At 43.9% G+C, this 72,089-nt stretch overlaps 1 protein-coding gene across 13 annotated transcripts; it reads right to left on the bottom strand.

Annotated features, from left to right (window-relative positions):
- Window positions 1-31,903: 31,903 nt before the first annotated feature.
- LOC146893992 (uncharacterized) lies at window positions 31,904-51,346 on the bottom strand. 13 transcript variants are annotated; one of them, XM_087899653.1, is made up of 6 exons: window positions 51,185-51,340; window positions 46,279-49,877; window positions 44,848-44,905; window positions 44,241-44,369; window positions 33,558-37,882; window positions 31,904-32,393 (listed from the first exon to the last, which is right to left on the bottom strand). In XM_087899653.1, exons 5-6 carry the CDS (start codon window positions 34,045-34,047, stop codon window positions 32,050-32,052), a joined length of 834 nt encoding a protein of 277 aa, XP_087755779.1. In that variant the 5' UTR covers window positions 34,048-37,882; window positions 44,241-44,369; window positions 44,848-44,905; window positions 46,279-49,877; window positions 51,185-51,340; the 3' UTR covers window positions 31,904-32,049. The 13 variants fall into 13 exon arrangements, with proteins under 13 accessions (XP_087755779.1, XP_087755777.1, XP_087755773.1 ...); XM_087899651.1 differs by having other exon boundaries at window positions 31,904-34,804; window positions 35,440-37,882; XM_087899647.1 differs by having other exon boundaries at window positions 31,904-35,590; window positions 36,302-37,882.
- Window positions 51,347-72,089: the final 20,743 nt, after the last annotated feature.

The following is a 72,089-nucleotide window of genomic DNA, read 5'->3' as shown; positions in this document are numbered from 1 at the left end:
GTTTATTCATTTCCCAGTTGCTAGGCAGTAGGGCTATTTCTACCGGCTGTGTTCATCTTTACAGGTGGTAGAAGTTAAGCTACTTAGACCACATAATATCTGAGCTGAGATCTGTCATCTATATCTAGATCTCTCTTTTTTGAGTATCATTCCATAGCCCGTGTGGACCTAGAATTCACTGTTTAGTCTATGCTGGCCTTGAACTCTCTCAGTAGTCCTCCTTAACGTCTCAGTTCTGGGATTGAAGGCCTGTCACGGGGGTTAACTAATGTGTGTGTGTTCTGGATGTGTGTGCATGCATGAGTGGAGGCTAGAGGACAACTTTGGGTGTGATGTCATTCCCCAGATGTACTCTACCTTATATCTCAGATAGAGGCCTGAACTCAAGAGTCTGGGATGACATGACAAGTGTGCTATTATGCCTGGCTTTTTTTATGTGCGTTCTGAGGACAGAACTCAGGTCTGCAGGCTAATGAATACTTCAACTGAGTCATCTTCCAGACATCTTTTAGAAACATTTATATGTATTCGTGTTTTGTGTACATGTATGTCTGTGTACCATATGTATGCTTGGTTCTCATGGAGGCCAGAAGATGGCATCAGATCTCCTGGGGCTGGAGTTATAAATGATTGTGTACTGCCACATGGGTGCTAGGAATAGAATCAAACGTGGGTCTCTTCTGGAAGATCAGCTAGTGTTCTATTCCAATTTTTTTTTTGATTGAGTCTTTTGCTATAACGTGCACTGGCCTGAAACTTGTGATTCTCCTGCCTCAGCTTCCCAAGTGAAAGGATTTCAGGCATTTCCTACCACACTGGGGTTTGAATTTGAGTAGTCCACTCATGGCAATCTGGACAACTGTACCCCTGTAAGGCTGGACAGAATGCTCAAAACCCATAATACCCATGGTGGGCCTACAGCCCTTGTGTCTTAGGTAGTGGTCAGGTTGAGGCAGAATGTCCCTTTGATCTTGTTGCTGCAAAGTCTTATAGCAGAGTATAACCTTGAGCTCCTGATTCTCCTGTCTACTTCTCCAGTGCTTAGATTGCAGAGTGCGGCTCCACACTTGGTTATATGGTGCTGGGGATAGAACTCAGAACTTTGTGTATTACTGGCCAAATGCTTTACTAACAGCTTACTTTGATTAGTTTTAAAATTTTAATATATTTTGGTTTAACAATTTAAATTAGCATAATTTAAAGTAGCATAGTTTCATTTTACCATTTCCAACAAAATGTGTTTGTTCCTGCTCAGCTCTCTCCTGTCGTCGCCCCGAGCCCCGGATGCGCCCTCTCCCCGTCATGGCCATCTTTCTGCTGTCGCGCCACAGGCGCCTCTGCCCTCCCTGATCTCCCATGCTTCCTTCTCCTGTTGGGATTTCTTTTCTAGTGTCATAGCCTCTGTGCACACTGAGCCCCACTAATGCACACATGGAGAGGCTTGGTTCTATGCATGGCACAGATGAATTTTGTTTTTCTGAGTTTGAGTTACTTTGCTTAATTTTTTCTGGAGTGATAGTGATTTTTCTGCACATTTCCCGATGTCCTTTTTCTTTACAGCTGAGTAAAATCTGTTGTGTGTTTCATGCTGCTGATTTATTCTTTATTATCTATTTATTTGCTTTTTGATGCAAGGTTTCACTTTATATCCCTTGTTCTGGAACTTTCTAGGTAGACCAAAGTGGCCTTGAACTCAGAGAGATCTGCCTCTTTCAGCCTCCGTAGTGCTAGGATTAAAAGCTTTTGCCTCCATGTTGCACCTTATTTTTATTGTCCTCTCCGTGGTTGATGGAATCCACTTTTGCCTCCATGTTGCACCTTATTTTTATTGTCCTCTCCGTGGTTGATGGAATCCACGCCAGTTCCATTCCCTTGCAGCTGTGAATCATGTCACTTTGTTAAGTTTCAAGCTTAGATTATGTTACAGTGTGTGAATTTCAGTTGAAATTCAAATGTGAGGTTGGAAGTTGAATCTTCATATATGTGTGCTGATGGCAGCCGTCTAGAAGAGAGGCAAGAATAGTTTTTCCTTGCCTAAGCAAGATGGTGGGAGCTGGAGGAGGGAGTTTAGTCTTGTGTGGGTAGAAGGATAACCTTGAAACTGTGAATAATCTTGTTTTGTTTGAAATGTGAATTTAAGCTCAAAGTATAGATGTCCCACTAAAAGTCCAACTAGCATGACCCATAGTTGAGGAGAGAGTCACCTGTGGGCCATACCCATCACAAGTTGGACTGTTGGTGGTGGCAGCTGCAAAGATTCTTTTCTGATGTCTATTTGCTTGACTGTGCTGCCTATTCTGCCACAGGCAGGGGAGGGCAAATGAGGATGCTGCCAGTATTATCAGGAGAGAGTAGTGAGGGCTGTCCCCCAACTCTTTAGGAACACAGTGGAATGCAGCAGGAGGAAGCGAGATGGCACTCTTTACCCTTGACTGACTCCTCTAGGGGCCACTTTCCTTTGGGTTCAGTTTGTCCACTTGACCTATTTGACTACCCTCCTCTCCCTCAGCTTTAGGCATTTGTTGATTTAACCCTTTTACACCAGTTTCTGACAAGATTTTTCAGTTTTGTGCTTCTTTTATTTTAGAGTAGACATATATGTTTTATGTAGTCATGTATCGTATAGGGACATTGTGTTCTTTTTTCAATTAACCAAAAATGTTTTTTTTTTTTGAAAAAAATCATTATTTTTCATAATGGCAATCCCAGTTTCTTCTCCCTCTCCTCCTCCAGATCCCTCCACTTTCTCCCATCCCACCCCCATCCATTCCTCAAAGAGAATGATCCTCTGCATGGAGATTCAACAAATTCTTCCACATCACTTAAGTACAAAAGTCCTCCTCCCATGTGTGTAGGCTGAGCAAGGTATCCCTCCACACCGAATGGGCCCCAGAAAGCCAGTTCACCACCAGTGGCTGACAAGGTATCCCTCCACACCGAATGGGCCCCAGAAAGCCAGTTCACCACCAGTGGCTGACAAGGTATCCCTCCACACCGAATGAGCCCCAGAAAGCCAGTTCACCACCAGTGGCTCCACAAATTTCCCAAGCCACACAACTGTCACCCACATTCAGAGGTTTTAGGTCGATCCTATGTAGGTTCCCCAGCTGTCAGTCCAGAGTCAGTGAACACCCATTGATGTTGGTCAGCTGTTTTTATGGGTTTCCCTATCATAGTCTTGACCCCTTTGCTCATATTATCACAAATCTGAGAATTGAGGCCTTGGGAATATCTGGAGTGAATCTCATGGAGTAGGTTCTCTGCACATATTGGTTCAATCCACTGTACATCTGGATTCAATCTGATGAAGCAGCACCTCTGCACATATGGTGCTAACCTGCTTGAACAGTCCCTCTGCACATCTGGAACTCAGCTGCTGCTTCTTTTCCTCTGCACATGTGGAGTCAATCTGCTGAAACAGGCCCTCTGCTGATGTGTAATCAAACAGATTGAGTATGCCCTCAGCACATCTGGACTAAATCTGAGAAAGGAGGCCCTCTGCATATTTTGAATGAATCTAAGGGGGTAGGACCTATGCATAACTGGAATCAATCTGATGAAGCAGGCCCTCTGCAAACCTGGAGTCAATCTGAGGAAGGAAGCAGATCTGGAGTTAACCTGCTGCAACAGGCCCTCTGCACATCTGGAGCTCTGCTGCTGTATATGGAAGCACATTTGGAGTCAATCTTCTGGAGCAGGCCCTCTGCACATCTGGAATCAATCTGCTGGACCAAGCTCTCTGCACATCTTGATTCAATCAGAACAGGCCCTTTGCACATCGGGAGCTTAGCTGCTTGATCTTGTCCTCTGCATATCTTGAGTCAATCTGAGTAAGGAGTACCTCTGTACATCTGGATTTAATCTGATGGAGCAAGAACTCTGCACATCTGGAACTCAGATGCTGGATCTGGTCCTCTGAACATATGGAGTAAATCTGAGGAAGGAGGCCCTCTGCATATCTGGAGTTCATATGATGGAGTAGGGCCTCTGTACATCTGTATTTATTCTGCTAGAGCAGGCCCTCTGCATATCTGGATTCAATCTGCTAGAGTATACCCACTGCACTTCTGGAGTCAATCTGATGGAGAAGGAGACTGCATATCTGGAATGAGTCTACTGGTGCAGGCACTCTACACACCTGTATTCAATCTAATGGAGCATGCCCTATACACACCTGTATTCAATCTATTGGAGAAGGCCCTCTGCATATCTGGATTCAATCTGATGGAGCAGGCCCTCTGCACATCTGGAGCTAACCTGATGAAATAAGTCCTCTGCACTTCTGGAGTCAATCTGCTGGAGCAGGCCCACTGCACATCTGGAATCAATCTGAGAAAGGAGGCCTAATGCACATCTGGAGCTAATCTGATGAAATAGGACTTGTGCATACTTAGATTCAATCTGATGTTGCAGGCCCTCTGAACAACTGAATGAAATCTGATTGGCAGGCCTTCTGCAAATCTGGATTTAATGTGATGGAGCAGGCCCTCTGCACATCTGGAGTCAATCTGCTGGAGCAGGCCCTCAGCACATATGGAGCTTACCTGCTGGAGAAGGGTCTCTGCACATCTGGAATCAATTTGTAGTAGCAGGCCCTCTGCACATATGGATTAAATCTGCTGGCGCATGCCCTATAAACATCTGGAGTCAATCTGATAAAATGGGTCCTCTGAACATCTGGATTCAATCTGATGGAGCAGGCCCTCTGCACTTCTGGAGGTCAGAAGCTGGATCTGGTCCACTACACATCTGTAGTCAATCTGCTGGAGCAGGAACTTTGCACATCTGAAATCAATCTGCTCATCTGGATTCATTTTGCTGGAGCAGGCCCTCTGCACATCTGGAGCTCAGCAGCTGGATATGATATGCTGCACATCTGGAGTCAATCTGCTGGAGTCGGCCCTCTGCAGACCTGGACTGAATCTGATGGAGAAGACCCTATGCATATCTGTAGATTAGCTGATATTTTTTTCCTGTGCACATGTGGAGTCAAACTGTTGGATCTGGTCCTCTGCATATCTGAAGTCAATCTTCTGCAGCAGGCCCTCTGCACATCTGGAATCAATCTGAGAAAGGATGCACTCTGTACATCTGGAGTCAATCTGATGGAGCAAGCCCTCTGAACATCTGGATTCATTTTGATGGAACTGGCCCTCTGCACATATGGAGCCAACCTGCTTGAGCAGTCCCTTTGTACATTTGGAGCTCAGCAGCTGAATATGGTTGTCTGCTCATCTGAAGTCAGTCTGCTGGAAAAGGCCCTCTGCATATCTGGAATCAATCAGCTGGAGCAGACCTTCTGTACATCTGGAGTAAATCTGAGAATGGAGGCCTTATGCACATCTGCAGTGAATCTGATGGAGTAGGACCTCTGCTCAATTGAAATAATTTTGCTGGTGAGGGCCCTCTGGACACCTTGATTCAATCTTATTGAGCAGGCCCTCTGCACATCTGGAGCTCAGCTGCTGGATCTTGTCCTCTGCACATGTGGATTCAATCTGATGGAGCAGGTCCTCAGAACATCAGGAGCTCAGCGGATAGATATGATCCTCTGCACATCTGGAGTCAATCAGATGGGGCAGGCCATCTGCACATCTGGAGCTAACCTGCTACAAGAGGCCCTTTGCACATCTGGAGCTCAGCTGCTATATCTGGTCATCTGAACATCTGGAGTCCATCAGCTGGAGCAGGCATTCTGCACATCTGGAATCAATTTGCTGGAGCAGGCCCTGTGCACATCTGGAACTAACCTGATTGAGAAGGCTCTTTGCACATCTGGAATCAATCTGTAGTAGCAGGCCTTCTGCACATTCTGATTCAATCTGATGGAGCAGGCCTTCTGCACATTCTGATTCAATCTGATGGAGCAGGCCTTCTGCACATCTGGAGGTCAGATGCTGGATCTGGTCCTCTGCACATCTGGAGTCAATCTGTGAGAGGAGACCCTCTGCACATCTGGAGTCAATCTGAGCAAGGAGGCCCTCTGCACATCTGGAGTGAATCTGATGTAGTAGGTCCTCTGCACATCTGGATTCAATCTGATGGAACAGGCCCTCTGCAAACCTGGAGTCAATCTGAGGAAGGATGCCTTCTGCATATGTGGATGCAATCTTATGGAGTAGGCCCTCTGCACATCTTGAGCTATACGGCTGGAGCAGACTCACTGCACATCTGAAGTTAATCTGATGTAGTAGACCCATTGCACATCTGGATTCAATCTGAAGGAGCATGCCCTCAGGACATCTGGAATCAATCTGATGGAGCAGGCCCTCTGCACATCTTGAATCATAATGATGGAGCAGGCCCTTTGTACATCTAGAGCTAACCTGATGCAAGAGGCCCTCTGCACAACTGGAGCTCTGCTGCTGTGTCTGGTCCTCTGCATATTTGGAGTCAATCATCTGGAGCAGGCCCTTTGCACTTCTGGAGCTAATCTGCTGGAGCAAAGCCTCTGAACATCTGGAATCATTCTGCAGGAGAAGGCCCTGTGCACATCTGGATTCAATCTGATGTAGCAGGCCCTATGCACATCTGGAGCACAGATGCTGGATCTGGTCCTCTGAATATCTGGAGTCAATCTACTTGAGCAAGCAATCTGCACATCTGGAATCAATCAGCTAGAGAAGACCCTCTGCAAATCTGGAGTCAGTCTGAGGAAGGTGGCTCTCTGCACTTCTGGAGTAAATCTGATGTGGTAGGGCCTCTGCACATCTGGACTCAATCTGATGGAGCAGGCCCTATGCAAACCTGACGTCAATCTGCGGAAGAAAACCTTCTACAGCTCTGGAGTAAATCTGATGGAATGGGCCCTCTGTATATGTGGAATCAATCTGATGGAGCAGGCCCTTTGCACATCTGGAGCTCAGATGCTGGATCTGGTCCTCTGCACATATGGAGTCAATCTTAGGAAGGAGGCCTTCTGCACATCTGGAGTAAATTTGAGGGAGTAGGGCCTCTGCACATGTTGATTCAATCTTATGAAGTAGGCCCTCTGAATCATATCTGGATTCAATCTGATGGAGCAGGCCCTCTGCACATCTGGAGCAAACCTGCTGGAGCAGGCACTCAGCACATCTGGAATCAATCTGCTGGAGCAGGCCCTCTGCACATCTGGAGTAAATCTGAGGATGGAGACCCTCTTCACATCTGGAGTTAATCTGATGGAGTAGGGCCTCTGCACATCTGAATCAATCTAATGGAGCAGGCCCTCTGCAAACCTGGAGTCAATCTGAGGAAGGAAGCCCTCTTATACTGGAGTTAATCGAATGGAATAGGCCCTCTGCACAGCTGGATTCAATCTAATGAAGCATGACCTCTGCAAACCTGTAGTCAGTCTGAGGAAAGAATTCCTCTGCACATGTGGATTCAATTTGATGGAGCAGGCCCTCTGCACATCTTGAGCTATCCTGCTGGAGCAGGCCCTCTTCACATATGAAGTTAATCTGATATAGTAGGCCCATTGTACATCTGGATTCACTCTGAAGTAGGAGGCCCTCAGCACATCTGGAACTCAGCTGCTGGATCTGGAATTAATCAGCAATTAATCACCAATCAATCACTATTTAATTGCTAATTACTTATTAATCACCAATTAATTGCTAATTACTAATTAATTACTACTTACCAATTACAAATTAACAACTAATTAATGTTGATCACTAACCGATAGCCAATTGTCATCAGCGTTGCTAATTAATTACTAATTAATTACTAATCACTAAGTAATTACCAATTAATAGCCAATTACTGAGCTAATGTCTAATTAATGCTAATTACTAATTAGTATTAGTCTAGTTAATACTAATTACTAATTAGTTACTAATTAATGTTAATCACTAAGTAATCACTAACTGGTTACTAATTAATGGTGGTTAATGTTAATTAATGTGACTAATTAATCACTAATTAATTACTAATACTAATGAATTAGTAATTTCTGATTAATGTTGCCCGAGGCAATCAAGGGTTTGGATCTTCTGGAACAGCTGTTTTTTGGGTTGCACAGTTAAATGAACGGCCCCAACTTAAGGATAACTCTAGAGGGAAAAGGCTTTGATGGTATTCTGGGGCAAATGTATCAGTTTTGTCCTTAAAATATTGGCCAAAGGCATAGCCCTTGGAAGAAGGTACTGTACAGCTGTAGAGAATAGGTCAAATAACTCCTCAAAAAAGTTACAAAATATTGAAATGACATAATGAAGAAGGACATGAGGGTTTTTTTCCAGCCATATGTTCTTACCGGCCTGCCTGTCAATCTATGGGGACATGATCTCTTTAGCAGAGATGGGGGCAGTCATAACAACACAACCTACAAAGGCGTCCCCCCAGAAAGCCACCTCGGTGATGAAAGCTATGGAATGAAAGACCTTATTGACGGACAATGGAAGGAGCCCACACCCCTGTTGGCTAGGGTGAGAGGAACTGTTTATGTTTTTCCCCCAGTAACGGACAAGCCCATTTGGATACCAGAGCGATATGTTTGGGCTATGGAAAATGCTGGGAAAGTATCCTGTGATGAGTCTGAGAATGATACCTGTCATTCTCTTGATGACTCCTGGTGAGTCCCAGTCAAGCAGACAGCACTGTGTGAAGCCTGGTAAGGAACCCCCTTGTATTGACCAGTGAGCCAAGCTAGCTCTTTGTATTCATCTTTCTATTCCTCAAACTACAGCTGGACCTGCTTTGAGTAATATGGCTATAGAACAGGCTCATCAAACCTTTTCCTTTGAGAATGCTTTATGTTTTGTTACATTTTGGGGCTATGAATATTACTTTAAAGGAAACCTAATCAAATCAGTGTAGTTCCTATTTTTTTGGAATATTACTCTGAGAGCCCAGACATTATTAAATCCTGTGTTTCTTTTAGTTTCCTTTCTTTTTTCTTTTCCTTTTTGTAGTATGGAATAGCAATTTTGTGGGAGAAGATATTCTTGGTTGTTCTTTCAGAAACTGTGGCCTGAGCAACTGCTGGGATGACCATTACAGGGCTGCCTTGTTGATTTAGGTACCAGCCATCAATACCACTGCCAATTATCAAAATGGCTAAGCAGACAGAATGACCCTGTATGAGAGAAATGAGATTTTGGAGAGAGAGATGCAGTGTTTGATGTCATTGTAGTGTCTGCTGCTGTAGCCATGGTCCCAGGACTGGCAATAGAACAGACATCGTTGGTGTCAGATACTGTGGATAAACTGGCGAGACAAGTCGATGATGCTCTCCAGACTCAGAATGCCCTGAATGTCCACATTACATTTGGACTTTCTAATTTAAATCAACAGACTGTCCTATTGGAGGAGCAGGAGGACTTATGATTAGTACAACAGATGTCTTGTTAACACTTTTATCATTCCGTTTGTGTGACATCTGTTAATATTGCTGTGAAATTAAGCTATACTAATTAATGTTAATTATGGATTAATTACTAATTGATTGCTCTAGAAGGAACGGTGGGCTGCTTCCCACTGCCTGCCCAGCTAGCTTTACCCAAAATAATTACATGGAAACTGTATTCTTTTAAACATTGTCTGGCCCATTAGTTTTAAACTCTTATTGGCTAATTTTTACATCTTGCTTTAACCCATATTTAGTAATCTGTGCAGCATCATGAGATGGTGGCTTACCAGGAAAGATCCTAACCTGTGTCTATCTTGGAGAGGAGAGTCATGGAGACTGTCTCACTGTCTCTTCCTTCCAGTATTCTCTTTTGTTTACTCTGCCTACCTAATTTTTTATCCTATCAAAGGGCCAAGGCAGTTTCTTTATTAAACAATGAAAGCAACACATAGACATATGACCCTCCTCCATCAGATTGCTAATCACTAATTAATTACTGATCAATTACCAACCAATGCTAATCACTAATTAATCACTAATTGGCTACTAATTAATGTTGGTCAATGTTAATTAATGAGACTAATTAAATGCCGTCACCAATTAATTACTAATTAATCACTAATTACCGATCAATCACCAATTAACGCTAATCATTAAGCACTAATTAATCACCAATTAATTATTAATCACTCATCAATTGTTAATTACTAATTAATCACTAAGCAATTGCTAAGTGCATATTAATTGCTGATTTATTACTACTTGATGTAGGTGGGCCTTCCTTGTCTCTATGTGTTGCTTTCATTGGTTAATTAATAAAGAAACTGCTTGGCCTGATAGGTCAGAACATAGGTAGGTGGGGAAGACAGAACAGAATGCTGGGAGGATGAAGGCAATGAGGCAGTCACCATGACTCTCCTCTCTGAGACAGACGCAAGTTAAGATCTTTCCCGGTAAGTCACCACCTCGTGGTACTACACAGATTACTAAATATGGGTTAAAGTAAGATGTGAGAGTTAGCCAATAAGAGGCTACAGCTAATGAGCCAGACAGTGTTTAAAAGAATACAGTTTCCATATAATTATTTCAGGTAAAGCTAGATGGGAGCTGGGCTGCAGCTCACTGCTCCCACCACTACAGATTGGCACCCAATGTGGTAACTAAATCCACTTAAAAACCTGAGAAGGCTTAAAAATAAGGGAAAGAGAGTTTAACACAGCTTTTTACTGTTTGTGGGTGGCATGCTGCAAAGAAATTTCCCTGACTCAACAGCCGTAGCAGGAAAAAAGCTGCGCAATTTAAAAATGCAGCTTCCTGGGCTGTGCCACCATCGCAATCTCTGTCTGGCTCCTGCAAGAGACAGAGCTTATGAATGGAACATTTGGAGTAAAGTGCTACGACTTGCTTGATGACAATGTGGACTGCTGTGTACCTGGAACTGTGCACCTGGCTCAGGGGCACCAAACGGCTCTGAGGCAGGAGCTGCTCAGCCCTGCCATGCTGAACTGTGCTGGTCTCAGGCAGGAACTATCATAATTATCCTAATAACAGTGCAATTAAGGTTTAGACTGGCAGTAAACAGGTGATACCGTATTACCTCTACATGGCGCAACTTAAATTTTTAAGAAGTGCTTAACATTTTAAGAAATGCTCCTGAATAATAAAAAATTACAGATTCACAATAGGACAGATTCAGACATAAAAGACCTTTAGATGGGTAGTAGTGTTAGACATACGTAGGCTTGGGAGAGAGAAGAAAAAGAATATAGAGAATAAAGTTAATGCCTTAAAAAAGGGTAAAGTCTTTAAAGAGACAGAGTAAGATAGTTATAGATTAAAATAAATAAATAAAAATAAGCCATGTAAAAATGGAAAATTCACAGAGAGTCTGGATTATGTATATTGTGTTTTCTTTAAATTTTTTTACCTTTATAATCTTATTTAATACTTCAAATAACGTCACAAATATATATCATATAACAGATAAGAAATGAAGACTTATCATGAATAATTGATTTTTCCTAAGAAAATCTAAAGAATAAAGTCAGATCATAATTTAATGAGTTCTTGACGTTTCTCTGAAAGTCAGAAGTATTATTCAGGAGCTAAGTACAGAGAGACATTTCATTATATGGGCTGCCAAACTGAACCTGCATATATGTTCTAAAGGTATAATGACTTCAGAATTTGGGTCTAAGAATATGATGCTTTGAAAAGGAGTTTCTTCTTTTGTTTTCACAGAGAATGAGACCCTGTGGATTGCTTCTATCCCAATATGGTATGATAGACCATGCCCTCCCAAAAGGTTGCTGTGAACACCGTCAAAAAATTACTTCACTCAACTGCCAACTGAGATGAACCTGGCACACAGGTTACACCATGAAAGATCTTATTAAGAGTGCCCCCATTCAGCACAAAGCAGTTTGGAGAAAACAAAAACTGTGCCCATATTCCCAAATATTGTTTATAAATGTTCTTTTACATTTAAAGGGGGATATGATATAGATATGAATAATTTGCATTGGTATAAAGTTAAGGTCAATTTTGTTATATGTATATGTATTTCTGATATTGATTAAGGTATTGTGATTGTGTAGTTCATTTAAAAATGTGCTGTATAATTAAGAAATATAGGTTGTTAATGGATAATCATCAATAATAGTCAAGCTTGTAGTCATGTTAGTTGGATTTTCTGGATATATAGAGATATATTTTAGTTAGATAGGCATTATTCATGCCTTTCAAAGACTATAGAATATGGCATTTAATGTTTTAATAACTTAGGAATTTTCATGACAATGAGACACGTCTGCTCCCAGCAGCACCAAACTACTTCAAGAAGAAGATGGGCATCAAAGAGGCTCCTTATGGAGTTTGATAGCCATTTGGGCAAGAAACTGCTCTTGCCTGGACTGTTGTATAAACTGGACACAAAGAACCCACAGAGAGAGGACTGCTGAACTTGCCTAAAGGTGATTCATTAAAGAGTCTGCAAGACATTCTGCAGGATACAGCAGGAAGTGACTGAACTGCCTTTGAAATTTCCTGCTTCATGGAAATGTCTGCTTCTGGGCCTGAAGGCTGAAGATGGATGCCCCAATGGTACAGAGGAACTTTGGGTGACTGTCCAGGCAGTGAGATATCTTTGTCATTTCTAGAGTTTTGAAAGTTGCTTATTTCTTGTTTACTTAGGTAATATTATATCCTTCTGGAGTCTTTGATTGAGTTGAAGAATGGTTAGTTATAGTTATACTTTTCCTTAGTTATGATAAAAGATAAAGTAGATATAAATAATGTAACTGTAATTCTTGTTGATAACTGTTTTGTTATATGCAATTTTACTATGTTAAAGCCTTCCTTTTTGTTTAAACAGAAAAAGGGGAAATGATGTAGGAGGACCTTATTTCTATGTGTTGCTTTCATTGGTTAATTAATAAAGAAACTGCTTGGCCTGATAGGTCAGAACATAGGTAGGTGGGGAAGACAGAACAGAATGCTGGGAGGATGAAGGCAATGAGGCAGTCACCATGACTCTCCGCTCTGAGACAGATGCAGGTTAGGATCTTTCCCAGTAAGCCACCACCTCGTGGTACTACACAGATTACTAAATATGGGTTAAAGTAAGATGTGAGAGTTAGCCAATAAGAGGCTACAGCTAATGAGCCAGACAGTGTTTAAAAGAGTACAGTTTCCGTATAATTATTTCAAGGGGGCAAGCTAGCCGAGATCCGGGCGGGAATGCAGCCCACTGTTCCTTTTACTACAACACTTACTGATTAATTACTAAATAAAGTTAATTACTAATTAATCATTAATTAATGTCTATTAAGTTACTAATTAATAGCTAACCTTATTACTATTTAATTACTAAATAATTACTAATTGATTACTAATTCCTAATTAATTACAGATGACCAATTAACTACTAATTATTGTCAATTAACGACAATGAACATTACTAATTAGTTGTTAATTGATTGCAACCCCCTAATTAATTACTAATTAATTGCTAATTACTGATTAAGTAATGATCAGTATTAATCAATGTTAATAGATGCTACTAATTAATCACTAATTAATGTCAATTACTAGTCAATCACTAATTAATGTCAATTACTAATTAATTGGCAATCACTAATTAATTGGTAATCTCTAATTAATCACTAATTGATTGCTAATTAATGTTGATCACTAATTTCTAATGAATGTTAGTTAGTGTTAATTAATGTTTCTATTTTTTAATTGCTAATTAGTCTTAATACTAATTAATAGCTAATCAATAACTAATTGCTAGGTAATTACCAATTACCAATTAATTAATGGTATATGTTAATGTTAATTAATGTTGCTAATTAATTACTATTTTATGTTAGTTACTTATTACTTATTAATTACTAAATATTTACTAATTAATTTTAATTATTATTTAATTAATGACTACTTATTAACTGCTGATTAATGTTTATTAATGTTGCTCATTTGTTCTTAATTAGTTACTGATTAATGTTAATATTACCTTGTGAAACAACTCAATGGTTACTTGAATAGCCGTTGAAAAATTACATTAGCACTCCAGATTGTTGATACCTGTGTGCACCGTTTTAGCCAAAGGATTGGTAGAATACCATAACCCAAATGGAAGACTGTGTCCAGTGGTCATTGGAGACCCTATTGCTGGCAATCTCAATGCCTGTTACCATGGGCATTCATCTCTGAATTTTGTAAGATCAGACAACCCATGAGAATGCAGCATATGGTCACTTCGCAAGTCCTTCTAAGCCTTTTGGCCAGTAACTCAAAGGTATTCCAGATTTGATTGCAAATACTTCACCAACAATGAACTTCTATAGGCAACTTCTACAGAAGAGGGCCTGCCTAAGACAGGGAAGGGGCCTCCCAAAGATGGGTTATGGTTTATTCTTCTGAGATGACCTAAGATAGGAGGGTCTTCTGTTTTATAAAAAAAATTAGGGGGGAGATGTTGGGTATATGTTAATCCTGTATTTAGCTTCTTTAGAAGCTTTCCTGGAAAATGCACCTGCGTTTCTCTGAAAAGCTAATTTTATCTAGGACATAAAACCATCAGATTCAACCCAGCCTGAAAACTGCAAGTCAAGGACCACTAAGTACTGAAGCCACTACACCTCACAAAATCCACAATGACTGGATATAGGAAAAGGAGGAAACCTCGACATTCTTTTAGTTCCCCTTAGGTTAAGGGGAGAAGGCAAGCAGCTAAGTGAATCACGCGTTTCTTCCTTACCATGCTTGGCAACTGTGATCTGCTTAACAACCTTTTTTACTACAGAGGATCATGGAGTTAGAACTGTTCAATGATAGACATCTGGGGCCTCCCAGAACCTGCCAGATGGAACCCAAAGGCTCCCAGGAGCTGCCCTGTGATGTGGGAGTCCCCTCTGTGTGCTGTGATTACCATTAATGAATAAAGAAACAGTTTTGGATCTATAGCAAGACAGAACTTAGGTAGTCAGGGAAAGCTAGTCTGACTGTTAGGAGGAAGAAGGGCAGAGTCAGAGAAAAGCCATGGAACCGCAGGAGACAGACATGCTGAAACTTTTCTTGTAGGCCATGACTTCTTGGTGATGCACAGATTAATAGAAATGGGTTGAATTAAGATGTAAGAGTTAGTCAATAAGAAGTTAGAGATAATGGGCCAAACAGTGATTTAATTAATACAGTTTTTGTGTGATTATCTCTGGTCTGAGCTAGCCGGGTGTCCAAGATGAACAGTGGCCTCCTTACAACAGCCCTGGGAGACTGGGGAAGACCTGAAGGCTCCGACGGGCTGCCTTGGGAGGCTAGAGGGGAGCTGTTTGGTTTTTTTGCAAAGAACTTACCCCCTTTTGCAGATTTTTTATTTGTTATGCAAAACCTTCAAGCTGGATTTCTGCCGAAATCTCCTTAGAATTTTCTTTTAATAAATGAATAAAAAAAGAAGAAGCAATATTACATTGTTTAGTGTATCACATTAAAATATTCCATTCTTCAGAGAATTATGGGCTAATTGCTTTTTGGCTCACAGAAAGACATTGTAATTGCTTTCAATAGTTACATAAAAGCAAAAGGATCACTCATTAATCACCAGTTGTCAATTACAGCAATGTTATTACTTGCTATCACCTTCTGGGTTGCTCTCAGACAGACATAAATTCAAACTCTGGTCTAGTAAGCAGACTCCAAACAGATGGCCTCATAGACCAAATACAGCTTAGTTTCAGTGTCAAAGTTATAAATATTAACTATAATTGTCAATACACAAAAAGTACTTACTAAGAAAGTTAAAATGTATTTAATAAGGAAAAGACCATTAAGATTATTTGTAATTAAGTGCTTAATCCATCCCAACATCCTAACCCCTTGTTTAGTTATGCAAACCTTTCACAGCGCTATGAAATAGCTACATTACTATTTAGGAAGAGTGTATGTACCTTGCTTGCCCAATTTCACTCTGTTGGTAATAAATAGAAATAATTCAGTTCACATTCCTGCCCTCCAGAGAATACTGGATATGAACACAAGGCATTGCTAAGGGGATGGATGAATGGACAACATTAGAGCAAACCATTCAAGGTTAGTTACTGTCTGAAGAAACTATCATTTGATAAATTCAAAGTACAGTAATATACCTGGGACCTAACTGGCAGAGCACATCATTTATTAACTGTGTAGATGATGGTTGGAGTAGATATTAAAACATCTCTTCTTAACTTTATTTTTGTAGAATCTTCTTCATAAATGCAGAATCTTTTAAGAGCACATTTTGCTATTTGAAAAAAAAGTAATATAAAAATATTTCCTGGAGTCCATAAGCTTCTCATAAGCACCAGTGTGTGTGTATATGTGTGTGTGTGTGTGTGTGTGAGTGCATGAGTATGAGTGTGCATTTGAATGTGTGTGAGTGTGTGAATGTGAGTGCATGTGTGTGTGAGTATGTGTGTGAATGTAAGTTTGAGAGTGTATGTGAGTGTGAGTGTATGAGTGTGTCTGAATGTGCATGAATGTTGAGTGTATATGAGTGTGTGAATGTGTGTGAGAGTGTGAATGTGAGTATATGAGAGTGTGAATGTAAGTGCATGTGTGAGTGTAAGTGTGTGTGAATGTGAGTGTATGTGAGCTTGAGAGTGTGTGTGAGTGTGAGCGAGTGTGAGTGTATGAGTGTGTCTGAATGCATATGAATGTGGGTGTATGTGAGTATGGGTGTATGAATATGAGTGTATGTATGAGTATCAGTGTGTCTGAAAGTGAGTGCATGTGAATGAGTGTGTGTGTATGAATGTGTGTGAATGTGAGTGGGTGTGAGTGTAGTAAGTATGTGGAGGAGTGAGCATGCACAAGAACAGCCTCTTTCTGTAAAATACTATTTAGTAATGACCATCCATTGTCCTACTGCATGACATGGTGGATAGATTATTTTAAATTGTAATGTGAAGGTAAAAAGTATAATTTAGCCACATTTTCCAATTAAATTAACATTCCAGAGAAGGGTACTGTCCATGATTCAATTTCTTAACTTTACTTTCCTTTTGGTGAGATCTTTTGATAAAACACAGACAAAAGATTGACCCTTTGAGACTTTAACTGTCTTCTAAGGAGGAAGACTATTTTCGTATTCTTGAACTCCAATTAAAATAGCAACATGTTACAGAAAATACTCATGTTTGGCATAAAACAGCGCTAAAGAGGATATAGAGTAGATTTATTCCTAGCATTTGTATCTAGATAGCTTTTTCAAATACACAAAGGTCTGTCAAAGAGGAAGGAGGGCCGACTGCCGACTTCCAGAGGGTGGGAAAAAATCCGTAGGCAGAAAGTACAAGGAGGTAGCTGCAAAGCAGCTCCATCAGAGCACCTGAGAGACCCCAGTGAGGTCTGCGATGAGGACACTGTCACTTGCCACCCATGTGGGATCAAAAGGCCAGGAAGACATATGACCATCCCTATACTCATTCTCTTTTAGTGACAGGTGTTATTGTTCACCATCTTCACATCCTTAGTACCTACCTGGAAATATTTAGCTGTGTTTTCCAACCTTGACATGATCCCATATGGAGCAGAGGAAATGCAATTGAGGTTCAGAGACAGAACAAAATCGCCAATAGTATCCAGGTCATTCAGCAAGGCACCCACACACTCATCACCACAGGCTTGAAGAGAAAACTGGTCGAAAATAAAAGCTACTTCATCACTGAGCAACAGAGTTAGGGTGTTATAAAGAGAACACAGTGGGGCTCCGTGCACCACACACTTCATTCTCACTCCAGCTGCAGGAGAGCTGCCATTCTCCTATAGTAACTCAGCAAAGGTCACCAAGAAAGGAGGAGCAGAGTCTCAGAGTGGCCAAGGCATCATGCCGTCTCAGCACTTGAACCCTTACAGTGCCACCACTCATCTAGAATTGGGCCTGGTCCCACCCCATGGTCTCAGTGTGTGCCAGTACTTCCTCCTCCAGCAGAGGGAAGCAGAGAACACACCTGGGGGAGTGCTTGCTTATAACAGTCACAGAAACAAAAGACAAACCTTACCCAATTCCCTGATACACATCCTCTCTAATTGTCTCCCATCACCCAAAAAGAAGACACCCAAATGACTTTCCCCTGCATTTGACAGTGACATCCATCAGAACAGGAGAAAACTAAAGAGACCCAAATTTGGGCAATATTTATGAAACCTCTTTTCCACACTGAATGATCCTTGGTTTCAGTAAAAGGAAGTATTGATATAGCTAAATTATGAAATAAAAATTATTAGCTGGGTAGTACATGTTTCTGTAATCCAAGACAATAAACAGGAAGGTGAAGCAGAACTGTGAAGTTTGGAGTCAGCCTGGACCATCGCACAAGATCCTACACGATACAAGTTGTGTTGGCATATCTGTGCACAACTAAAGGTTCAATTCAGCAGATTCAACAGCAATGTACATCAAGGAGTTGCAATAAAGTGTAAAGTACAGTGAGATCTGTGGCATCCCACTGACCCCGTGGGTGACACAGCCAGGTAAGCAAGGAAGACCTAACATAAAATACACATAGGAGAGTCACCTATATACACAGTAGCTCTCAATCACAGAGGAGTCCTGTGGCTCCTGGCTTGCAAACACACAAGTCACAGTCACTGTGAACAGAGCCTTGGGGGTTACAGTCACACTTCAGGCAGCTGCCACCTGCTGCACGAGGGTTGCCATGATAGCCTATAGAGCACCTACTGAAATGGAAACAGTAGGTATAGACAAGGAAGTCTGCACCAACAAGGAACACATGCACCAGCTCTGCCCAGAGGCCATCATTCCTTTTGCAAATGAAATACAGAGCACACACTGAAGCATGGATGATAAAAACCCAGAGACAGATACTGGGGCTCAACCTGGAGATCAGAAAAGCAAAGCAGCCATCCAGGGGCTCTTATCTCTACCCCAGACTGAAATGGGTGACCTTGCCTCCAGGAATCCTCAGCCTGAGACTGATCTGAGACCTGTCTCCCTCTATCTTATATTCCTCTCTAGCGCTGGGATTAAAGGCAAGCACCACCCTCCCCCAGCCTCTATGGCTAACTAGTTTGACTGCTTTGCACTGACCTCCAGGCAAGCTTTATTTATCAAAACACAAATAATATGTCACTCTAACACCCTCATCTTAGGAGACCTTGCTGTGGAATTCCAATGTGGCATTCCATCTGCACAAACAAATGTGTAGGGACTCCCAGATCACTATCCTAACTACAGCCCACATGAGATACAATGAGCAGGCATCCTTTGTTCCTTGTGACAGTCCTCAGTGCACCTTTCACAGTACTGGCCTTCATAGCCAGGGATGCAGGCATTGCCCTGGAAATCACTGTCACCTTCCAAGACAAAGGTGGGGTTGGAACTGAAAGAAAAACTGTTTTACAGAAAATTTTAGACATTATCTTCAAATATTTATCTTAAAGTACTTATTCATCATCATATCCTAAACATTAAGTGATTATACCAGGTGGCTGGACAAGCAGCTAGAACTCAATTCTATAGAACAAAAGGAATCAATGCCTGCATGCAAAGCTATGGGACACATGTAGGTCTCCTGTATCCAGCATCCAAAGAGGCATTTGCTGCAAGGTGGCAGCAGGTGAGAGCTAAGTAGATCCGTCTCACAGAGCATAACCAGCTACCCAGGAAAACTTTCCAAATCAATTTGGAGAGAGGGGTTGCCATATTTTTTAGATAGAGATTGAGCTGACAAGGTGCAGAAAACAGGAAGACAATGTTACTTGTTAGTACAGTTCCATGGACTGCGACAATGTGCAGAGGACAAGTCACAGAAAAGATACTTGACGAAATAGGAAACAAGACTGGCAGCCACCAGGCAGACAAGCAGCAGTAAACTGATACAGCCCAGATGGAGCTTTTGATTAGTATCTTTTTTTATTTTATTTTTTTCTTTGTCTATGCACATATCTTTTTTAACTAATTAATTTGCTTGTTTATAAAAATTTCCACTTCCTCCCCTCCTCCTCATACCCTCCCATTTCCCCCACTCCCTCTCCTCCCCCCACTCCCTCTCCTCCTCCCTCTCCAGTCCAAAGAGCAGTTAGGGTTTCCTGCCATGTGGAAAGTTCAAGTTCCTCCCCGCTCCCTCCAGGTCAAGGAAGGTGAGCAGCCAAACAGACTAGGATCTCAAACAGCCAGTACATGCAGACAAAACAAGACCCAGTACCATTGTAAATGGCTTCTCAGTCAGCCCCCATGTCAGCCACATTCAGAGAATCCGGTTTGATCACATGCTCGTTCAGTTCCAGTCCAGCTGGCCTCGGTGAGCTCTCATTAGATCAGTCCCCTTGTATCAGTGGGTGAACGCACACCTCTCATTCCTGATTTCCTTTTTCATGTTCTCCCTCCTTCTGCTCCTCATTTGGACCTTGGGGGGCTCAGTCCAGTGCTCCAATGTGGATCTCCGTCTCTATCGCCATCCATGGTCGGATGAAGGTTCCCTCTGGTCCTGCCTATCTTGTTCACATTTTCCCTCTTTCTGCTTCTCATTTGGATCTAGGGAGTTAAGTGCAGTGTTCCAATATGTGTCTCTGTCTCTATCTCCATCCATCGTCAGATGAAGGTTCTATGGTGATAATCAAAATATTCATCAGTATGGTTATGGGCCAAGGCCAGTTCAGGCACCCTCTCCTCTGCTGCCCAGGGAAGAATCTGGGGACCTCTCCTTGGACCTGAGAACCCCTCCAAAAACAAGTCTCTTGCCATCCCTAAAATGGCTCCCTTAGTTGAGATATATACTTGCCTGCTCCCATATCAATCCTTCCTCCCCTCATCTCATTCCCCCACGCCATCCCCAATCCTCCCCCTCTCCCTTCTCTCTAACCAACTCTCCTTGCTTCCACCCCCCACACCCCCCGTGCACCCAAGATTGCCTTGCAATCTTGACTACTTCCAATATCCAGGAGAATAACTACATGATATTCTTCAGGTTCACCTTCTTATTTAGCTTCTCTAGGATCACAAATTATAGGCCCAAAGACCTTTAACTATGGCTAGAATCCACTTATGAGTGAGTACATACCGAATTCATCTTTTTGAGTCTGGGTTACCTCACTCAGTAAAGCGTTTTCTATTTCCATTCATTTGCATGCAAAATTCAAGATGTCATTGTTTTTTACTGCTGAGTAAAACTCTAATCTGTATATATTCCACACCTTCTTTAACCATTCTTCTATTGAGGGGCACCTAGGTTGTTTCCATGTTCTGGCTATTACAAATAGTGCAGCTATGAACATAGTTGAACAAATGCTTTTGTAGTATGATAGGGCATCTCTTGGGTATATTCCCAAGAGTGGAATTGCTGGGTCCTGAGGGAGGTTTGCTCCCAGCTTCCTGAGAAACCACCACACTGATTTCCACAGTGGCTGCACAAGTTTGCATTCCCACCAACAATGGATGAGTGTTCCCCTCATTCCACATCCTCTCCAGCATAGGCTATCATTGTTGTTTTTAAGTTTAGCTATTCTGACAGGTGTAAGATGGTATCTCAAAGTGGTTTTGATTTGCATTTCCCTGATTGCTAAGGAGGATGAGCATGACCTTAAGTGTCTTTTGGCCATTTGAAGTTCCTCTGCTGTAAATTCTCTGTTCAGTTCAGTACCCCATTATTTAATTGGGTTAATTAGAGTTTTAGTATCTAGTTTCTTGAGTTTTTTGTATATTTTGGAGATCAGACCTTTGTCTGTTGAGGGGTTGGTGAAGATCTTCTCCCAGTCAGAAGGTAGTCTTTTTGTCTTACTGACAGTGTCCTTTGCTTTACAGAAGCCAAACTGAATGGAGAGAAACTCAAAGCCATTCCACTAAAATCAGGAACACGACAAGGCTGTCCACTCTCTCCATACCTCTTCAATATAGTGCTTGAAGTTCTAGCAATAGCAATAAGACAACATAAGGGGATCAAGGGGACTCGAATTGGAAAGGATGAAGTTAAACTTTCGTTATTTGTAGACGATATGATAGTATACATAAGCGACCCCCAAAAACTCTACCAAAGAACTCCTACAGCTGATAAACACCTTTAGTAATGTGGCAGGATACAAGATCAACTCCAAAAAATCAGTGGCCCTCCTATACACAAAGGATAAAGAAGCAGAGAGGGATATCAGAGAAAGATCACCTTTCATGATAGCCACAAATAGCATAAAATATCTTGGGGTAACTCTAACCAAGGAAGAGAAAGACCTATTTGATAAGAACTTTAAGTCTTTGAAGAAAGAAATTGAGGAAGACACCAGAAAATGGAAAGACCTCCCCTGCTCTTGGATAGGGAGAATCAACATAGTAAAAATGACAATTCTACCAAAAGCAATCTATAGATTCAATGCAATCCCCATCAAAATCTCATCAAACTTCTTCACAGACCTTGAGAGAACAATAATCAAGTTTATATGTCAAAACAAAAAACCCAGGATAGCCAAAACAATCTTATACAATAAAGGAACTTCTGGAGGTATTACCATCCCTGACTTCAAACTCTATTACAGAGCGACAGTATTGAAAACAGCTTGGTATTGGCATAACAACAGAGAAGTCGACCTATGGAATCGAATAGAAGACCCGGATATTAACCCACAAACCTATGAACACCTAATTTTTGACAAGGGAACTAAAGGTATACAATGGAAGAAGGAAAGCATCTTTAACAAATGGTGCTGGCATAACTGGATGTCAATCTGTCCAAGAATGAAAGTAGATCCATATCTATCACCATGCACAAAACTCAAATCCAAATGGATTAAAGACATCAACATTAATCTGACCACTTTGAGCCTGATAGAAGAGAAAGTGGGAAGTAGTCTACAAGATATAGGCACAGGAGACCACTTCCTAAGTAGAACTCCAGTAGTAGAGACAATAAGAGAATCAATAAATGGGATTATTCATAAGAGAATGAATAAATGGGATCTCCTGAAACTGAGAAGTTTCTGTAAAGCAAAGGATTAGTATCTTTTTTTTAACTGTCCTGGTCCCACCTGGAGGCTGAAGTGGGTAACTACAAGCTTCTGGAATCTGATTCAAACCAAGCCGGAAATCAGGTCTGGTTCCTTGCTGGATGTCCACAGCCCTGCACCTCCTCCAACATCTCCGTCCTTAAATAATCAGGAAGACTTCAAGGAAATACAAATACGTGGAAGATGAACCAAGCGAGTGGTGGCTTCTCAGGTTTGTAAATTCTTGTGCATCCAGATATTACTAAGGGATACGGGGAGAGTTATCCTTTATTGTTGGAGGAAATAAAGTGTAGTATTCAACAGTATGGAAATACACACAGTGAATTGTGAAACAGCCATGGACGCACTTCTGTGGGTGCACACAGCCATTGGCCACAGATGTGGAATATACGTATAGAAATTATCTTTTCCAGAATGGTGCCACATTACCTATTCGAAAGCATGGCACCATATAAGATACTAACTGACTGATTAATAACATGTATCTTTTCTCAGTGCTTGTATGTTTCCCTCTATGTACATGTATACACACTCAATGCCTATTCCCTTACATTGAATATGAACTGGATCACATAGCTGAACCCCTTGCTGGGAACTAAATTAGTCTTGAAAATTTCCCAAAGCCTATTTTTAAAACTGATTCCATCCCAACCCTCAAGACCAATATGATGCTTTCCTTCTGAAGAGATCCTGCTCAGACACCCCTGAGAAGGTGTGCTTTTCTTTAATGTTCCAACAGGGACAGCATTAACAGAGAACACTCAGGGACTAAGCAAGTGAGCTTAGGAATGCAGGAAACTGCTGTGTCAGGCTGCCCAGCATGGACTTACCTGAAAGGGAACGATGGAAACAGGTACATGACGGGGTGCAGTCTCCTACCAACCCAATCACCTTCCCATAGTGTCCTGGAGCTCACATCTCGCAGTGGTCATGGCAGTTCTGAAGGTCAGTCATGGCAGTTCTGAAGGTCAGCATTTCAGTGCAAGAGAGAAGCAATGGTAAACAGTCAGATATGACTCTTATCAGGGAATAGCTTTTTAACAAACTGTGTTTCACATCAGCAAGGTATTCTTTAGTGTTTAAGGAAGACAAAGCATGTTTCTTTATATTTTCTAGAATTCTGGATTCTTTTTTAGATCTGCAGCCTTTATTCACTATATGACTAGAAACTGCTACTACATTCTCCTGGAGGAAAACAGAGCCAGGATGCAGATGTAGTCGAGAATGAGATCCTAAGACCTAAAGTAGATGGAGACCAGTGGTGTGCCTGTGTGTCTTTAGGGCTTCATGTAGTTGGTATGAGAAAAGACTCATGCATTTGGGTGCTTGCCCCCAGTTGTTTGTGCTGTTTAATGGGAAGTTATGGAACATGGAGCCTTGATGGAGAAAGCAAGTCACTGGGGGTGGCTTTTGAGAGTTTAAAGTTTCACCCCATTTCTTGTTCACTCTCTGCTTCCTGTGTACAGCTGACATGTGGTCCCTCAGCTTCTGCTCTGGCCACTTGTTGCCATGACTTCCATATGGCAAACATATGGACTCCCCCTCTGCAACTGAAAATCAAAATAAACTTCTCCTTTTGTTTCATCGCTGCAGCAGGAAAGCCACTAATCCAGGATTCCATATTCACAGGCAGGGATCTGCTGTGGCTTGGTAAGCAAATCAAGGAGGGAAGAAACTCGTGGTCACAGAGAGCCACCAGTAGGTTCCTGTAGCAACCAAATGAACATCAGTTAAGATTTTACACCTTTGGTTGAACCAGTGAACTTCCAATTTGAAGAGCATGTAGAAGCATTTCTGAGCTCAAAGTGCAAGCAATTCTCATCACAAGTCTATTTAAAATCTCTGCTGTTCAGTCCCTCACTATTTGCTTGTCCACTGTGCACAGGGCTCTGCATATGTTGCAGCCAAAGAGGAACAACAGCAAAGCAGAGACCCCGCGCAGCCGGTCACCCCTGCTCTACTTTTTCCCTCAGAAGCAAGAAATGACAGAGCGAGAAATCACTACCACATATTTTTTGAAAAAAAACTATTTTTACAGACTCTTTTCAACTAGGAAAAAAAACCTTTCATTTAAAAGTTTTAATCCTGCTTCATCTGCTAAAGATAGGTTTGATTAGGATCCACTTGACCTCCCAAACACTTCCCCCTTGAGAAGGACTATCTGCAATCTCTTCAAAAATAAGCTGTAATAAATGCTTGTTTCACCAGCATGGCACAACACGGACAAGGACCGAGTACTAGCTGATGAGCTAAGATGGAAACAGCTCTAGGCACTGGCCCTGTTGATTGTCAACCCCAGCATGACGAGCATGATGAAGTGCTTCTTTTAACAGTCCATGCATCCTGGCATCCTGGCATCCTGGGGCCTGCCATCCTACAGAATGAGCCACCCCAGAAAGTAGTGGAGAAACAAGGACTAGAGTGAGGGAAGCATCCATTGCTGAGGGGGACACAGAAACAAAACCTGTCAGGTTCCCAGTGATAGAAGGAAGTTTCAATGTCTTCGTGATTGAGATGGTGGCAGCAATGTGGTAAGGACCTGCTGGAGGGTCTGCCTGCTTCCTGGCTGTCCTTCAGGTCACACTGATCAGTCAGTGTAAACTTAGGTCAGTTCCCACACAAGCAAACATACCAGACTCTGCCCAGTTTAGGGGTCACAGACATCATTGTGGTTGTTGCAACTGCAGGGCATGCAAGGAGCCAGCAGAGGGCTGGGTCCCCAGCCACCACTTTCTGTGAGCTTCCCTCTGTGGGAAGGCAAAAAGGCAAAAAGGACAAGAAAGTGGACACTGGTTAAAAGCTGAGCAGAGTTAAATACTCTTTAGCAAAGACAGGTGGCTAATGAGCTCATGAGAAGTGCAACACTACTATTAGAAAGAAATGCAGATGAAATCCACAGTCAGAGCTGAGCGTGGTGACTTAGACATAAAATCTAGCTGGGGTAAAATGAGGCAGAAGGACTCCTGTGAATTTCAGTCTAGCCTAGGCTACAGAATAAGTTTCAAGCTAGCCTAGGTGACAGAGTGAGATACTGTCTCAAAACGCTCCCACCAACAAAACGAGTGTCCTGCTTTTCACAAAACCCATGTCTTCAATTGAAACACCAAGCAGAACAAGCATTGAGGCTTAAAGAAAGTGGGGTGCTTGTGCACAGCTGGTACAGAGGAAAGGCAGTGTGCAGAGTCCTCCAAAATTAAAGATGACACCAGCCATACCTAACAAGGCTACCTGAAGGAGAACGACATGAGGAAACTGGAAGAGCCATTCACAGTCCCTTCCCCACAGAGCTATTGACAAAAGCAACCCATATCCCCACAGATGAACAGACAGATGGGCAAAGTGAAGCTGTCCAAGTGATGGTGTAGTATTCAGCCTTAAAAGGGAAGAAACCTTAGCATGTGTGAAACACGTGTTGAGCAAACACAAAAGTCACAAATGTAGATACACTACAGGATTCCTTAATCCTGTTCGGAACTTGGAGCTGCCAGAAAAAGCCAGAACAAAACAGCAGGTGAGGGGCTGGAGTGAGGGCCAAGTGGTGGCTTCACAGACACAGTTTCCATCTGGGAAGAGGAAGAAGGCTCTGAAGGACAACTGTCTACAGAACCATGTGAACATCCTTGACATTGCTGAGTTCCACACTTGTCCCGTGCTTTTCTGTGAAACCTCACTCTCCTGGTACAGGGAGTACCAGGACCACGAGTCTGGATCAATATCCTAGGCATTGAAAAGACACACAACACACAGAGAGACCGGATCATTTACCCAAAGGGTAAATGTCAATCTTTATTCAGCACACGTAGGCTTATATACTTGGAGGCAAGAGGATGAGAGCCCCCCTCCCACCTGGGAGTGAGAAGAGGGGTGTTGACCGCTTGGCACCAGAGGCCTGAACCTTCATGCAGGGGGTATCGAGCTGGGTACCCTGACAGACAGATGGGAGGAGATTTAGGGCACCTGTGAAGACCTTCTTAACAGGTGAAATTATCATAGCAATGACAGAAACAAGGCTTTGAACTAATTCCCTCAGGCTGGCAGAATGAGCAGGGGAAGTCAAGCTGTTTAGTGTAAACAATTCTTGCATTCTGTGCTTAGGCCTCAAGGAACAGGGAAGACAGGGTCCTACACACACTTACAAGCTGGTGAAGACTTGGCTTTGCCCAACCCTCTTCTCCCCCCCCACTATCACCTTTTTGTCTGCAGGGTCCCTTGACCTTCTTTGTTTCACACATCCCTGACCCCCCAAGCCTGCCCTATTGTCTGCGATGTCCTTGGCCCAGGAACAGTTCCTGCTCCTGCACTGAAGCTATCCACTGAGAGGGGTGAGTGTGCACCCGCCCGGACAAAGGGGAGTGCAGGACACCTCCAGCTCCTGCTACAGAAGCTTCTTGGTTCTGCACAACCAACCCTTCCCCCGAGTTAACCCTTTTGTCTATGGGGTCCTTTGACCTCCAAGAGTCCTGTCCCTGTGCTGAGGATAACCTCCCAGACTGGTGAGTGGGTGCCATCCCAGGGAGGTACAGAACATCTGGGAAAGGAGCACTGGGCCCCTTCAGCTCCTGCTGCAGGAGCTTCTTTGTTCCACACATTCCTGCCCCCAAGCCTGCCTATTGTCTGTTATGTCCTTGCCCCAGGAACAGTGCCTACCCCTGCACTGAGGCTACCCACCCAAAGGGGAACAGTTCCTGCTCCTGCACTGAGGAGATTCACCCAGAGTCATTCACAACATAGATTGGTCCAAGACACCAAGACTCTCCTGGCTGAATTTGAAGGAAGAGATGTGCAGGTGTCAATTCAAGAATTCCTTCAACAACCTGAAAGGCAACATGACAACACCAGATTCTAGGGATCACGCAACAAGAAGATTTGAACATCCTATTCCAGAAGAAGTAGAAGAAATCGACTTTAAATGTAACTTTATGAAAATGATAGAGGACCTTAAACAGGATGTGAAAAACTGCTGTAAAGAAGTGAAGAAGACAAACAAAAAGGTAGAAGAAATGAATAAATCTCTCAAAGATACCCAAGTAAAACAAGAAAAAGCAATCAAATAGGTAAGGGAAACAGTTCAAGACTTGAAAAATGAAATGGAGGTAATGAAGAAAACACAAACTGATGGAAGGCTGGATATGAAAAATCTGGGTAATCGATCAGGAACTACAGGGATAAGCATAACCAACAGAATACAAGAGATAAAAGAAAGAATCTCAGACACCAAAGATACTATAGAAGAAATAAACTCATTGATTAAAGAAAATAACAAATCCAACAAATTCTTAACACAAACATCCAGAAAATCTGGGACACCATGAAAAGACCAAACCAAAGATTAATAGGAATAGAAGAAGGAGAAGAATTACAGCTCAAAAACACAGAAAATATATTCAACAAAATTATAGAAGAAAATTTTCCCAACCTAAAGAAGGATATTCCTATGAAGGCACAAGAAGCATACAGAACACCAAATAGACTGGATCCAAAAAAAAGTATCTGCTCACCATATAATAATCAAAACACAAAACATACAGAATAAAGAGCAAAAATTAAGAGCTGCAAGGGAAAAAGGTCAAGTTACACATAAAGGGAAACCTATCAGAATTACACTTGACTTCTCAATGGAAACAATGAAAGCCAAAAGGTCTTGGATAGATGTGCTGCAGACACTAAGAGACCATGGATGCAAGCCAAGACTACTATTTTCAGCAAAGCTCACATTCACCATTGATGAAGAAAACAAGATATTCCAAGACAAAAACTGATTTAAACAATACTTATCCACAAACTCAGCCTTACAGAAAATACTAGAAGGAAAACCACAAACCAAGGAAACCAACAACACCCATAATGACACAAGGATCTAACAACGCTCTACCAGCACAGCTTAAAGAAGGGAAACACACAAACGCTACCACCAGAAAAAAATAAACAGAGTTAGCAACCACTGGTCATTAATATCACTTAATATCAATGAGCTCAATTCACCTATAAAAAGGCACAAGTTAAGAGGATACAAAAAAAGGATCCAACATTCTGCTGTTTACAAGAAACACACCTCAATCTCAAAGACAGACACTGCCTCAGAGAAAATGGTTGGGTAAAGGCTTTCTAATCAAATGGTCCAAAGAAACAAGTGAGTGTGGCTATACTAATATTTAACAAAATTGACTTCAAACTGAACTGAACAGAGAATTCACAACAGATGAACTTCGAATGGCCAAAAGGCACTTAAGGTCATGCTCAACCTCCTTAGCGATCAGGGAAATGCAAATCAAAACAACTTTGAGATATCATCTTACACCTGTCAGAATAGCCAAACTCAAAAACACCAATGATAGCCTATGCTGGAGAGGATGTGGAATGAGGGGAACACTCATCCATTGTTGGTGGGAATGCAAACTTGTGCAGCCACTGTGGAAATCAGTGTGGCGGTTTCTCAGGAAACTGGGAGTCAACCTCCCTCAGGACCCAGCAATTCCACTCTTGGGAATATACCCAAGAGATGCCCTATCATACTACAAAAGCATTTGTTCAACTATGTTCATAGCTGCGCTATTTGTAATAGCCAGGACATGGAAACAACCTAGGTGCCCCTCAATGGAAGAATGGTTAAAAAAGGTGTGGAACATATACACATTAGAGTTTTACTCAGCGGTAAAAAACAATGACATCTTGAATTTTGCATGCAAATGTGAAAGACTCCCGCCGGGCGTCTTCCCTCGGGAAAGACCCCGTGCCCAAAGATCAGTCGAAAACACGCAGCTGGATGCAAACAGCAGGAGGTTTATTGGTGGATACACAGGTACCTGGGCGACAAGTCTCTCGAAGGACTTGCGCGCCTAGGTTGGGGGTGAGGGGTTCTTATAGGAGAGCAAAAGCGCGGGTACAGAAGCAAAAAAAAGCGTGGTTACAGGGATTCATTCCATTGGTCAATTTAAATAAGGCTAAGCTGAGTGGCACATTCTTGACCTTTCATCTAAATACCAAGGAGGGGGGTTGTCCAGGGGCTTCCTGTCCTGGCACATTCTTGACCTTTCATCTAAATACCAAGGAGGGGGGTTGTCCAGGGACTTCCTGTCCTGGCTGGAGACCCACCTGGATAGGAGGGGTTTGTGCTACCTGTTTTTCTTATCTCTTCCTGCCTTCCTAGCTGGAGACTGTAAATATCCTGACTCACATCCTGTCGCAGGACAAAAGGCTCCCTTCCCCTCCCTTACAGCAAGGGGCCTGAATTGTTTATTTCTAAGGCCCTGCATTCCAGCATCAAGAGTGATATATATATTTTTTCCTTTACATTTCCCCATTTTTTTTGTAGGTATTTACAGGACCTCTGTTTCTCTTTGATTTACTCTTTGGTATTGGCTAGTTAAGACCAGGGCTTGAACAACCGAAAGTCTATCCTTAACAAATTGAATCAACCGATTTACAATGCAAGGGCCCACTGTAAGAATTAACATCAAGAGGATTATAGGTCCCATTAGAGAAGAGATTAAGGTAGTGAACCATGGGGACCGGTTCCAAAGCCCTTCGTACCATGTCTGCTGGGCTTCAAATTCTTTTTTACGTTTTTCTAGCCTTTCTTTTAGTTTATCTAGAGTTTCAGTCACTACGCTGGTTTTATCAGTATAAAAACAACATTCTTCCTTTAAGGCCACACAAAGGCCTCCTTCCTTGAGGAAGAGCAAATCTAGTCCTCTTCTATTTTGTAGTTCCACCTCTGACAGGGAAGCTACTGATTCCGTCAGGGTTCTAACCGACTTCTCAAGAGCCCTTAGGTCTTCATTCATAGCTTGATGTAAAAGCATATATTGGTCCATGCGTACTAGAGCGGCAGCCCCCGTACCTATCCCCCACAACGCCCCCCACCCCCAGGAGTACAGCCAGGGTCAGGGTAATAGCTTCCCGTCTTTCCCTCCGGGGAAGGTATTCATAATATTGGAGGACCGCCTCATCTGAGTGGTACGTGATGCGCGGCCAGATTTGTACCAAGACACAATATTCATGCGTTTGGTTGAATACTATTGCCGAAACACAGGGGGTTAGGCCGGTATTACAGGCCCAGAGGGTCCCATTTGGTGGGACTAGATAATAGTTTCCCTTGATAACGGGCACGGTTGAGATGCAAAAGGGCTGGCCAGACGCAGCTCCTATGCAAACTCCAGTACCTGTCACCTGAGTGAGGGTTAGATGATGGTTCATGCTCTGGCAGATGGGGGGTGGCGAGGTGACATTGTTATAGTTGCCCCTGAGAGCTATCCCCTCATAATATGGGGGACTTGGGTTAAGGCAGAGCCAGCAATCGTGGGCCCGATCCGGGTCCGAGTGATTTAAGGCCTGGTAAGCCCCCCTGATGAGGTCTAAAAGACGATCTCCCGTTCCTCTTTCCTGCTCAATTGTGGCTGCTGGGGGGATAAAGGTGGTGGTGGGAGCAGTAGTAAGGTTAGTCAGGCGAGGGGTATCTGGCGCTTTGGGTAAAGATGGGGGCTTCTGATTTGCCAGGACCTGATTGGGTCCTATTGACCGGGGGACTATAGCCTCTGCTTTAAGCTGTATCTTGAAAACTAACCCCCTGTCTGTGGACTCCAAGTACCATCTGAGCCCCCAAGTATACCCTTGTTGCCATTCAGTGGCCTTTTTACCCTGTTCAGTGAAGGTGATATTGAGGGGCAAGCATTCTCTATCAGTTCCACATTTGGAGAGCTGGCAATACTCTGTAAAGTACTCCTCATCCCATCTCCTTTTCTCCCAGCCGCGGGTCACCCTGATCTTATCCCAGCTGGAATGGGGTTTCCAGTAGGCATCCCCAGTCGTTTCACATCCCCAAGCCGCACAGAACATTTCATTATATCCCCCACATTTGTAAGCCATAGCTCGATCTCGGCCATCCCGGGGGCAGACATAAAAGTCGGCCTTTGCTAATCGACATCTTCGCCCGGGGTTGGAGCAGCCTACAGATCCTCCCCCCGTGGCCGGCATGCTTCTCGTTAATTGACTATGGTCAGTGGTGGCTATGTCCCAAGAGTCTAGTCCCGCAGCTAGCTGACAAAAATCCGGGGTGAGGGGAGGCCACCAGGTATTGAGGGCATGTTGGCCAGTCATTTTCCAGACTACCTCCCCAGTCTGGGAAATAATCTGCCAGGTTAAGGAATAAATTGCGTGGGGGCTTCCATTAGGAGCCCCCATGGAGCCCAAGATCAATATGGGAAAGACTAATGCCCATAATATCATTTTCGAACCAGTTTTATCTTTAAGGGGTTTTGGGAACGTTGGATCTTCCATCCTTCCTTTTGGCTGGCCGTCTGTTGTTCTGGGCTGGCGGCTTTCACGTGTGAGGCGTGGATCCAGGCAGCAATTCCGTCCACCTTGAGCGCCGTTGGGGTGGTCAGGAGAACAGTGTACGGTCCCTTCCAGCGTGGTTCCAGGTTCTTGGTCTGATGTCTACGGACCCAAACAGTGTCTCCAATCTGGTACTGATGGGGCACCACCGGCTGGTTGAGGCTGTCTTGGTAGGCTGCTGCCAGGGGTTTCCAGACCTCTTGTTGTACCAGCTGCAGGGCCTGTAAATGGGCTTGTAGAGAAGGGGAGTTAGCATAGTCTGTAATGTCCGTATCGAAGAAATGTACGGCTGGAGGCGGTGCCCCATACAATATTTCAAATGGGGTAAGGCCATGTGGCCCAGGAGTGTTCCTAGCTAGGGGTAGGAGCAGCACCCAATCTTTTGTGCCAGTTGCGAGCGCTAATTTAGACAAAGTCTTCTTAATAGTTCTGTTCATACGCTCTACCTGTCCTGAACTCTGGGGTCTATAAGCACAATGTAATTTCCAATCAATCCCCAGTAACTTGGCCACCAACTGACTTACCTGGGAGACGAAGGCTGGCCCATTATCAGATCCCAATACCTTTGGCATCCCGTATCGGGGAAAAATTTCTTCCAATAACTTCTTGGCAACCATCCTGGCTGTTTCATGTTTGGTGGGATAGGCCTCTACCCATCCTGAAAAGGTGTCTATAAAAACCAGCAAGTATCTGTACCCATATAAACCAGGTTTAATTTCGGTGAAGTCTATTTCCCAGTGGATGCCAGGCCGGTGTCCTCGGAGACGCACCCCTTGGAGGGTTTTCGAGTGGCCTGTATTAATTTGGGCACAGGCCCTGCAATTGTATATTGGATATACATTGTATAATGTATGTTGAAGTGCCCTATCCCTGTTCAGGAGGAATTGTCCAGTCTCCATTCTGTCTAGGAGGGTTTTCATTTTCTTTGTACCTAAATGGGTCAATTTATGTAAGTAGTCTATAAGTTCATGGGTTATTTTTATGGGCACTGCTATTTTTCCCCGATAAATCCAGCGTCTATTCGCTGAGTTGTATTCTGCCCCCAATTTTTGGAGTAGGTGTATGTCCTCTTTATCATGGGCCCAGTCTATTGTGGATTGGACGGGCTCGGATACTAGGGGGAGAATTTGCAGTCCCAAAGCAGCCTCTCGGGCCGCTTCATCCGCCCGCCGATTTCCTCTGGCCTCGGCGTGATCTCCTTTTTGGTGTCCGGGACAATGCATAATGCTCAGTCTTTTGGGGAGGAATAAGGCCTCTAATAGAGCAAGGATCTCTGTTTTATTTTTAATTTCCTTGCCTTCTGAGGTTAAGAGCCCTCGTCTCCAGTATATTTCTCCATGTATGTGTGCAGTGGCGAAAGCATACCGACTATCAGTATAAACATTCAGTTTCTTACCTTCTGCCAATCTAAGGGCTTGAGTCAGAGCGATGAGTTCAGCTCGTTGGGCCGAGGTACCGCTGGGTAATGCACTGGCCCAGATTACCTGGGTCTCCATGGTAACTGCGGCTCCCGCCCTGCGTTCTCCATTTAGTAGGTAACTGCTCCCATCGGTGTACCAGGTGTGGTCCGCATCTGGGAGGGGCTGATCAGTCAAGTCCGTCTGGGTTCCATGCATCTCTGCGAGGATCTGAAGGCAGTCATGCTGGTCTGGTCCTTCCGGTGTGGGTAGCAAGGTTGCCGGATTAAGGGCGACTACAGGTCCAAACTGGACTTGGTCCGTATCCAACAGCAACGATTGGTAGTGGGTCATGCGGGCGTTGGAGAGCCACCGGTCAGGGGGCTGCCTAATCAAGGCCTCGACAGCATGGGGTGCCAGAATGGTCAGGGGCTGTCCCAAAGTCAGTTTGCCAGCATCCTTAATAAGGACGGCAATGGCTGCCACCATCTGTAGGCAAGGGGGCCAGCCTGAGGCCACTGGGTCTAATTTCTTTGATAAGTATGCGACAGGGCGTTTCCATGGTCCAAGTCTTTGGGTCAAGACCCCTTTGGCATATCCTTGTTTTTCATCAACAAACAGTTCGAATGGCTTAGTGACATCCGGCAGACTCAGTGCCGGGGAGGAGAGGAGGGCCCGTTTGATGTTCTCGAAAGCCCCTTGTTGTTTATCTGTTCATTCAAATGGGACCCCCTGCTTGGTGAGGGGATAGAGGGGAGCTGCCATTTCAGCGAAGCCTGGTATCCATAAGCGGCAGAACCCAGCTGTCCCCAGGAATTCCCTTAACTGGCGAGGGTTTCGGGGTGCAGGTATGCGAGATACAGTCTCTTTGCGTGCGACTGTGAGCCAACGTTGTCCCTCTTTTAATTTGTATCCCAAATAAGTCACCTCAGTCTGGCATATCTGGGCCTTTTTGGCAGATGCTCGATAGCCCAGCCATCCCAGGGTCTGCAATAGGGCCCCCGTACCTTGTCGGCAGTCATGTTCTGTGGGGGCTGCCAGCAGAAGATCATCCACGTACTGGAGCAGGATCAATGACGGGTGTTGAACTCTGAAGTCCGCAAGGTCCCGGTGCAAGGCCTCATCAAATAGGGTGGGGCTATTCTTATAGCCCTGTGGGAGCTGGGTCCACGTCAGTTGGCCTGAAATCCCCAATTTGGGGTCTCTCCATTCGAAGGCGAAAAGGGGTTGACTTTTGGGGCTTAATCTGAGACAGAAGAAGGCGTCCTTCAAGTCTAGCACCGTATACCAGGTGTGTGAAGGTGGCAGGGTGCTTAGTAAATTATATGGATTAGGGACGGTCGGGTGTATGTCTTCAACTCTCTTATTAATTTCCCTGAGGTCCTGTACCGGCCGATAATCCTTTGTCCCTGGTTTCTTTACTGGGAGGAGGGGGGTATTCCAAGGTGACCGGCAGGGAGTCAGGATGCCTTCTTCTAATAGCCTCTTGATATGAGGTCTTATCACCTGGTAGGCCTCATTTGACATGGGGTATTGCTTGACTGAGATTGGGATCAAAGGTGGCTGAGGCCTTCAGGGCTACAACCAACGGGGGCTGCTGTAGCGCTAGCCCCATACCTCCTGTCTCGACCCATGCCTGTGGGTACTCTGTAAGCCATATGTCCAAGTCCCTGGACCCTTGTACCTTGGGGTCCTGTTCGTATAGCCGGTATTCGTCCTCCAATTGTAAAGTCAAGACCTGGAGGGGGTCCCCGTTTGGGCCCAACACTCGAACCCCTGCCCCCTCAAAATGAATTTGGGCTTTCAGTTTGGTGAGTAAGTCTCGCCCCAGTAATGGATAGGGGCAGTCTGGAACATGTAGGAAGGAATGAGTTACTTTACCAGTTGCTAATTGCACCTTCCGCTTGGTGGTCCAGCGATATTGTCTTCCGCCGGTGGCTCCTTGTACCCAAGCAGTCCGTTCACTGAGCGGTCCAGGTGACCGGGTAAGAACCGAATGCTGAGCTCCGGTATCTACTAGGAAAGTAACCGGCTGCCCCCCGACATCGAGTGTTAACCTGGGCTCAGGGGGGGGGTTCCTGGCCCTGACCCCCCTAGTCTTCATCTAGGGCCAGGAGTGAGGCTCGTGGTTTGGGGCCTCTGGGCTTACGAGTATTTTTAGGGCAGTCTTTCGCCCAGTGTCCTCTTTCCTTGCAGTAGGCACATTGGTCACGTTCCACGCAAGGGCCTCTCCATTCTCCCATCCTATCTCCCTGTCGACTTCCCTGGCTCTGAACTGCGGCGGCCAAGAGGCGGCTCAATTCCCTATTCCTTTTTCTATCTCTAGCCTCCTCCTTTTCCTCTGCTTCCCTTCTCAATCTATCTTCCCTTTCTTCTTTCTCTCTACGGATACGGTCCTCCCTTTCTTCTTGAATCTCCCTTTTGTTGAAGATTTTCTCTGCCTCCTTAAGTAGATCCTGTAGTGTATACCCCTGCAAATTCTCCAGCCTCTGTAACTTGTTCCTGATGTCAGGTGCTGACTGACAGATAAAGGACATCGACAAGCCGTTAGCCTGCCCTGGATCCTCGGGATCATAAGGCGTATACATACGATATGCTTCCTTAAGCCTTTCTAAAAAAGCTGCTGGAGACTCATCTGCCCCTTGAATCGTTTGCTTTACCTGTGCCAAATTTGTGGGGCGACGACCAGCCCCTCGGAGACCCGCTATGAGCAACTGGCGATAAAGGCGTAGGTGTGTCCTACCTGCGATCGTAGTAAAATCCCAGTCAGGCCTGGTGAGGGGGAAGGCAGCATCAATCTCGTTGGGCAACTGGGTTGGCCTCCCATCTTCTCCGGGAACCTGCTTTCGTGCCTCTGCGAAGACCCTTTGTTTTTCCTCAGAAGTGAGGAGTGTCTGTAGTAACTGTTGGCAATCGTCCCAGGTTGGTTGGTGTGTAAGCAGAATAGACTCTATTAAGCTGGTTAATGCCATAGGATCCTTGGAAAAGGGAGGATTGTGTTGTTTCCAATTGTATAGATCAGAGGCGGAAAAGGGCCAGTATTGAAACTGGCCGTTATTTCCCTGTCGCAGGGGAAATGCTTGGGAGGTGGAATCCAGGGGAGATGGTTCACACTTTCCCCGGAGCCTGCTCGCGACAGGGGAGGCAGTGGGTGGGGAGCTCCGTGACGAGGGCGAGGGCGTCGCAGGATCCGCTTCATTATTCCCGGGCTCCTGCTGGGGGTTGTAGGGGGGAGGATATTCGGATAGGAGGTCGACAAGAGGGGAATTTGGGTCAGGGGGAAGGACAGCTGGCTGCTTATGGGTCTCCTTCGGTCTTCCATGTAGTTTGGGGGTCTCCTCCTTCGTCAGTGCAGGATAAAGGGAGACCGTAGGGGTGGGGGGTCTTTGATAGGGAAGGCGGAGGAGGGGAAGGCGGAGGAGGGGAAGGCGGAGGAGGGGAAGGCAGAGGAGGGGAAGGCGGAGGAGGAGTCGGGGCCGAAGGAGTGAGACCTAGGGAGGGTTGGGATTTCTCTGGAGAAATAAAGGGGGCCACCCAGGGGGGTGGGTCATTAGTCAAACTCTCCCAAGTAACAATATAAGCGACCTGGTCAGGGCGTCCATGGGGCCCTTTGTCGAAGACTTGTTCCTTGACCTGCAAAATAACATTATTGTTGAAAGTGCCGTCCCGCGGCCAGCCCACGTTGAATGTGGGCCATTCCGAGGAACAGAGGCTCTGCCATTTTTTCTTCTTGACTTCGAGCGTTTGATTGCTCGCTCATTTAGAGACGTCTGACCAGTGTCCTAGAGTGAGGCTTAAAGGGGTGGTTAAAGATTGCCCCATGCTGGTGTTCCAATAAACAAACAGACAAAAGATGCACAATAGGACAAACAGACCGACAATCAAACACGCTGCACGAACGGAGGTTACAAAGGGGCTCCGGAAATCCCACCTCCCAAACAAACCCTGTACGGGTTCGGACAAACGAGCCCCGAAAAATCGGGCTCCAAAACTCCCTCGGAACGGCTTCCAGGGTGCGGGGGGGGGGAAAGTACGAACTCGTCAGTTCCTTTCCGAGGCCCGCCAAAATACAAATCGACCCAGCTGAATCGTACAAATTCAAATTCGCAGCACAACAATCAAACGCCAAAGACGTAAGACAAGTACAGGACATAGAACATAAAACATGGAATTCTGACCAGCTTACCTCACCTCCCGGCAGTGGTTCGGCGGTCTCTGGGATAGGGGCCTCAAACTCCCGGCCAACGCACCAAATGAAAGACTCCCGCCGGGCGTCTTCCCTCGGGAAAGACCCCGTGCCCAAAGATCAGTCGAAAACACGCAGCTGGATGCAAACAGCAGGAGGTTTATTGGTGGATACACAGGTACCTGGGCGACAAGTCTCTCGAAGGACTTGCGCACCTAGGTTGGGGGTGAGGGGTTCTTATAGGAGAGCAAAAGCGCGGGTACAGAAGCAAAAAAAAGCGTGGTTACAGGGATTCATTCCATTGGTCAATTTAAATAAGGCTAAGCTGAGTGGCACATTCTTGACCTTTCATCTAAATACCAAGGAGGGGGGTTGTCCAGGGGCTTCCTGTCCTGGCACATTCTTGACCTTTCATCTAAATACCAAGGAGGGGGGTTGTCCAGGGACTTCCTGTCCTGGCTGGAGACCCACCTGGATAGGAGGGGTTTGTGCTACCTGTTTTTCTTATCTCTTCCTGCCTTCCTAGCTGGAGACTGTAAATATCCTGGCTCACATCCTGTCGCAGGTCAAAAGGCTCCCTTCCCCTCCCTTACAGCAAGGGGCCTGAATTGTTTATTTCTAAGGCCCTGCATTCCAGCATCAAGAGTGATATATATTTTTTTTCCTTTACAAATGGATGGAAATAGAAAACACTTTACTGAGTGAGGTAAGCCAGACCCAAAAAGAGGAATATGGTATGTATTCACTCATAAGTGGATTTTAACCATAATTAAAGGTCTTTGAGCCTATTATTCGTGATCCTAGAGAAGCTCAATAAGAAGGTGAACCTGATGAAAATCATGTAGCTATCCTCCTGGAGATTGGAAATAGATAAGAGTCCCAGGTAACCTAGGGTACTTGGGGGGGTGGGAGGGTTGTTGGAAGGGGAGACTGTTAGAGAGAAGGGAGTAGGGAAGGAATGGGGAAAGTTCGGTGGACTGGGATGGGGGGGAGGGAGGAAGGATGAATATGGGATCAGGGAAGAATATATTTCAACTAAGGGAGTCATTTTAGGGTTTACTGGAGATTTGATTATAAATGGGAACCCAGGTCCAAGGAGAGATCCCCAGATTGTTCTCTGGACAGAGGAGAGGGTGCGTGAACCGGTCTTGGCCCATAACCATACTGATGAATATTTTGCGTATCACCATAGAACCTTCATCTGGCGATGGATGGAGATAAAGACAGAGACCCACATTGCAACACTGGACTTAGCTCCTTAGGCCCAAACAAGAAGCAGAAGGAAAGAGAACGTGAGAAAAGAAAGCAAGACCAGAGGGAACCTTCATCCGACGATGGATGGCGATACAGATGGAGACCCACATTGGAGCACCAGACTGAGTCCCCCAAGGTCCAAATGAGGAGCAGAAGGACGAAGAAAATGAAAAAGGAAAACAGGACTGCGAGGGATGCAATCACCCACTGATACAAGGGAACTGATCTAATGAGAATTCACCAAGGCCAGTTGGACTGGGACTGAATGAGCACCTGATCCAACCAGATTCTCTGAATGTGGCCGGATTCTCTGAATGTGGCTGGCCTGGAGTCTTTTTGAAAAGCCATTGACAATGACACTGGGACTTGTTTCCTCTGCATATACTGGATTTTGGGGATCCAGTCTGTCTGGACACTCACCTTCCTGGACTTGGAGGGAGGGGGGAGGAACTTGAACTTCCCACTGGGCAAGAAACCCTGACTGCTCTTAGGGATGGAGAGGGAGGAGGAGAGGGAGTGGGGGGAGTGGGAGGGTGTTGGAAGGAGGGGCGGAAATGGAAACTTTTATAATTTAATAAAATTACTTTCTCATAAAAAAAGAAGAGATGGAGAAAGACACTTTATTCTCATAACAGGAACAATTCACCAAGAGAAAGTTTCAATCCTGAATATCTATGCCTTTAACATAAAAGCACCCACATATGTAAAAGAAACATTACTAGAACACTCAAAGCATACATCAAACTATACACTGCATTCTCACCAATGGACAGGTCAATCAGACAGAAACTTAACATAGAAATAAGAGAACTAACAGATGTAATGAACCAAATGGACTTAACAGACATCTATAGAACATTCCACCCAAGCAGAAAAGAATATACCTTCTTATCAGCATCACATGGAATCTTCTCAAAAATTGATCACATAATTGGTAACAAAGCAAACATCCATAGATACAAAGAAATTGTAGTAACCACCGGTTATCACCATGGAATAAAGTTAGAATTCAACAACAATTCTACCTGCAGAATGCCCACAAACTCATGGAAACTGAAAAGTTAACTACTGAACCACTCCTGGGTCAAAGAAGAAATAAAGAAAGAAATTAAAGTCTTCCTTGAATTCAATGAAAATCTAGACACAAGATACTGAAGCCTATGGGACACTATGAAAGCAGTTATAGAAAGAGGAAAATTCATAGCACTAAGTGCCCACATAAAGAAAATGGAGAAAGCACACATTAGAGAATTAACAGAACACCTGAAACCTCTAGAAAAAAAAGAAACAGACTCACCTAGCAGGAGAGGAAGACTGGAAATAATCAAACTGAGGGCTGAAGTCAACAAAATAGAAACACAGAAAACAATCCAAAGAATCAATGAAACAAAAAGCTGGTTATTGGAGAAAATCAACAAGATTGACAAACCCCTTGCCAAACTAATCAAACGGCAGAGAGAGAACATGCAAATTAACAAGATCAGAAATGAAAAGGGGGACATAACCACAGACACAGAGGAAATTCAGAGAATATTAGATCTTACTACAAAAGCCTGTGTGCCACAAAATTGGAAAGTGTAAAAGAAATAAACATTTTTTTAGATAAGTGCCATACACCAAAGTTAAATCAAGACCAGGTGAACAATATAAATAGACCTGTAAGTCACGAAGAATTAGAAGCTGTTATCAAAATCCTCCCAACCAAAACAAAAAACAGCCCAGAACCAGATGGTTTCAATGCAGAATTCTACCAGAACTTCCAAGAAGAGCTAATACCTCTACTCCTTAATGTATTTCACAAAATAGAAACAGAAAAGTCATTGTCAAACTCCTTTTATGAAGCTACAGTTTCCCTGATACCAAAACCACACAAAGACTCAACCAAGAAAGAGAATTACAGACCAATCTCGCTCATGAACATCAATGAAAAATTCTCAATAAAATACTGGCAAACCGAATTCAAGAACAAATTAGAAAAATTATCCATTATGATCAAGTAGGCTTCATCCCAGAGATGCAGGGCTGATTCAACATACAAAAATCAATCAATGTAATCCATCATTTAAATAAACCCAAAGGAAAAAACCATATAATCATTTCATTAGATGCTGAAAAAGCATTTGACAAAATTCAACAGCCCTTTATGGTAAAGGTCTTAGAGAGATTAGGGATACAAGGTTCATACCTAAATATAATAAAAGCTATATACAGCAAGCTGACAACTAACATCAAATTAAATGGAGAGAAACTCAAAGTCATTCCACTAAAATTAGGAACACGACAAGGCTGTCCACTCTCTCCATACCTCTTCAATATAGTGCTTGAAGTTCTAGCAATAGCAATAAGACGACATAAGGAGATCAAGGGGATTCGAATTGGAAAGGATGAAGTTAAACTTTCATTATTTGTAGATGATATGATAGTGTACATAAGCGACCCCAAAAACTCTACCAAAGAACTTCTATAGCTGATAAACACCTTTAGTAATGTGGCAGGATACAAGATCAACTCCAAAAAAAATCAATTGCCCTCCTATACCCAAAGGACAAAGAAGCAGAGCGGGAACTCAGAGAAGCATCACCTTTCACGATAGCCACAAATAGTATAAAATATCTTGGGGTAGCTCTAACCAAGGAAGTGAAAGATCTATTTGACAAGAACTTTAAGTCTTTGAAGAAAGAAATTGAAGAGGATACCAGAAAATGGAAGGCTCTCCCATGCTCTTGGATTGGGAGGATCAACATAGTAAAAATGGCAATTCTACAAAAAGCAATCTATAGATTCAGTGCAATCACCATCAAAATTCCAACAAAATTCTTCACAGAACTTGAGAGAACAATAATCAACTTTATATGAAAAATCAAAAAAACCCAGGATAGCCAAAACAATCCTATACAATAAAAGTACTTCCAGAGGCATTACCATCCCGGACTTCAAACTCTATTACAGAGCTACAGTAATGAAAACAGCTTGGTATTGGCATAAAAACAGAGATGTTGACCAATGGAATTGAATTGAAGACCCAGATTTTAATCCATAAACATATGAACACCTTCTTTTCGACAAAGGAGCTAAAATTATGCAATGGAAGAAAGAAAGCATCTTTAACAAATGATGCTGGCATAACTGGACTTTAACATGTAGAAGGATGAAAATAGACCCATATCTATCACCATGCACAAAACTCAAGTCCAAATGGATTAAAGACATCAATATGAATCTGACCATGCTGAACCTGATAGAAGAGAAAATGGGGGAGGAAGTCTGCAACACATGGGCAATCCCTATGTATAACCCTAGTACCACAGACAGTAAGAGCAACAATGAATAAATGGGACCTCCTGAAACTGAGAAGCTTCTGTAAAGCAAAGGACACAGTCATTGAAACAAAAAGGCAACATACTGAATGGGAGAAGATCTTCAACAACCCCACTTCAGACAAAGGTCTGATTTCCAAAATATATAGAACTTAAGAAACTAGACATTAAAACTCTAATTAACCCAACTAAAAAAATGGAGTACTGAACTGAACAGAGAATTCTCAATAGAAGAAGTTCAAATGGCCAAAAGACACTTAAAGTCATGCTCAACATCCTTAGTGATCAGGGAAATGCAAATCAAAACAACTTTGAGATACCATCTTACCCCTGTCAGAATGACTAAAATCAAAAACACCAATGTTAGCCTTTGCTGGAGAGGATGTGGAGTAAGGGGAACACTCATCCATTGTTGGTGGGAATGAAAACTTGTGCAACCACTTTGGAAATCAGTGTGGTGGTTTCTCAGGAAATTCAGGATCAACCTACCCCAGGATCCAGCAATACCACTCTTGGGAATATTCCCAAGAGATGACCAATCATGCTTATAAAAGCATTTGTTCAACTATGTTCACAGCAGCACTATTTGTTATTGCCAGTACCTGGAGACAACCTAGGTGCCCCTCAATGGAAGAATGGATAAAGAAGGCATGGCACATATCTACTTTAGAGTTCTACTCAGTGATAAAAAACATGATATATTGAACTTTGCATGCAAATGGATGGAAATAGAAAATACTTTACTGAATGAGATAACCCAGACCCAAAATGAGGAATATAGTATGTACTCACTCATAAGCATATTCTAGCCATAAACAAAGGACATTAAGCCTGTTGTTCATGATCCTAGAGAAGCTAAATAAGAAGGTGAACCCAAAGAAAAACATAAATCTATCATCCTGGATACTGGAAGTTGACCACATCGTTGGGAAAAAGTTGGGAGCAGGGAGTGGGGTGCATTGGAGGGAAGGATAGATGGGGAGAGAGAAGGGAGAAAGGGAGGATTGGGGAGAGCTTGGGGGAATGGGACAATTGAGATGGAGAAAGGGTGGATATGGGAGGAGGGAAGAAGATATCTTAACCAAGGGAGCCACTTTAGGGTTGGATAGAGTCTTGGCTCTGGAGGGGTTCCCAGGTGTCCAAGGGGATTTCCCCAAGTAGTTCTGTGGGCAGCACAGTGGGGTGCCTGAACTGGCCTTATCCTATAGCCACACTGATGAATATTTTGCATATCACCATAGAACCTTCATCTGGTGATGGATGGAGATAGAGACAGAGACTCACACTGGAGCACTGGACTGAGCTCTCAAGGTCCAAATGAGGAGTAGAAGGAAGGAGAACATGAACAAGGAAGTCAGGACAGCGAGGGGCGCATCCACCCACAGAGATGGTGGGACTGATCTAATGGGAGCTCACCAAGGCCAGCTAGACTGGAACTGATGGAGCATGTGATCAAACTAGACTTTCTGAATGTGGCTGACAATGAGGGCTGACTGAGAAGCCAAGGACAAGGGCCCTGAGTTTTTATTCTACTGCATGGACTGACCTTGTGGGAGCCTAGTCTGTTTGGATGCTCACCTTCTTAGACCTGGATGGAGGGGGAGGATCTTGGACTTCCCACAGGGCAGGAAACCCTGACTGCTCTTAGGACTGGAGAGGGAGGGGGAGAGGGAGTGGGAGGAGTGGGAGGGAAATGAAAGTAGGGGAAGAGGTGGGAATTTTTAATAAATAAATAAATAAATTAAAAAGACAATAAATATGAATCTATGTGTATTTAAATGAAAACTTACATGTTTTAAAGTTCTAAAAACAATAAAAAGTGACACCGTAGATGTTCATGCGTTCCATTCCCCATGCAGAATTGCTGTAGATGAACACACTTCAGCTGGAAGCCAGGAAATAGACATGAAATGGAGGCTCCTTACCTGACAGGAGAATTCCATGGTGCCAGGATGACAGACACAAGCTCTAACTGGGATGGGATTTCTCCCCCAGAGGGGTAGCTCTCCAGCCTTCTTCCCAACATCCATGGAAATATTGGCAATTCTGAGCCACTATTATGAAAAGAGGTGGGGAAGAAACTTCCACAAACTTCCATAAACTTTCAGAAACACCGCACATACATGCTTTGACATTTGCATCTGAGGTCCATCATGTGGAGTCATTCTGCTCACAATAACAAAGCACGTTAGCATGCAGGAGTGTGTGGTTGCAGAAAAAGGCCATAGCCAGCATGTCAAAACCTGACTGCCTTCAATACTTGCCAATATTGAAATGCCAAGCACTGAATATATTTTCTCATGGGTGAGAAGGTGGCAGTACCCTTAGACAAGAAAGAAAGAAAGAGAGAGGGGGAGGGAGGGCGAGAGAGATGGCGGAAAAGGGAAAGAAAGATGAAAGGAAGGAAGGAAGGAAAAGAGGGAGGAAATGGGGAAGGAAAGGGCAGGGAAGGGGAAGGAAAAAGGAAAGAAAGATAGCACCGCTATCAGGAGTCTATGTAGTCTTTATAGAAAATATTTTGTTTTATCTCACCTAAGATTCCACCAGGTTGGACATCTGTTAAGCCCTGTTGCCATGTCAGGTGCGTATTCTGTAGGTCACATAATTCCATAATTATACTGTGGTAGTCTGGGGAGAACTACCCATGGTGAGCTCATGATCCCCAAAGCTCACATGTTCATAACATGGCTCCAATCTGAAGGCATGCCCTTGAGGAGATATTTTGTTCCTAGCTTTGGCTCCCTTGCTCTCCACTTTCTGACTGCTGTGGAGGTAAGCAGCTTGAATCTGATGGAGACAGCCAAGCACAGACCCAAACCTCCTGACCAGTGAACTTGTTGGGGTTTAGGTGAAAAGTGCCCCCAACAGGCTTGCTTAACTGAACACCTGGTTTCCTGTTGGTAGCACTGTTTGGGGAGGGCATGGAGTCTTTCAGAGGGTGGGTGGCCCTGCTGGATGAAGGAGCACACCACTGGGGTGACTTGGAGGGGTTAGAGCCTCATCCCAGCTCTGGCTAACTCACTTGGCATCTTCCATGTAGCTGGATGTGATTCTCAGCTCTATACCCCTGCTTTGCTGCCACACCTCCCCTGTCATCATGGACATCTAGTCCTCCAGAACCATAATCCAAAATAAATTATCTTCTATAAGTTTCTTTGGGTCAGAGTATTTGTCACAGCATCAGAAACCAACTGGTAGAGGACCCATAGCTCCTTTCCTACCTTCAACCCATTTGTCTTGGCTGCTGTGTTACAGCAACAAAAAACGGACTTACAAGCTATTAATGTTTACCCAGGTTTATCTAAAGAAGAGAGATGTATCTATTAATAAAGGTTTCAGTAGGATGAGGGGACGAATCTTCCAGTTTCTGCACCAGATAATGAAAATATTCAAAGCTCTAGAAGTGGTAGGTCTTTTTTAATTGCTTTATAAATAATACCATTCAAAATTTCCACTTCCTCCTCTCCTCCCATTTCCCTCCTGCTCCCCCACCCCTTCTCCCCCATCCCCCTCCATTCCTAAGAGAGGGCAGGGCACCATCCCCTGTGGGAAGTCCAAGGCCCTCCCCTCTCCATCCAGGCTTAGGAAGGTGTGCATCCAAATAGACTAGGAAGGGCTCTCAAAGCCTGCAACTGCCATTTCATAGGATGGTGCTCACCAACTGACCTATGCTCTCCCCAGGGCAGGCCTAGCACTGAGGAGTACATTCAGCAGCTACTAGTAACTACAGTATAGGCTTCTTGAGGTAAGGAAAAAAATAATATGAATTAAAGAAACTATAAAAGATTTAAAATCAAAACATTTGAAGATCCACACCTCTGCAGGAGTTTTCTATAAGCACTGGATGTCAACATCCTCACTCAGAAGAGCTTTTAAGTAGCCATGTCATTTAATGATGGGCAGAATCAGGGCACTCTGATTTCCTTTCTGGGAAGGAAATGGGCAATACTGGCACGTGCTCACCTGATCTCCCTCAAACTGTTTTGGAAGCCGCCAGTAGGTTGCAAATGGCTTCCCATGAACATGGAGGCGGAATGCATCCAGCCTTTGCATCCAGCAAGGTATCAGGGTCTTGGAAATGTATGCCTTCAATTGTGCCCTTGAGTTTGCTCTGTGAAACCACATGCAGGAGAAGCTGATTGGAGGCAAGCATTATTTAGGCATGGAAAGGAGAAAGATGCATTTCAGGTTAAGTGTCCATGGCTCAGTGGGTAACAGTACTTGCAGTGTAAGGATGAGAACTCATGATGTACCAGCACTCACTTAAAACACTGGGTGAGGATGCATGTGTGCCCATAACCCCAGTACTATAGGGTACAGAGAAAAGGATATCTGCGGTTAATTGGCCACTAGCCAATTCCAAGTGTAGTGCAGGACCCAGGTTTGAGGGTCTATAGTGGAAAGTAATAGAGCAGGGATATTTAACATCCTCCTGCTGGCTTCTACACACATACACACATACACACGCACGCACACACACACACACACATACACACACACACACCATGCACACAAATACATCCACTGCACATATGCACACATGCACACTCATACACATACACACATCATGCATGCACAAACACATGTGCCCTTCGTCTAGCTTTCCAGGCTATTCTAGAACTAGGATCAAACAGTGCCCATACCTCAACCTTCCAAGTAGCTGTGAACTACAGGTGCACCACTAGGGTTTTAAGCCATGCTAATTTTAAATATAAACTATGGCGATATTTAACTGCTTAAAACCAAGTGACATCCTGAGGGACTGCAACCCTGCTTCCCCCTTGCTTGCTACCTTAGAAGGGCCTTACTCTTTCACTCCTTAGCTTGATTCCAATTGTGACTCCTAACTCCTCAGCCCTGCCCCTGGCAACACATGGACAGATGCACTCTGATGGAGCGCTCCCTCTCTCTCCTCCCTCCCTCCTTTTCCCCCATCTCCCCTGCCCTATTCTTCTGAAGGCATGTCTCTTACCACACTTCCTCTTCCCCATCCCTTTTTCCCTTAGGATGTCCATCAACCTCAACTCTTATTTTGTGTCCTCCTGTTCTCTTATTCCCAAATGTATCACTTTTCAAAGTCTCTGGAACACCACAATTGTTAAAATCAGTGAGCAGAGTTGAGTACACATCTTATGGAATCTTTCTTCAGACTGGAACCCAAAGACCTCTCCCTCGCTGGACTTTAAACCAAGGTGTTCACATAATTCAGATTGATGGGTCAAAGGCATGATTGATTTTATCCCCTCATGTGTACCCACATTTTTTTTTTCTGTATGGCTGGTACCACCTTTTCTCCAAGCTGTAATATAAGACCATCACACTTACTTGGAGCTATCAAAATATTTAAGTGGCATTATTTTTCATGAATCCTTTCCTAAGACTGTGCAAAAACAAGACCTGCACAAGGCCAGACCAGGAGAAATTGCAGCAGGAACCCGTGAAGCTGAGGAGTGATCGGCAGTTGATGGCTACTAGAAAGTTTTCTTCAGAGATGCAACCCCCATTTTTAATGCCCATGCTTCAGTGGATGGCCCCAACTCTGAGATACACATAATAGCAGCACTAAACAGACTCAGTAGGTTTAAAAACAAGTTACATAATAAAGTTGTGAGGGAGAAGTCATAGGGAGATTGGAGGATTTGGAGGGCTGAATTTGATCAAAGTACACTGTATGCATGTTTAAAACTCACACAATAAAGAATTTTCTGAACAAAGCAATGATACAAATGCCAAGGGCTCCAGTATTAGTCCCAAAGCTGGGTCCCCTTAGGCATGAAACTGACTGTCTCAGTAAGTGGCTTTACAGTCTTCCTATGTTCAAGACTCCAAACAGAACTTAGCAAATCAGGGTGAGGCAGCACAGGAGCAGTCCACCTGGATACACCACCAACATTCTTGAGAAAACCTCGTCCCTGGTACGAAGGATATGCATTTTCCAGACTTTTTACCTTAGAGGTAAGAACGAATTAAGCCACTGTAGAATGCAGAGGGAGTAACTGAGTATCATATCTACTTCTGACCAACAGGAGACCCACCATTGGTACACAAGACACAGTAAGGTCTTCTCCAGGTTGAGTTCTTTTGACAAGTGTTAAGAGATTCATATGGCAATATCTAACAACTATGACTGCATTGGTCACGCACTCACCTTGGAGATTTTTGAAGCCATCTGCACACCTTTCACAATGGGCACCATCTGTGTTCCACACGCACTTCAGACATTCCCTGAGACAGAGTCAAAGTGGCCAGCCAGGAAGGGATCAATATTGTCACTGTTCCCTCTGGCACTGTTGGGTTTCCATAGTAACTGTCTGCACATCTGTGTCCAGGATGGAAAACAGGATCTAATAAATAGGAGGATTTATTAGTGAGGAGGCTCTCACTAGTCAGGGCCTCCCTGGGTGGCTAATAAATCAGACTCTGTCCCTTAAGATTTGCAATGAAAAAAAATGGTGACTCTGTCCAGACAGTCACAAATCTTCCTTGCCTGTTGTGAGGTGGGAACAGGTCCAAAATGAGCATAAACCCAGATGATGTGTAACCACGCCCAGAGCCAATTCTGACCTCCTTCTGGCCACTCAGGATGTTGCCCAGCTTTTGACAAGATACACCAGGGGCAGAGACACCAAGGATTATATGTGGGAAGACACAGACTGGCTTTTGGTTGTCAGAGATGGCTCCTAAATAGAACCTCCCAATGCCTTCACTCTTGTCTGAACAACTGAATACTCAAGACACATAGCAACTGTAACTATTGACCTCCCCTGCCCTCTCCCATAGTCTTTGGTGTGATCACAGATGCACTCCAGGAGGTGGAACACTGTTCTCTCCATGGGCATCCTGCTTTTCTCCATGACCTTATGAAATATCAATAATGTACTGAGATGCCAAGACCCCACTTCAAGTTATATATTTTAAGTGTCCACAACTACACATTATGTACAGACATTGAATTATCACATCATAACTATAGGGTCTGGACAATTGCTATGAATCCATGAACATTAAAGATTTGTAGATATTTAAGAAGAAAACACATATTTTCTGCTGGACTTTTTAAATAGTTGATGTTGCTTTGTGAAACTGAGGGTTGGAGAGCCACAAGGTACCTCTCACACCAGGTTTCTGAGTAACCTGGAGCACATTGGTCACAAACCACATTCTCTCCATCAGGTCGGGCTGAAACTGTGAAAACATTTGAAATTAATGTGATTTTCCCAGTTGATGCTGCTCCTTTCTAAATATTTAAAATAGTTATTTTTGGATACATCTGTCCTAACAAATGCTCTGCAAGTTCTCTCTCAGTCTTTAGCCCTGAATCCGCCCTGGCACAACCACTAACCTCCTTTGTTCATCATCAACTGCTTCCTCCATGTGCTCTCTACAGCTCATAGTACACTCATATCGCCCCACCTCTGTCTGTCTGCATCCACATTCACTGCTCCATCCTCATGGCCCAGTTCAGCCTTGCTTCCTCCAAGAAGACTACTTGGATTAGCTTCCTCTCTCTGCTGTGGTAGAGATCTGCTGTGCTGATCTTTCAAGCTCTCACAATAGCCCCTCTGGACATGGGGACACGCACACACACAGAAAGAGAGAGAGAGAAAGAGAGAGAGAGAGAGAGAGAGAGAGAGAGAGAGAGAGAGAGAGGCTAAGGGTTAGAGAGTGAGAGGGAGATGGTAAGAAAGCTTGATTCTGTTACCTTGCTAAAAACACATGACAGTTAACAAGCTAAGCATTGTGCTAGAAGTTTCTGTGGGATCAGACCCAGCAAAGCCACTGAACTGCTCCAATAGCGTTGGCACTTAAGTTAAATTAGGGTTTATTCTATGGAGCAGATCCAGTGTCCATAAAGCAGAAGTAAATAGTACTTACCTCTGAAAGTTGGTTATGTAGCCCCAAACCCTTGTTGTGATCATTACTTATTACTGTAAGGTGGGATTACCTGAGTCACAGCTCCACCATTAACTTTCCAGAGATCCTTCAGATTTAGTGTTATGTAAAAGAAACTGAGAGATGTAGACAGCAGTCAAGCTCCTACCATCTTAAGGCAAGTGTATACATTCTTCTCTGTGTTTACCTGGTACCATAAGTCAGCCTGTAACGGTTTGCAGAAATTGTCATACTAGATATCACATGAGTTGATCTCATGCTAAAAAGAAGTACTATCTATCTGATTTCATTGGAGCTATCATCCTGTATGCTCTCTGGGATTCCTAGCTACAGTGCATGGGTAATGAATAGTATTCCTTTTGTCTGTTGTTATAATTGTTCCTATAGGTACAAGCCTTTAGGTTGTTTCTGGTTTTCAGTTTAAGCATATCCTCCTTCCCTTGTTTTGAAAATTACCATAGTTAATGATTCTATACAATAATCTTGGTTTATAATTATACATTTTCTGCCTTTCGTCTAAAATCTGCCATGTCTCTAGAGAGCCTGTCTCTTCCCACCACCCCCGCCAATTGCAGGATGAAAGTTAGAAACCCTGGTTTGGTTGCTGTGTGTGCTTATTGCTAATGGAGGTCCTGTAGTTTTAAAAGTCAATGTGTGCATTGTGATGTAAACACTAACAATGTCCTTTGAATACTCATTTATAGATTTTAAAAAGGAATTAGCTAAAACGTCCTTATCGAGAAAAGCTGGGACCCACCTGTTTGTTGTATTTAATTTTTCTCTTTCCACATGAAGGTTTTTAGTTTTTGTTTTTGTTTTTTTGTTATTATAATCGAATTGAACATAGTTTAACGGTCAGATTTGATAGAATTAGGCAATTCTATGCCTATGGTATACTATACTACTACTATGGTAGTGCCATAGGTTTTGAAGCCCACCAAACCAACCGTCAATTTCTCCAGTAAGCCCACTGTACCTCCATGAAGTTCAGAGTCATACTGAAGGAACAAATGGAACAAGAAGTGGGCAGTATCACTGATGGGGAAGCTGAAGAGTCAGAAGTTCTCACCGGGGACACGAGACAGCTCACTGAGAATCCTGTGGAGCACTGACACCTCAAAGGTTTCCATGGTTTCTGTGAGTAAGGGAGAACAAGAAAAGTCTAAGAAGTCTTGGGATGCAGGTGGTCTCATGACTTTCTTCTTGGACTTCTCTAAAAAGACAAATTGAGTTACTTTTCTTGCCCTCCGTAGACAGTATTGGAATAAATTTCTCATATTGGGTAGATCCAATAGAAGCAAAGGAATGAGGAGGCCCAGGAAGAAATGACATAGAGAAACATAATCTAGATATAATTAGTAATTTATGGGAAAATAAGGTATATACAAAGCATTTTCTCTGTTATATTTGTATCTATAAATACATGTAGATAACATTTTAAGCTTGCATTAATGTTTATCTTTTAGTAGTGTATTATAATACACAAAGGATACTGTACTATGATTACATTTCTAATTTTTTTGGTTTTTTTTGAAAGTAATTTTATTAAATTATAAAAGTTTCCATTTCCGCCCCTCCTCCCAACACCCTCCCACTCCCCCCACTCCCTCTCCTCCTCCCTCTTCGTCCCTAAGGGTAGTCAGGGTTTCCTGCCCTGTGGGAAGTTCAAGTTCCTCCCCCCTCCCTCCAGGTCCAGGAAGGTGAGTATCCAAACAGACTGGATCCCCAAAATCCAGTATAGGCAGAGGAAACAAGTCCCAGTGTCATTGTCAATGGCTTTTCAGAAAGGCTCCCGGCCAGCCACATTCAGAGAATCTGGCCACATTCAGAGAATCTGGTTGGATCACGTCCTTGTTCAATCCCAGTCCAAATGGCCTTGATAAGCTCTCATTAGATCCGTCCCCTTGTATCAGTGGGTGATAGCATCCCTCGCAGTCCTTATTTCCTTTTTCATTTTCTTCGTCCTTCTGCTCCTCATTTGGACCTTGGGGGCTCAGTCCGGTGCTCCAATGTGGGTATCTGTCTCTATCGCCATCCATTGCCAGATGAAGGATCTATGGTGATAAGCAAAATATTCATCAGTAAGGTTATGGGCCAAGGCCGGTTCAGGCACCCTCTCCTCTGTCCAGAGAACAATCTGGGGATCTCTCCTTGGACCTGGGATCCAATATATAATCAAGTCTCCTGTAAACCCTAAAATGACTCCCTTAGTTGAAATATATTCTTCCCTGATCCCATATTCATCCTTCCTCCCTCCCCCCCATCCCGGTCCACTGAGCTTTCCCCATTCCTCCCCTACTCCCTTCTCTCTAACCGTCTCCCCTTCCAACAATCCTCCCACGCCCCCCATGCACCTGAGGTTACCTGGGACTCTTGTCTATTTCCTACCTCCTGGCGGATAGCTAAATAATCTTCATCAGGTTCATCTTCTTATTTAGCTTCTCTAGGATCACGAATAATAGGCTCAAAGACCTTTAATTATGGTTAGAATCCACTTATGAGTGAATACATACCGTGTTCCTCTTTTTTGGGTCTGGCTTACCTCACTCAGTAAAGGGTTTTCTGTTTCCATCCATTTGCATGCAAAATTCAAGATGTCATTGTTTTTTACCGCTGAGTAAAACTCTAATGTGTATATGTTCCACACCTTTTTTAACCATTCTTCTATTGAGGGGCACCTAGGCTGCTTCCAGGTTCTGGCTATTACAAATAGTGCTGCTATGAACATAGTTGAACAAATGCTTTTGTAGTATGTTAGGGAATCTCTAGGGTATATTCCCAAGAGTGGAATTGCTGGGTCCTGAGGGAGGTTGACTCCCAGTTTCCTGAGAAACCGCCACACTGATTTCCACAGTGGCTGCAAAAGTTTGCATTCCCACCAACAATGGATGAGTGTTCCCCTCACTCCACATCTTATCCAGCATAGGCTATCAGTGGTGTTTTTGATTTTGGCTATTCTGACAGGTGTAAGATGATATCTCAAAGTTGTTTTGATTTGCATTTCCCTGATCGCTAAGGAGGTTGAGCATGACCTTAAGTGCCTTTTGGCCATTCGAAGTTCATCTGTTGTGAATTCTCTGTTCAGATCAGTACCCCATACATTTCTAATTTTATTACTTTAAATTACATTTTCTTTTCATTTGTCACTGACTAGTAAGCTTACATTGTTTCAACCTCAAAACAATGTGTTAGTTTGATTATTTTATACCTGTGATAACTGTAAAAACTCATGACCCATGAAAAACCGTTGGCACAGGTTTCTGTTATTTTTTGAAGCATTTGATGATATCGTTGTGTTTGCTGGATACGAGTACCCTTGTCCTGACACAGCAGTATTGATTTGTACCCTTCATGTCATCATTATATCAAAGTATTGGTTAGTTAGAATTATACATAGGAGTACAGTTGGAAAGACAAAGTAAAGAAGTGTGGCAGTATATCTACTATTATAACGAGGAATTGACTATTTCTTATACAGACTGTGGCTTGAGCTATTGTAAAATGTCATATGTTGGAATGGGGATGTAACTCGGATAGAGCAATTCTCTATCATGGATAAACAAGCTTCATGTTCAATCTCCAGCACTGCACAAAAACCAAACACAACACAAAACCAGAAACTAAACCACTGAAAACCTTAATCACACCTTCATTTCTTGTACATGTGTGTGTTCTTTTGTGTCTGTGTTTCCCAGGTAGAGGCTGTTATATGCTAGGAACAATGACTGTACAGGCATCAATTGATCCTTGGTAGCAGTGTCTTTTATGTTAGTCCATACTTGTGTTTTTGTTCCCATGACCATGACGTGTTAAAACTCAGGGATATTGTAACGAATAAAGTATTATAGTAATTAACATATTTAAACAGATACTTCATAGTTTCCAACATTTTGTTGAATGCCCACTTTTTAAAACTATTTATCAGTATTTGATGCAATTACTGACATGATAAGCATGCACTATCCTTTTCTGTCACCTTCAGCAGAGCCTGTCACCCCCTTCTTACCAGCCGTAGCTATTGGGAGGACCATAGGTAGATGCTTGTCTTGGTGGACCAGGTTAGAAAGCATTTCCCTGAGTTGGGCTGACATCTAGGGAGCCCAAACAGAGTGAATTTTCAGAAATTTCATATTTAGGTTAGTTTTCTCCAAACACTCTAGAAACTGTTTCAGATTTACATCTTTTCATACCATAAATATCTCCATGCCATGAAAAACTAGTGCTAGTTCTGGAGTGAGAGGAGGAAGGTATGAGTTTGCAATGAGAGTCCTCATATATCCATTCCAGGATCATGTCCTCTTGGCATTGCTTCCTTTCTGTTAAATGAAAGATTCCCCCAACCAAGGCTCTTGTCAGTGTGTTTTTATTTCTGGTACTTGGGGCCATCCCTTTGTCTAGCAGTTAGATCTTCCTTGTAGTAAAGTTGTCTGTTTACTGTTAATTGCCTTAGTGAAGGGATAAAACTGCAGAGAGATACAGCTTGTTCTGGGGCTCAAGGAAAAACAAAATGACTGAAGGTAACAGAATTCTGATTGGCTCATTCCTCCCTCATTGGAATATCCATGGGTACTAAGGGTACAGCAGCCAACCTTAATTGTGGCTTTCTTGCAGTTAATGGTGGTATGGTCCTGATCCAGTTAATGGTCCTGATCTTCAGTGACTTCCTGACTAAGACCATGCATTAGGGGCTTGGATGCTATCCATGCCTCATAAAGTAGGACTCAGAGGAGGGAAACGGTGTCACTGGGCATGTGCCCTTAAGTGGTATTATTTGGATCACTGCATCTACTTCTTGTTTCTTTTCTCTCAATTTTCTGTCTCCTCCCCCACACTTTCCTTCTTTCTTTCCTCCCTTCCATCTGCTGCCCAACCAGGTGCTATGGGTAACCAGACCTACTGTATGCTCCCGTCATTTGGTACTGTGCCATCCTAACTAAAAGCAATGCAGTCAGTGACCATGGACTGAAACCATGAGTCCAAATAAGCCATTCCTCTGGGGAGTTGTGTATGTTAGATATTTTGTCTGGAGGCACAGGGCTCTCAGTCTTCCACAAATATTCCTTATAGAGAATGAATAGGAGTCTTCTTCAGTGAAGTCAATGGAGCTATGGCTACATTACTGGAATATACATTCCTGGATACTTATGTAGTGTACAATAATACAGTTTCAACACCTATCCCTGCTTCAAGCAATGATATTTCAGCATAAGAGAGAGCTAAGCACAGTTGACTGTGTCCCCGTTTGAGCAGAACCTCAATCCATGGGGCTGTTTTCCTGGAGTAGTAGTAGAAAGAGATGCTCAGTTCTCATCAGTTCATTTTAATTCTAGTTCTGTCAGTAGCTACAGAATCTTAGATAAGTTTCATTATTGTTCCACCCTTTGCTTTCTTTATGTCCTAATGGGGTGTGTAATAGAATCAATCTTACGATGGGTTTATTGGTTTTAAACTTAGGTAATAAATGTCAAAAGCTAAAGAGTAAACCTTCAGTGTTTTTGATATTTGTTACTGCTGTACGATCAATGGTGCAGAGCTGTTAAGGGTCCTGCCTTGGGAGTGGCAGGGTGGCAAGCACTGTTCAGCTGCAGCATACAGTCTTTCCATTACCCAGACCAATGTTCCCCTCTAGTGATCCAGGCAATTGACAGCCCTTTGCACTTCTATTTTTTTTAGTTTATTAAATTATGAAAGTTTTTATTTCCGCCCCTCCTCCCAACACCCTCCCACTCCTCCCTCCCCCTCCTCCTCCCTCTTCATCCCTAAGAGCTTCTATTCTGATTTTGAAAAATGCATGAACATTATCTCATTAAATCCAATGTCTCCATGGAGTGTCTGTTGGCAGTTGTACCTTAGCTGTCTGTATTTCCAAGTCACCGTGGTGCTTTTCAGTGTGCACTCTAAGTAGAGAAGTGATAAGAAGGGAACAGTTGTCCCATAATGCTGTTTCTATCCATTTGTGCACCCAAGGTCACAGAGCAAAGCTAATGCTTAGGGTTGCCTGCATCTTGGTGTGTTCTAGTGTCTTCATTTAAACAGGGCAGCCTAATAAAGTTGTGTGGAGAAAGTCCTGATCTTTAATTTTAAGAGAGGAACCCCCTCCCCACTCTTGCTTTATTCTTGGTTTTGTTCATTGGATAGGAGAGGTTTTACTTGTGGTGTCTTTAGATGCTTGGCACATCAGACTACTTTCCATGCTTAAAATAGAAGACTCACTTGTAAAAATCTAATCCTCAAAGCTCAGACCGTCTCATATAGTCCATGTTTCATGGAATCATCCTTTCATAGACCAGAACTGTTTTTTTAGAGGGGATTCACATGCTTTCAATCTGTCTTAGGAAGACTGTATGATTGCTCTGCAAATTACAGGCTATTCCCATAGTGTCTACAGATCAGTACCGCAGTGCAGATAACTGATTGTTTTACTGCTAAATGTGGCAAAGTATTAATTTTGCACCATTCCAGTATTAATATACTTTAACCACAGCACTTAATAAATCCAAGTCCATTTAGATATATGTGCCATTATATCATTTTTTCTTACTTGTTTTTCTTTCTTTTAAATAAAATCAATATTGGTTTTTATAGCATGAAAACTTTCACATTTTTATAGTTGCCTCTGCTCAGTTTTTAGGTAGTGTTACTACATCTCATTTGAAAGCAATCACATATTCCAGGCAGATTGCACAGAGTGAAACATACAAAGTTTAGTCAGTTCCTTGGCCTCTGCCAAGAGACGGAAAACTGCTGTCTTCCATCCCTGCCAGTTCCTGCTTCCTAGTACTTGCTGTCAGTATACAGTAGCCAGGTATGCTCTGCTAGGAGCAAAGGACTGGTTTTCTGTAGCTACCTTTCTCTTTAGCTCAGATTCATTCTTAAAGGAGTCCAACAGCAGATGTGAAGAGTTTTTCACTCTGATTTAAAATAATTTAGAGAAGAACTGTGAGCACAATATTTTCTCCATTGAAGATCTTTTATACAAAGTTTAATATAGGTTTTAAATTTTCTTTCTAAGACTTGAGCTTGGGAGGGTGATGGTGAAGTGCAACATTCACACGCTGTTTCCTGGTGATGAGAAATGAGTGCTAGTAGACCCACACAGGACTAGTCAAGTAGTCATGTGCATGTCTCCCACAGAGGCCTATGCATCCTCTAGGTGCCCTGCCACCTCCCTTAAAGGAGGGCTAATGAGGTGCCCCTCACACCCCACCAGGCAGCAGGAATGACTGCTGCCCCCAGCACCACCTAAAACTCCTCCTTGTGCCAAGCATAAGCCCAGGTCAGAGCTCAGCAGGTGACCTAGCACCTCCTGTTGCCTGAGGCCCAAGAGGAAGAGGAGAAGGAGGAGGAATCGACAGCTAGAGGGCTCGGACTAAATGGCAAGAGGGCTAGGGCTAGTGCTAGAGGATGAGAGGGCTAGAGATAGAGGGCTAGGGATAGAAGGCTAAAGGGCTAGAGGGCTAGAGGGCTAGGGCCAGAAAGCTTGAGGGTAGGACTAGAGGGCTAGAGGGCAAGGACTAGAGGGCAAGAGGACTAAAATTTATAGGGTTTGGGCTAGAGGGCTGGAGGGCTAAGGCAAGAGGGATAGAGGGATAGAGGGCTAGAGGGTTAATGATAGAGGGCCAGAGGGCTAGAGGGATAGGGATCGAGGGCTAGAGGACTAGGGGGGTAGAGGGCTAGGGTGGGAGGGCTATAGGGCTAGGGCTAGAGAGCTAGATGGCTAGGGCAAGAGGTCTAGAAGGCTAGGGTTAGAGGGCTAGGCCAAGGGCTAGACAGCTAAAGGGCTAGGGCTAGAGAGCTAGAGGGCTAGGGCTAAAGGGCTAGAAGGCTAGGGATAGAAAGATAGATGGTAAGGGCTAAAGGGCAGAAGGTTTAGGGTTATAGGGCTATAGGGCTAGAGGCATAGTGTTAGATAAATAGAGAGCTAGGGCTAGAGGGCTAGAGGGCTAGGGATCAAGGGCCATAGAGCTGAGGCTAGGGGATTAGAGGACTTTGGCTAGAGGGCTAGATGACTAGAGGTAGAGGGCAGGAGCTAGAGGGCAAGAACTGGAGGGTGAGAGGGCTAGGGCTAGAAGTCAAGAGGTCTAGGGCTAGATGGCTAAAGGGCTAGGTGGCTAGATGGCTAAAGAACTAGAAGTCTAGGGGCTAGAGGGTTAGTGGACTAGGGGGATAGAGGGCTAGAGAGCTAGGGATACAGGGCTAGAGGACCAGGGCTAGGGCTAGAGGGCTAGATAGTTGGAGGGCTAGAGGGCTAGAATTATAGAGCTAGAGTGCTAGAGGGCTAGAGGGCCAGGGGCTAGAGGGCTAGAGGGCTAGAGGGCTAGAGAACTAAAGGGGTAGAGCTAGAGGGCTAGAGGGATATGGTTAGATTATTAGAGGGCTAGGTCTAGAAGATAAGAAGGCTAGGGCCAGTGGGCTAGAGGGCTAGAGGGCTAGAGGGCTAGAGGGCTAGAGGGCTAGAGGGCTAGAGGGCTAGGACTAGAGAACTAAAAGGCTAGGGCTAGAGGGCTAGAGGGCTTGACTTGATGCTAGAAAGATAGATGTCTAGGCATAGAGGGCTAGAGGGCTAGGGCTAGAATGCTAGAGGGCTAGTGGGCTAGGGCTACAGGGTTGGAATTCTAGAGGCATAACTCTAGTGGGCTACTGGGTTAGAGGGCTAAAGATAGAGGGATTGAAAGCTAGAAGTCTAGGACTAGAGGACTAGAGGGCTCGGGCTAGAGGGCTAGAGGGCTAGGGTTAGAACACTAGAGCTTTAGAGGACTAGAGGACTAGGGCTAGAGGGCTACAGGGCTAGAGGTCTAGGGCTAGAGGGCTAGAAAGTTCGGGCTAGAGTGCTAAAGACCTGAGGTCGTGGTATAGAGTGCTAAAACTAGAGGGTCAAGGGCTAGGGTAGAGGACTAAAAAGCTAGGGCTAGAGGCCTTGAGGGCTAGGGCTATAGGGCTAGGGTTAGAGGGCAAGAGGGCTAGGGCTAGAGGGTTAGAGAGCTAGGGCTAACATTTAAAGGGCTGAAGTTCTAGAGGGATAGATGACTAGAGGGCTGTAAAGTGCTAGAGGCCTGGATGGCTAGAGGGCTAGAGGGCTTGAGGGCTAGAAAGCTAGAGGGCTATGGGAAAAGAGCTAGAAAATTAGAAGGAAAAGGCTGGAAGTCCAGGGCTAAAGGGCTAGAGGACTATGGCTAGAGGGCTCAAGGACTAGGGCTAGAGTGCTAGAGAGCTAGGGCAAGACGGCTAGAGGTCTAGGGCTAGAGTGCTAGAGTTCTAGGAATAGAGGTCTAGAGGGCTAGGGCTAGAGGATTAGAGGGTTATGGCTAGAGGGCCAGAGAGCTAGGGCTAGAGAGCTAGAAGGCTAGGTCTAGAGTGCTAGAATGCTAGGGCTAGAGAGCTTGGGCCAGAGAGCTTGAGATCTAGCACTAGAGGGCTAGAGGGCTAGGGCTAGGAAGCAAGAGGGCTAGGGTCACAGAACTACAGGGCTAGGTCTAGAAGGTTAGAGGGCTTGGGCTAAATGGCTAGAGGGCTAGAGGGCTAGGGTAGAGGACTAGGGCTGGGGGATAAAGGGCCAGAGGGCTAGGACTAGAGTGCTATGGCTAGAGGGCTGGAGGTCTAGAGGGTTAGAGGGCTAGGGCTAGAGGGCTAGGGATAGTGAGTTAGAGGGCTAGGGCTACAGGGTTAGTGGCCCAGAGGTCTAGAAGGCTAGAGCTAAATGGCTAGAGTGGAAGAGGGCTAGAGGACTAGAGGCCTAGAGGGCTAGGGATAGAGGGCTAGAGATAGAAAGCCAGAGGGTTAGGGCAAGAAGTCTTGAGGCCTAGAGGGCATGGCCTATAGGGCTAGGTTTAGAGAGCTAGAGGGCCTGGACTTGAGGTTTAGTGGGCTAGGTCTAGTGGTTTAGAGGGTTGGGCTATAGGGCTTGAGGGCTAAAGCAAAAGGGCTAGGGCTATAGGGCTAGTGCTAGAGGGCTAGAGGTCTATAGTGCTAGAGCTAAAGGACTAGAGGGCTAGAGAGCTAGGGCTAGTGGCTAGAGGGCTTTTGCTAGAATGCTAGAAAACTTACAGGCTAGGGCTACAAGGCTAGAGTCTAACAGGCTACCTCTAGCAGGCTACAGGGCTAGAGGGCTGGAGAGTGAGACACAGAGAGGGCGAAAGGGTGAGAGAACTATAGGGCTAGAGGGATAGAGGTCTAGAGTTCTAGGGCTGGAGGGCTACAGGGCTAGATGTCTTGGGCAAGAATGCAAGGGCTAGAGTGCTTGAGGTCTTGGTCTAGAGGGCTAGAGGGTAGAGGGCAATAGGGCTAGGGCTAGAGGGATGGGGTAAAGGGATAAAGGGCTTGGGATAGAGGACTAGTGGGCTAGGGCTAGGGGGCTGGAGGGCTAGGGCTAGAGGGCTAGGGCAAGAGGGCTAGAGGGCTAGGGCTAGAGGCTTAGAGGGCTAGGTCTAAAGGGCTTTAGGGTTAAAGCATGAGTGCTAGAGGTCTAGAGGCCTAGGGCTAGATTGCTAGAGGGCTAGCACCAGAAAGCTAGAACTACAGTAATAGCGGGCTAGGGGCAAGAGGTCTAGGACTAGAGGGCTAGTTCTAGAGAGCTAAAGGGTTAGAGGGCGATATGGAGCAAGGACAGGAAGGCAAGAAGGCTAGAGGGCTAGAGGGCTAGAGTGTGAGAGTGCTAAAACTAGAGGACTAGAATCCTAGGGTTAGAGGGTTAGGGCTAGAGAGCTACAGATCTAAGGCTAGAGGCCTAGAGGGCTAGTGCCAGTGGGCTAGGGCTAGAGGGCATGGCTAGAGGGCTAAGGCAACAGAGCTAGGGTCAGAGGGCTTGAGGGCTAGAGGCCTAGGGCTAGAGGACTTGAGGGACAGGGCTAGATGGCTTGAGGGATAGGGCTAGAGGGCTAGAGGGCTAGAGGGCTTGGGATAGAGGTTTAGGGCTAGAGGTCTAAAGGGCTAGAAGTCTAGGGCTAGAGGACTAGAGGGATAGAGGGCTATTGCTAGAATGCTAGAGGGCTAGAAGTCTAGGGCTACAGGGACAGAGTTTAGTGGGCTAGGTGTAGAAGGCTACAGGACTAGAGGGCTCTGACTGTAGTACTAGATGGCTAGGGCTAGAGGGCTAGAGGGCTAGAGGGCTAGGACTAGAGGAATAAAGCAATAGGGCTAGAGGGGTAGAGGTCTTGGGATAGAGGGCATGAGGAATAGGGCTAGATGGCTAGAAGGATAGGTGTAGAGGGCCAGAGGGTCAAAGGGCTAGAGGGCTAGAATGCTAGAGGGCTATAGGACTAGACAGTTAGGGCTACAGGGATAGAGGGCTAGGAAAAGAAAGGTGGAGGGCTAGGGCTAGAGGGTTAGAGGGCTAGGGCTAAAGGGTTTGAGGGCTAAAGCATGAGGGCTAGAGGTCGAGGGATAGAGGTCTAGAGGGCTAAGTCTAGATTGCTAGAGGGCTAGAGATAGAGGGCTAGAGTTATATGAAAAGCAGGCTAGAAGGCTAGAATTCTAGGGCTAGAGGGCTAGTTCTAGAAAGCTAAGGCTAGAGGGCTAGGGCTAGAGGGCTAAAGGGCTAGAGGGCAAGATGAAGCGAGGGCAAGAAGGCAAGAAGGCTAGAGAGCTAAAGGGCTAGTGTCCGGGAGTGCTAGGGCTAGAGGGCTAGAATGCTATGGCTAGAGGGCCAGAGGGCTAGAGGGCTAGGGGTAGGGGGTTATATGGCTAGGGGTAAAGGGCTAGAGGGCTAGAGGATTTCAGATCTTGAGGGATAGGGCTAGACAGCTTGGGATAGAGGTCTAGAGGACTAGGGCTAGGGGACTACAGGTCGAGAGCTAGAGGGCTAGAAGGCCACAGGGCTAGAGGGCTAGAGGGTAAGAGGGTTAGAGTGCCAGAGGGCTAGGGCTAGAGGGCTAGGGCTAGAGGACTAGAGGGCTATAGGGCTAAAGATAGAGGACTAGGGCTAGAGGGCTAGGGCTAGTGGGCTAGATGACTAGAGCTAGAGGGCTAGAGGCTGATAACTAGAGGGGAAGAGTGCTAGGGCAACAGGGTTCGAGGGCTGGAGATAGAGGTCTCAAGGGCTAGGGTTAGAGGGCTAGAGGGCTAGTGCTAGAGGGCTAGAGGGAGAGAGGGCTAGCTAGTGCGCTTAGGGCAAGAGGGCTAGAGGGCTAGACTTTAAGGTCCAGAGTCTAGGACTAAAGGGCAAGAAGGTAGGGCTAGTGCTAGAGGACTAGAGGGCTAAAGGGCTGTAGTGCTAGAGGGCTAGGACTAGAGGGCTAAAGAGCAAGAGGCTAGGACTAGAGGAATAAAGCAACAGAACTAGAGGGGTAGAGATCTTGGGATAGAGTGTATGAGGAATAGTGCTAGATGGCTAGAAGGCTAGGGATAGAAGGCAGGAGGGCTAGGGCTAGAGGGCTAGAGGGATATAGGGATTGATGGCTAGGACTAGTGGGCTAAAATGCTAGACGGCAAGAGGGAGAGAGGGTGAGAAGGCGAGATGGCTATATAGCTAGAGGTCTAGTGGGCGAGAGTGCTAGGGCTAAAGGGTTAGAAGGCTAGGGCTAGAGGGCAAGAATGATAGGGCTAGAGGGTTAGGACTAGAGAACTAATCTAGGGCTAGAGGGCTAGAGTGCGAGAGGACTTGGGTTAGAGGGCTAGAAGGGTAGTGTTAGGGCTGGAGGGCTAGGGCTATATGGCTAGAGGCCTAGGGTTAGATGGCTAGAGGGTTGGAGGTAGAGGGCTAGAGGGCTAGTGCTGGAGGGCTAGAGGTCTAGGGCTAATAAAGGTCTAGACAAATAGGGCTAGAGGGATAGAGGTCTAGAAATGGAGGTCTAGAGGAATAGGGTTAGAGGGCTAGAGGACTAGGGATAGAGGGATAGAGGGATAGAGGACTAAGTCTAGTGGGCTAAAGTCAGAGAGATAGAGGGCTAGGGATAGAGGACTAGAGGCCTAGAGGGTTAGAGGGCTAGGTCTAGTGAGCTAGGGTCAGAGAGCTAGAGGCCTAGGTCTGGAGGGCTAGAAAACTCAGGCTAGAGAGCTAGAGGGCTAGGGCTAGAGGGTAAGAGGTCTAGGGCTAGTGGTCAAGAGGGCTAGAAATAGAGGGATAAAGTGCTAGGGCTAGAGGCCTAGAAAGCTAGGTCTAGAGGGCTAGAGGCCTAGGGCTAGAGATCTAGAGGGCTAGAGGGCCGAAGCTAGAGGGCTAGGGCTAGAGGACTAGGGCTCAGTTAGAGGGCTAGAGGGCTTGGGAGACAGGGCTAGAGGCCTAGAGCTAGAGGTCTCGAGGGTTAGGGCTAGTGCTAGAGGGCTAAAGGTCTAGTGCTAGAGTGCTAGACATCTTGGGCTAGAGAGCTAGAGGGCTACGGCTTTAGGGCTAGAGGGCCAGGGCTAGAGGACTAGAGGGCTAAGGGCTAAGGATAGAAGACTAGAACTAGAGGGCTAGAGGCTTAGGACTAGAGGGCAAGAAGATTAGGGAGACAGGGCTAGAGTCCTAGAGCTAGAGGTCCTAAGGGCTAGGGCTGGAAGGCTAGAGGGCTAGTGCTAGAGGACTAGAGGGAATGAGGGCTACAGGGCTAAGACTAGAAGGCTAGAGGGCTAGAGTGCTGCAGGAGTACCTTCCACTCCTTCAGCCAATAGTCACTGAAGTGCGAGCCCACAATGCTGTGGGAGCGCCTTCCGCTCCTTCAGCCATTAGCTGCTGAAATACCAGCCCACTGGGGCATGGTATATTTCTCTTTAAAAAGGGCGGCAAGCCTCTGGTTGCTCTCTTGGTTCCGGCGCTTGGTTCTGGCTCCTGCTCCAGTGACTAGGCTCCTTTCCTGATGGTTTGTGTGTATGTAAGTTTTACCCCCCAAAAATAAATACCCCTTTAAAACCTAACTGGTGTGGGATTGATTCGCCATTATCTGGTGCCTGAACATGGGTCTTTCACCCCTCATGGCATGGGCCGAGCAGCCGCACACAGCACATGGGTTCTGTTCGTGGCCCCATGGCCTTTACCCTGACTAGCCAGCTCCTAGCTTAAGTGTGAACTGTATTCACACGGCCTCCGCTGAAATAGTAGGCAGCTACCTACAGCTTCCTTAGGTGCTCCGTAAAGCCTGCACTGGATCCCAGTTCTGTTCAATAGAATCGGGGTCGGGAACTTCTTTTCAGAGTCACACACTGCTGACGACTAGTCCCCTCTGAAACTCGGGCAGATCAGGGAGGGGACTTCCTGGCTTCTAAAAACTGGAACTTGGGCGCGCAGCAGCTCTACCCCCGCTTGGGCAGCGTATTCCCTGCGGCCCAGCTGAGTTTGGCCTGTGCTGCTAGCCTGAAAGTAATCTCTGGATTTGAGTATATATATTTCAGAGTCTTTCCGGGTCAGCACCATTGCCACGTGGATTCAGGTGTGCCCCCGCCGCCTACTGGCAGGCAGCGGTCATAACAGGTAAGATTTTTCTTTTCGGTTGAAAATACATACATACATACATACATACATACATACATACATACATACATACAAGTATGATTTCTTTTGATTGAAAATGTCAGAAAATATTACTATCCAAAAGTTCAATGGCTTTTTAATTGCTCTATGGAGGATATTCTGAAGGATGTCTCTAATATTCCTCTTACTTGGTTATTTCTGGGATCTGTCACTTTTCTGGTGTTTGGCTATTTTATATGGATGACGCAGTCCTTACAGATTGAATCCACAATGCTGAGGGCAGAGATTAAAACCTTAAGGACAATTCAGACTGACACCAACCTCCTCAAAAAAGAGTTTGGAGTTTTCAAGGAGGAGACTAGATCAGAGTTTGGAGTTCTCAAGGAGGAGATTAGATCTTTGTCTAATATGACTCGGTCGACTGACCAAAATATCCAGAAGGTACAGTCTGATATTACTTCTTTAGAAGGGAGCTTCACTGCTCTGGAGGAGGGAACAACCAAAATGACTCGTAACCTCCAGTCCATGTCTGTAAGTGTTGAAACATTAGCTGCAAGGATTAAAACCATTGAATTTGAAAATCGGACTTTATCAAAAGGGTATGATAGATTAATTGACAGGATTTCCATTCGAGAAGGCACAGTACATGTCATGAGGATTATGTCCAAGGAGGGTATGGTATCTCTAATGGACAAGCTCCACGCCTTAGAATTATCAACGAAGGTGATTGTGTCCAAGGAGGAAATGGTGTCTCTGATGGACAAGCTCCATGCCTTAGAATCGTTAATGAAGACTTTGGAGCATAATACTGGACAGGAGATTCAGGACTTACAGAAGGCAATGGTGAGCAGATTTAATAAGATTGAGGAAATCACAGACTCTGATGAACAGGAGCAAAAGGTAAAAAGGCAACATTTACCTCAAAAAACTCTCAGTCTACATAGAGTTATACCTGCCTTTCCAGTAATAACATCAGAAAAGAAAACCGGCTCCAAAAACCCTAAGGTCATTAAAGAACATACATGGGAGCCTATACATATGAGTGATCTGAAAGAATTCAAACAAGCAATTGTGAATTACGGACTACATTCATCCTTTGTTAGAGAGATGTTAAAATCCTGGGCTCTCAGCAGCAGCAGGGCCACCCCTCAAGATTGGAATCAATTAGTGTCAGCTGTCCTCGAGAACGGACCTTTATGGCATTTCAAATGCCTATTCAAACAAGAGGCCAGACTTTTACAACAACAAGAATCAGTGAAAGGACTTGAGGTTTCTCTAGATCAAATTCTAGGGGAAGGACTTTACTCTGATCCTCAGTAACAAGCTCTTTATGATGAAAACATCTTATCCATATGTGCCACAGCAGCTCTAAGGGCCTGGGACAGGGTTCAAGACTCAGGTCAGAGAGTAGAATCATATCAGGGTAAAAAAGGGTCAGAGAGAACCCTTTAGTAACTTTTTACAAAGACTAACTAAGGCTGTACAAATAGGGATACCTGATCCAGAAGCAAGAAATATAGTAATTGAGTCTTTGGCTTATGAGAATGCTAATGTGGAATGCAAAAGGATCCTGGGGCCTTTAAAGATCAGATTAGTGCCTTTGGATGAACGGGTATTACATACAATGAATGTTGATACATTTGATTATGGCAATAAAACATGGGTACAAGAAGCAATTTCCAAAGGTAAAAGTTTACATCAGATTACAAAATGCTTTCATTGTGGCAAAATGGGACGCATGAAAAGGGATTGCAGACAATGGAATTCCAGAAATAATAGCTCTTCTAGGAATAACAGGAATAGGAGGAATCAGCCTTCAGGTTTATGTAGGAGATGTGGAAAGGGCAGGCATTGGATGAATGAGTGTAGGTCAACAAGAGATAAACAAGGCAACTTGTTGCCATCAGGAAATGCAATGAGGGGCCTCTCGCAGGCCCCCATGGTGAATGTGGTCCAGTCATTTCCAGTCACTGCAGAGAACATGCCTCTTCAGGGAAATTAGAATGCCCCATGCCTGCTGTTAAAAGCAATAATGGCCTGAAGGATGAGTTAAATGTGAATGAATCAAGAAATCTAAGAGGACAAAGTAAACGTATATTCTGGCATAAATGAACAAAGACCAAAGCTAAGAATGTGTGTAAATGGCAAATTTATTACTGGCTTACTGGACACAGGTGTGGATATAAGTATCATTACTCTAGAATCTTGGCATCCGCATTGGCCTCTTCAGGAGGTAGATATTCAGTTCTTAGGAATTGGAACCCTATCTCGAGTAAGACAAAGCATGAGATGGGTCAATTGTATAGGTCCAGATGGACAAATAGGAAAACTAAGGCCATATGTAGCCAATATTGCAGTGAATTTATGGGGCCGTGACCTATTGCAGCAATAGAATACCCAAATTAGCATTCCTGATGCTTCCAGAGCCTATATTTCTGAGGAAAATATTACAAGATATTACAGGTGGCAGAAACCAGCCATTAGAGCTATACAAGAACACAACACAATTGATGGCCCTTCAGAGGTACAAACAGCCATGCCTCTAAAATGGTTGACTGAGAATCCAATATGGACTAAACAATGGCCTTTAGCTGAGGAAAAGTTACAGGCTTTAGAACAGCTGGTACAAGAGCAATTAGATGCTGGACATATAGAAGAATCTACTAGCCCTTGGAATTCTCCTGTATTTGTTGTTAAGAAAAAATCTGGTAAATGGAGAATGGTGACAGATCTTAGAGCTATCAACAAGGTTATTCAACCTATGGGCCCTCTGCAATCTGGAATTCCTCTGCCCTCCCTGTTACCAAAGTGATGGCCTCTTATAGTTATTGATCTGAAAGACTGTTTCTTCACTATACCTTTACAAGAAAAGGATACAGAAAGGTTTGCCTTCACAGTGCCTACTTATAATAACTCTCAGCCTGCAAGGAGGTACCAGTGGACTGCCCTCCGACAGGGAATGTTAAACTCTGCCACCCTGTGCCAATATTTTGTCAGCCAGCCATTTAAAATTATACGCAAACAATTTCTTACGTTCATAATATACCACTATATGGATGATATCCTGATATCTGATCAAAACAAAGATACCTTAGAAAGGCTGTTTGAAGAAGTAAAAATAGTGTTACCTAAATGGGGATTGCAAATTGCTCCTGAAAAAGTTCAGAGAGGCGATTCTGTCAATTATTTAGGTTATAAATTAGGTTTACAAAGAATTGAGACACAAAAGGCACAAATCAGGAGAGACCGGTTATGAACTCTTAATGACTTCCAAAGATTATTAGGAGACAACTCCAGCCTACAACCGGCTGTTGGCATAACACCTGATCTAATAATCCATTTAAACAAGACCTTGGATGGTGATAAAGACTTAAACAGTCCCAGAGAATTAACAGCTGAAGCAGAAAAAGAACTGACAATGGTTGAAGAAAAATTACAGGAGGCTCATGTGGACAGGGTAAATCCAGAACTTAGTTGTATTCTTATCATATTGCCTTCCAGAATTTCTCCTACAGGAATCTTGATGCAAAGAGATGATATTATTTTGGAATGGATTTTTTTGCCACACAAACCTAGTAAAAAATTAAAAACTTATGTGGAAAAGGTCTCTGAATTGATTATAAAAGGAAAATTGAGACTTCATCAATTAGCAGGTATAGATCCAGCAGAAATTATAGTGCCTTTCACTGCTGATGAGATAAAAAAGTTGTGGGAAGACAATGAACCATGGCAAAGAGCTTGTGCTAATTTTTTGGGAAAAATCAATAACAACTACCCAAAAAGCAAGAGACTTAAATTTATAAAGAGAAGTTCATGGATTCTTCCTCAAATCATCTGTGATGCTCCCATAACCGGAGCCCGTACATTTTATACTGATGCTAATAAATCAGGGAAAGCAGGTTACAAATCAGAAGAATTGAGTAAAGTGGAACAAAGTCTTTATGATTCTGTCCAGAAGGCAGAATTATATGCCATTTTTATGGTGCTTAGGGATTTTAAAGAACCTCTTAATATAATTACTGACTCACAATATGCAGAAAGAGTTATCTTGCATATTGAAACTGCTGAATTTATACCTGATGATATAGAACTGACCTCATTGCTTATCCAGGTACAAGACATGATCAGGAACAGGCTTTGCCCTATGTATATAACACACATCCGATCCCATATGGGTCTGCCAGGTCCTCTAGCACAAGGTAATGCAGATATTGATCAATTATTGATTGGTAGTGTGCTGCAGGCATATGAATTTCATAAAAAACATCATGTCAATAGCAAAGGCTTGAAAAAAGAGTTTTCTATTACATGGTAACAAGCTAAGGAGATTGTAAAGAAATGCCCTACTTGCTCTTTTTATAACCAAACACTATTGCCTGCAGGGACTAATCCAAAGGGTATTCAAAGGAATGAAATTTGGCAGATGGATGTGTTCCACTTTCCAGAATTTGGCAAATTGAAATATGTACATCACACCATTGACACGTACTCAGGTTTCCAATGGGCAACTGCTTTAAGCTCAGAAAAAGCTGATTCAGTAATCACTCATTTATTGGAAGTTATGGCCATCATGGGTATACCTACACAGATAAAGACGGATAATGGTCCAGCTTATGTTTCTAGGAAAATGACACGATTTTTTGCTTATTATAATATTAAGCATGTTACAGGTATACCACACAATCCTACAGGTCAAGCAGTGATAGAAAGATCAAATCGAACTATAAAAGATATATTGAACAAACAGAAAGGGGTGGAAAATACCCCCAGGAATAGGTTACATAATGCTTTATTAACCTTGAATTTTCTCAGCGCTGATGAGAAGGGGACAATGGCTGCAGAAAGACATTGGATATTGGACAAGTCTGCTGAATTAAATCAACCAATTTATTTCAAGGATGTGCTGATCTCACAGTAGAAGCCAGGAGATGTGCTGCGTTGGGGAAGGCATTTTGCTCTTGCTTCCACAGGAGAGGAAAAATTGTGGATACCATCAAAATTAATTAAGGTTCAGTTTGTAGAGGAGAAGCCTCTTCAAAGAGATAAATGATAACTCACTTACAAGGATAATAATCACACCAAAGGTAAGAGAAATGTATAGGTTGTGGGCAGTGTTCTCTTCTTGTCTCCACAAGAAAACATTCGTCTTTGAAAAATTCAAGGGACCCTGGATGTTTGCATACTGACAGATGGAAAAATAACTACCCAATATGGATTATCAAGAAAATTGAATAGTTTCTGTGAGTATGAAGCTCTGGAATATACTAAATCATATTTCTGTATTTTAGAGCTGGTTTTTGAGTTGGACTCTTGGCTCAGTCCCTCTCTAATTCCAAGCCTGTTGTTAAGAGAAAAACCCAGAGTTTCTGGAGTTTCTGTCTTATGTCAAGAGCCATGATATGAGACAGAAAAAAGTATGAGTTTAGAAAACATCTTAGCTTTTCTTTATATCTATCATACTTTTCATTGAATATGTCTATCATACCTTTCATTGAATATATGTTTGTATATGTCTATATAATTAATGTTTAAGTTTTCCACAATGAACAATAAGTTTTTCCTGCACTGACTTTTGAAGTTTCCAGGAAGAAGATGGGACCCCCATAACAGCAACTCCACTTGGTTGATATGATGTCATGATACTGTTAGTGTTACTACAAGTCCTGTTTCGCATATCAGCTGCACAGATTATTCCAACTTGGTTAGCTGAAATGGTGCACATCTTGTACAACATTCTGGCCAGACCTCCACAAAATACTCAGAGACTATTTGCAATATTAAAAGACATTGACCTTGAAATTTAACCACCATTTTACTTTCACAGGATCCTCCAGAAAGAATCTCACCCCCATGACAGCTGGAAGTAATTCTAGAGGACGATGTCCCCTCTCTCAGCAAAGTTTGTCCTCAGGTTTAGAAACAATATTTAGAGATTGATTATAATTAGTATACAGTTGAGAGTTGGGAAAGGAATTTTATAAGCTCAGGGATCTTTTTAAAAAAAAAGGAAAAGAAAAGAAAAAAAGAAAAAAGAGGGAAAATTGGATAGATAATAATGGTATTTCTGAGTTATTGTTTATAGATAATTACATCGGCATAGATTTTTGTATATGGATAGAAAGTTAAATTGTATTGAATATTGTATGTATGCATGTTTCTACCTGTTTAAAACATTTTTATGTATATACCATATTGCAGTGTACATTTCTACTTCTGATTAAGATACTTTTATATTGTTTATGTATTGATATTTATTGTTTACATTTGGAGGTCATTGTCCTCATTTATTGCACAGTTGTTTATTCTCTTAGTCTTTAAGTTAGATACATGTTAAGAATTGTAGATCAATAGTCATCTATGTCTGTCATATGTATGGTTAGACTAATCAGGTTCTTTAGATACATAGAGATTATATTCTGTATAAATAGTCTTCAACCTCTTCGAAGAGCTGTAGAAAATGGCATTTAATTTAATCTTAGAGTTCTGTGTAGTGAGACACAATCACTCCTGGCAACACCGACCTATTCCTGAGAGATTGCTGAGCACCAAAGACACTCCACTTGGAGCTTGTCTTCTTGACAAAACTGGCCTCTGGGCAAGGAACTGCCCATAGCTCAACTACTGACAAATACACGGTATCTGGAAATGGATAAGCAGAGCTGTCAAATCTTACCAAGACAGGGTAAGACAGTTTTGAAAAATCTCTTGCCTGTTAAAATCTGGAAATGGATAAAATCCGGAAATGGATAAACATAACTGTTAAATATTGCCAAGACAGGGTAAGATGGTTTTGAAAAATCTCTTGCATGTCAAAAATAATCTGTCAGTTATTCTAGGTCTTAGTCAAAGTTGGTTGCTTCAATGCTGCAAACAGGTCTTTGGTGACTGCCCAGGTAGCCAGTTGTCTCTGTGATTTGTTGTATGCTTTGGAAGTTCTTTGATTGCACTTCCTAATTACTCAGGTAACATTATTTCCCTTCTTGGATCTTCTATGGGGTTGAAGACTAGAGGGTTAGGGCTAGAGGGCTAGGACTATAAGGCTAGGGTTAGTGGGCTAGGGTCACATGGCTAGAGGGCTAGGGCTAGAGGGCTAGAGGGCTAGGGATAGAGGGATAGAGGGCTAGGAATAGAGGGCTACAGGGCTAGGGCTAGGGCTAGAGATCTATAAGGCTAGGACTAGAGGGCTAGAGGGCTAGAGGGCTAGAGGGCTAGAGGGCTAGAGGGCTAGAGGGCTAAGGGCTAAAGCTAGAGGGCTAGAGGGCTAAGGGCTAAAGCTAGAGGGCTAGAGGGCTAAGGGCTAAAGCTAGAGGGCTAGGACTAGAGTGCGAGATTGCTAGAGTGCGAGATTGCTAAAGGGCGAGAGGGCAAGAGATCAGGATGTCTACAAGTCTAGAGGGCTAGAGGTTTAGGGTGCTAGAGGACTTGAGGGCTAGGGTTAGAGTGGTAGTGAGCTAGAGCTAGATGACTAGAGGGCTAATGCTAGAAGGCTAGGGGTTTT

Source organism: Myodes glareolus, chromosome 21 (genome assembly GCF_982192425.1).
Source record: "Myodes glareolus chromosome 21, mMyoGla1.1, whole genome shotgun sequence".
Lineage (NCBI taxonomy): Eukaryota > Metazoa > Chordata > Mammalia > Rodentia > Cricetidae > Myodes > Myodes glareolus.
This window is presented reverse-complemented; position numbering and strand designations above follow the sequence as displayed.

What these genes read in the sequence shown, in the direction of transcription:
- LOC146893992 (XM_087899642.1), bottom strand. Translation starts at nt 34,047, where the DNA reads ATGGTGGCAGCCATTGCCGTCCTTATTAAGGATGCTGGCAAACTGACT.